This window comes from Olea europaea, chromosome 13, assembly GCF_002742605.1.
Source record: "Olea europaea var. sylvestris chromosome 13, O_europaea_v1, whole genome shotgun sequence".
Lineage (NCBI taxonomy): Eukaryota > Viridiplantae > Streptophyta > Magnoliopsida > Lamiales > Oleaceae > Olea > Olea europaea.
In genome coordinates, this window is record NC_036249.1 from 19,300,172 (window position 1) to 19,372,260 (window position 72,089).

At 32.5% G+C, this 72,089-nt stretch overlaps 5 protein-coding genes, 1 long non-coding RNA gene and 1 other non-coding gene across 9 annotated transcripts; 5 read left to right on the plus strand and 2 right to left on the minus strand.

Moving 5' to 3' along the window:
* Positions 1-8,293: 8,293 nt before the first annotated feature.
* LOC111408245 (copper transporter 6-like) lies at positions 8,294-9,136 on the plus strand. The gene has a single exon (XM_023038031.1). It carries the CDS (start codon positions 8,439-8,441, stop codon positions 8,934-8,936), a length of 498 nt encoding a protein of 165 aa, XP_022893799.1. The 5' UTR covers positions 8,294-8,438; the 3' UTR covers positions 8,937-9,136.
* A 1,886-nt stretch (positions 9,137-11,022) lies between these two features.
* On the minus strand, positions 11,023-12,147 carry LOC111408512. The gene is made up of 3 exons (XM_023038259.1): positions 11,734-12,147; positions 11,514-11,646; positions 11,023-11,429 (listed from the first exon to the last, which is right to left on the minus strand). Exons 1-3 carry the CDS (start codon positions 12,145-12,147, stop codon positions 11,023-11,025), a joined length of 954 nt encoding a protein of 317 aa, XP_022894027.1.
* Positions 12,148-12,499: 352 nt separating this feature from the next.
* LOC111408513 lies at positions 12,500-13,099 on the minus strand. The gene is made up of 2 exons (XM_023038261.1): positions 12,994-13,099; positions 12,500-12,861 (listed from the first exon to the last, which is right to left on the minus strand). The coding sequence occupies exons 1-2, from the start codon at positions 13,097-13,099 to the stop codon at positions 12,500-12,502; spliced, it is 468 nt and encodes a 155-aa protein (XP_022894029.1).
* Positions 13,100-24,996: 11,897 nt separating this feature from the next.
* On the plus strand, positions 24,997-26,851 carry LOC111408514 (UDP-glucose iridoid glucosyltransferase-like). Its single transcript, XM_023038262.1, has 2 exons — positions 24,997-25,477; positions 25,932-26,851. The coding sequence occupies exons 1-2, from the start codon at positions 24,997-24,999 to the stop codon at positions 26,849-26,851; spliced, it is 1,401 nt and encodes a 466-aa protein (XP_022894030.1).
* A 7,215-nt stretch (positions 26,852-34,066) lies between these two features.
* On the plus strand, positions 34,067-39,448 carry LOC111407807. Of its 2 annotated transcripts, none has more exons than XM_023037486.1 (3): positions 34,067-34,360; positions 36,654-38,927; positions 39,015-39,448. In XM_023037486.1, exons 2-3 carry the CDS (start codon positions 36,666-36,668, stop codon positions 39,300-39,302), a joined length of 2,550 nt encoding a protein of 849 aa, XP_022893254.1. In that variant the 5' UTR covers positions 34,067-34,360; positions 36,654-36,665; the 3' UTR covers positions 39,303-39,448. The 2 variants fall into 2 exon arrangements, with proteins under 2 accessions (XP_022893254.1, XP_022893253.1); XM_023037485.1 differs by having other exon boundaries at positions 34,068-34,365.
* Positions 39,449-56,595: 17,147 nt separating this feature from the next.
* On the plus strand, positions 56,596-56,675 carry TRNAL-CAA. Its single transcript has one exon. It is a non-coding gene; the product is annotated as a tRNA-Leu (tRNA).
* Positions 56,676-64,686: 8,011 nt separating this feature from the next.
* On the plus strand, positions 64,687-70,034 carry LOC111407808. Of its 2 annotated transcripts, XR_002705199.1 has the most exons (5): positions 64,687-64,882; positions 64,947-65,012; positions 69,288-69,375; positions 69,453-69,557; positions 69,649-70,034. It is a non-coding gene; the product is annotated as an uncharacterized LOC111407808 (long non-coding RNA). The 2 variants fall into 2 exon arrangements; XR_002705198.1 differs by having other exon boundaries at positions 64,687-65,012.
* The last annotated feature ends 2,055 nt before the right edge of the window (positions 70,035-72,089 follow it).

The window sequence follows — 72,089 nt, forward strand, 5'->3', positions numbered from 1 at the left end:
GTGATCTGAATTGTACGATCCGAATCAAGTCTAGAATCGCAATCTTTTATGATTGTTATAAAGACGAATTCCAAGTTGTTATAACCATACGATCCTAAGGATCTAGATAATAATAGTCTTAATCGTTCCAAACTTGCCCTACCTCATCATCCCCAAACCCTATGCCCTCAAATTATAACCACTGCTACCATATGAGGCCACCTCTTTCTTCTACACATGAAGTTGTTACCACTTCTTTATACCACCCTTATCGTCGTCGTCGTCGTCGTCACCCATCAACACCCATGTTGGTGACATCTTATTGGCTAAGCACAAAAGTAAGTGTATTTAGATCATTTAAAAATGATTGTCTTTATTAATTGAGACAAATGACATAGGTTTAAAAATTTGTATAATTTGTAATTAAAGATTATTCTAGTCTTCTTACCCTATTACAAGAGTTGTACAATATTAATATTTTAGAATGATTTTAACTTTGGAATTGCTATCCCCTTTGATACTTTTATATTGAAAGGCGACAATATGAGTCTTCATATATGTCCAAGGATTTCATAAGTGCACAAAAATATATCTAAAGAACCATATATAGTACCTTTAGGAGATTAGAGTATGATATGATGTATACTTGTCCTAACATTTTTATGTCGTAAATCTAGACAATAGGTATCAATGTTATCCTTGGAAAGGATATTGTGATGCCTTAAGGTTGTTTTGTACAATATTAATATTTTAGAATGATTTTAACTTTGGAATTGCTATCCCCTTTGATACTTTTATATTGAAAGGCGACAATATGAGTCTTCATATATGTCCAAGGATTTCATAAGTGCACAAAAATATATCTAAAGAACCATATATAGTACCTTTAGGAGATTAGAGTATGATATGATGTATACTTGTCCTAACATTTTTATGTCGTAAATCTAGACAATAGGTATCAATGTTATCCTTGGAAAGGATATTGTGATGCCTTAAGGTTGTTTTCAGTTATTCAATTTGTTGTCGAGGTGATCACTTATGATTAGAATAGATATGTAGGCTAATGACGAGACTTAGTCGAGCATAAATAATTATTAGATGTGTGCATTCTTACTATATCTTTTGGCAGTTGAAAAAATTATTTGTTTTAGATGTATTGAGCATCTAATGATACTGATCGAGAATATGAGATATCTCATGTGTTATGTGAGAGACATTAATAAATAAGTGTATTTGCAATATATCTAAGTACTAATCGATATCACGTGCGTTGCATGAATTTTAGTTTTTTTGGAAAGTTTTTGAAGCAATATCTAAAAATATTTCCATGATATAAGAAAATAATTGTAAATTATTTTTACAATTGCATAGCAGTATGTTATCTAAAAAAAATATGCTTGTATATTTCATACTTGAATAAAAAATATACAAACTATTTTGCTTATATTCTTTGATAGTGTTAGGGATGACAGTGGGGCGGGTTCGAAGTGGGGCACCCCCGCCCCACGACCCGCTCCGCCTCAAACGGGACGTGGCGGGTTGCCCCGTTTAATTTTTTTTAATTTCAAATTATGTTATTATTAGAGAATAAAATATAAATTCAAAATTTTAAAATTCAAAGTAAACACTTGAAATAAACAATGTTAAAAATTAAACAATTTCAAATAAAATTACGTTTTGACTAAATTTTATTTCTTTTGTAATTAATTAAAATTTTACATTTGTATTTTATTATCTAATAATAATATAACTTGAAATTATAAAAAAAAAAAAAAATTCACGAGGCGAGGTTGGGTCGGGGCGGGCACCCCCACCCCCCCCCGCCCCCGCGCCCCACGACGGGGCGCCTCATCCTACCACGCCTTGCCAACCCATCGAGGTGGATTTTTTTGCTCCATTCGGGGCGGGGCGGATTTTTTTGTCATCACTAGATAGTGTTGATATGATTGAATTGAATGTAAAGATTATATTTCTAAATTTTGTGTAATTCAATATTGTAAAATTGAAAAAAAAAACTTTTCGCACAGTGCAGAGAGAATTTAACTAAGTGCGAAGTAAAAATAAAAAATAAAATAATGTGCGAAGAAAAAAAAATATCTCCGCAATGCGAATAGAGTTAAACTATGTGCGAAGAGTTGGCAAACCTTTTGTAAGTGCGGAGTAAAAAAAAAAAAAAAAAACCTCTCTGTACAGTGCAGAGAGATGACAAATCAACTCTCCGCATAGTACGGAGAGCAAAAAAACTCTCTGCACTGTGCGGAGAGAGTTAATCTCTTCGTACAGTACAGAAAGTTGGTCCATACCATGGCAAAACTCTCCACATAGTGTAAAGAGAAAAAAAACCTCTCTACACAGTACGGAGTAAAAAAAAACTCTCCGCATAGTGCAGAGAGATGACAAACCAGCTCTCTGCACAGTACAGAGAGAAAAAAACTCTCCGCACTGTGTGGAGAGTTGTTTTCAAATTTTTTAATTACAAGTCAAATTTCAAGATTGTAAATTATTCGTATATACAACGAAACAGAGTCGAAAAAATGATTCAAAATCATTTATATCTTCTTTAAATTCCAGTCATAGCTCAATTTCTGAACATGCAATCATATTTATGGTATTGAAAAGGAGTTTTCTTGTGATTCATACAATGAAACAATGTGTGAGTTTTGCAAAGAATGTGATATTGATAGTACCATGTCATTGCTTTCACAAATGGATGCTCTAGGGTACCACCTAAATTCAATCTTTTACACTTGCTTGATAACAGTTCTTGGACATTAGAAGCAGATACAATTTTCAATGAAATTATACTTTTAGGTTGTAGGCTAGGAATTAAGGTATTCAATGCATTGCTCAAAAGTTGTTTAAGAAAAGACCTCTTGAAACTTGCAGATAAAGTCCCAAGAGTTTTTATTTTTCTCTTTACACTGTGCAGAGAGATAGTTTCTATCTCTCTGCACTTTGCGGAGTCTTTTTTTGCTCATGTGCGGAGATTCTTTTGTCTCATGAAGTGTATATATATTAAAATTATTATAATTTTTTTTAATGTTATTGGCATGATACGTGTCTGGAAGAATATTTGTCAATCACCATAAACAAAAATCTTCAAAAAATGCAAAAAAAAATAAAATAATAATAACAATAATTGCATAATAAATCTTTTTATTATGCTAATAAAATTATAATAAATTTTTTTTTACAAATATTATAAAAAAATCATTTTTATCTTCAACAAAAGAACACATTTAAAAATTAGCAATATTATAACCACTTTTTTTTTTAAATTCTCGAAAATACAATTATAAAAAAGGAAATAATATTGAATTATAATATTTAATACTTAAGAAATTCAATATTAAATAAATTTTATACATTTATAACAAATTATAAATCCATATATGCAGCTTACCGTATTTGCAAGCAGCTTACCGTATACACTGCCTACCGTATTTGCAGTCTACTGTATTTGCAAACAACTTACCGTATTTGTACCTTACCGTATATGCTGCCTATCGTATTTGCAACTTACCGTATTTGCAGCCTACCATATTTGCAAACAACTTATCGTATTTGCTACCTACCGTATTTTACAACTTACCGTATTTACAGGCTACCGTATTTGCAAACAACTTACCGTATTTGCAATTTACCGTATATGCTGCCTACCGTATTTGCAACTTACCGTATATGCTGCCTACTGTATTTGCAGCTTACTGTATTTTTATATACCGATTATTGCACTTACAAATATCGAAAATGCAAAACACTGTACATTCACTTACCAAACCGAATTTCAAAAAAATTCATTGATTTTTATTTTTTCAACATAAGTATAAAATAAATATTAAATATATATGAAGCACAAAATATAAATGCATATGAATATGGTGTTCAATATTCAATTTTCCAATATTGAATTAAACAAAATTTAGAAATATAATATTCAAATTCAATTCAACCATATCAACACTATCAAAGAATACAATCAAAATAATTTGTATAATCTCGTATATTTCTTATTCAAGTATGAAATACACAAGTATATTTTTTTTCTAAATGACACAATACTATTATGCAGTTGTAAAAATAATTTGCAATTATTTTCTTATATTATGGAAATATTTCTAGATATTCCTTCAAAAACTTTTCAAAAAACTAAAATTCATATACTAATAAAAATACGATAAATGTAAAATTCGGGCAACACACGTGACAGTCATTGTGCGGAGAGGGTTCTTTTTTTTTTTTTTTTTTTTTAACTTTGCATTATATGGAGTGTTTGCCAACTCTCCGCACTGTGCGAAGTTTTTTTCTCCACACTATGCGAAGAGTCCGCACTTGTAAAGACAGTGTCCGCACAGAATGTCATCTTTCTGTGATGTGCAGAGAGTTTTGTCATGGTGTTTGCCATCTCTCTGCACTGTGCGGAGAGATTTTTTTTTACTTCGCACTATACAAAGAGTTTGCCAACTCTCCGCACATGGTTTGCCATCTCTCCACACTATGCGGAGAGTTTTTCTTCCTTTTTTACTCCGCACATGATTTGTCATCTTTCCGCACAGTGTGAAAAGTTATTTTTTTTAAAGCTCGCGTGTGTGTGTGTGTGTGTTTTTTTAGCTCATGGCAATTTATATTTACTAAAATTATTATTATTTTTTAATGCTAGTAGCATGATGTGTGAAAGAACATTTGTTTGATATAAACAAAATGAAATCATGCATAGTGAAATTGGATTAAATTACTATTGCATGAATAGTAGACTCTGATGATATGTAATCATTACACTCTGAAGATATATAGAGATACAATTGGGGATATTGAATCTTTAAAATTGCATAAAATATGATAGTTTTTGTATCTAAAAACTCTTGACTGAATTTTGCTCATAGATGTACAATTTTCAATTCATGTATAATCTATTGTTGTGATTATTTGATAATGATATACATGCATATATAAAGTATGTCAAACATGTTGAGATTTACTCACTCCCATGAACAATCACTTCAAATAATTTCGATGAGACCAAAGTGATCGTCTTGTATACATGATCCAATAACCTTAGTGAAATATCAAGATGAGGTTACAGTAAGCAATCAAAATGAATTTTGCAAGCTATTAAAACCTATTTAGTAGGCAAATCGAGTTCTCGATTTGAGATTGTCTTGAAGACTGAATATAACAAAAACTCAAATTAGATTTCGAGAAATATTTGAACTAGGATTTATACGGTGTTATTTATTTTTATAGAATATAGCATACGCCCTAAGAAAATAAGAAGATATTGTAAAACATATTTTATACCATGCGTGCTTTTACAAGTAATTTGATATAAATGAGTGAATAGATTTATCCTTCCTCATTGTGCGTGATCTTGAGATTTACATAACCTGATACATAACATTATGACTTTTGAATGTTTCTAAAGATTTTATTTTAGTGTTGCCACTTTAACACGTTCTAATAACTATGATTTATTTGATTTGACGGGACATATCCAGAAAAGCTGTTGATTAAAGTTGAAGGATTGAGTAGGAAAGAAAAACCTTTTTGATCAACATTTCTGTTTGTATTCACGGTCTAAATAATTGTTGTTAAGCATTTAGCGTTTAAAACAGAATTGTGAATACAAAAATACAGTGTGGAGTTCAAGTGCATTTCATAAGTATCCGAGAGATCAGAAATACTTGAATTAGTGTTGGAAAATGAGTTTTGGGTATAGCGAGATGTGACGTTGCCTAACAAGTTTGTAATACCACAGCTCTAATATGTACTTGTTGATCGCATTATCTATTTGTCGTATGAATCTTTATGAGATAGATCTTAAGAAGGAAAAATGTGTGATATTCATTATCATTTTCTGTGGTTTCGATCAAGTCCATAAAGCGTGAGTGAGAGATGTTAAAAAATACAGGTTGTGAGTCGTCCATGTGGGGGTGACCCAACTACAATACATAAAAGTGGGTTGGAGGAAATTCTTTGAAATATATTCAAACACATAACTTCCATCAATTTCAGTAACTTCCTACCATTCTTGTCACTTTCTCTTGTGATTTGGGGAGAAAAAAGATGGTAAGAAAATGGTGTGAAATTCGCATGTAAAAATGCACCAAAATTCTAAAGGGCCTTGAACCACTTTTTTATTTTTTATTTTTAATTTAATTTAATTATTATTATTATTATTATTATTATTATTATTATTATTATTATTATTATTTTGCATGAAAACTCACAAAATTAGGTACCTAGCTTGTGGATGATAATCTCCTTTCATAGTGATCGGGATTGGAGACTATAGCAGTGCAAGAAATGCAGATTTTGGAGTTTGAAAAGCAAAGTAATTAATTCAATCACGAAAAAATCTTAGAAATTCATCTTTTAAAGTAAGATTTCTTGAATTGATTTTTTGTTTGAGTCAAGTAATGATTTAGGGACTTGATTATTTATTTCCCTAAAAAAGAAGAATATTCATATCAAAAAGTTACCTAGATCCCAACTGAAGGTTCTTACGTTGGAGGTTTGTACCTTCCTTATATATAATGACAAATTGGTAGACATCCTATTGTTTTTTTATTAGAAATGAAAAAAAGGGTTTAGAGCCTTATTTGGTTCAGCTAAAAAAATTATTTAAAATCAAAGTCATATTCAATAATTAATTTTAACTATATATTCAATGAGATTCATAACTTTTAATTACAAATTTCATTAATTTTAATCAAAATTTACTAAAAGTTTGATTTCTATTTTTTATTTTTTAATCTAAATCAAATATGGTTTAGAATAAAATTCTAATGTTTAGTGGTCAACTGGTCTCCTATTGGATACTGCTACTTGATCTATTGGGTGAGGCTTGGTCCACATATTGTGGATGTTTTATTCTATGTATAGTGTTGAAATGTCAAAAAATAATAACAAATACATTTTATAGTTTGTGGGACATTTTTTATTTAGAGTACATAGAATATAGTTAAGAATAATTTTGTGAAAATAAAATTTTCACTAAATAAATTTTGATTCTCACATTTCTATAAATACCATTAAGATAAGTGAGAATTTCAGAAAAAAAATTATTGGTCCTAAAATTTTGGAATCCATCTCAAAAGCTTCCATTAATTTGTGTGAATAGTTAGAATTAGTGATGTTAAACCTAATTGAATTTGTTTGATTCAATTCGAATTTTGTTAAATTAGACTTTAAGCCTCTCTAAATCGCTCACTAGACTGGTTGACAATCCGGTTGCCTAATATTTTAAAAGGGTCGATGGCCAGCCTGGATCTAAAATCTAGACTTCAAATTTCATATTCATTTACGAAGAGAAAAGCAATTTAAAATTGTTTAAAAATAATGAAAAATTGTGAGAATGAGTCAAATAAAAGAGAGTAGAATCTATGATTTAGACCAACGATATTTTAGGGGCAAGTACATAAGTTTGTAATATGTTTTCCCACAAAACAATAAAATAGAACTACTAATTTATGTGAATAAATTCATATATAAACAAAATATAAAAGTTGAAAATAGTTGATTTATTTTCTTATTTTGTTCTAATTTCCCTCAAATTAAAATGAACCCAACATTGACTCATGATTTGAAAATTGGATAATGTAAACCATAGAATATTAGACTATATTAAGGAATATAGTCCACCACATTATTTGAGGAAATTACGGATGTGCTCCTTAAGCTTTCAATTAGTGGGGGTTCAGGTCCCTAATGTTTAAAAATGAAGTTTTGAGTTCCTAATCTATTTAAATATGTGAATTTGGATCCTCTCGTGATAAAAATGATCAATATGAACATTAAAATCTCACATTATTTTCACATGACCTAGTCCCTGTTTGATAACCATTATTTGAAAACTCTTTTTTCTAAATACTTATTTTCAGTTACACATTTATACAATAAAATATTTTGCTCGTAAATTTAATTATTTTTTAATTTTTTACCACATATTCCCATAAAAATGACTATTCAAAACATTTTTCTATCTAGATAATGGCCATCATACAAGGGCTTAATGCTGAAGGAAAAATTGTCTAATAATGTCCAACTTCAAATCATTTGAAAGTCGCTTGTAATTTTATGTCATAGACAATTTTCGTACTGTAAGGATCTCGATTTACAGATGTAAATATGTTAAGGATTGAAAACCTCTCTTCTAAAAGTTATCATCTCAAAATCATGTTACATAAACGGTTAATTAGTTGAAACTACTTTGACCAAATAATAATAATAATAAAAATAATAAAATCCTTTATTTCAATCTTTAAATAATTGTTTTAAGATTTGCCAAACATGCATTATGTATGGCACATTTCTTGTACTACGTAACTATTACGGCACTGTACGACAGTCAATCGATATATGAACACATCAGTTCCTTATTTCCTCCGCAGTGTACCACACGAATCCTAACCCTAACTCCGATCCTCCCCCTTCCACTCTTGAACGACCACACGGCTGAGATGGACGGCGGCGGTCACATGAACCAAATGGGCGGCGGCCACATGAACGGAATGGGTGGTGGCAGGGGCATTGCACCGCCTCCTGGTGCCTTCCACCACCGCCACATGATGATGCACATGACCTTCTTTTGGGGGAAAAACACCGAAATTTTGTTCCATGGATGGCCGGGATACAACAACTCTGGCATGTACGCTCTCGCCCTTGTGGTGGTGTTTCTCCTGGCGATTATGGTCGAGTGGCTCTCGCACTGTAATTACATCAAAGAAACCTCCAACCGCCTTGCGACGGGGCTGCTTCAAACCCTGATGTACGCCATAAGAGTTGGTTTGGCTTACATGGTGATGCTGGCCGTGATGTCTTTCAACGGTGGAGTTTTTCTGGTTGCAATCGCCGGCCACACAGTCGGATTTTTTGCATTTGGGAGTAGATTTTTCAAGAAACCATCACCGCCGGCGGGTTTTACGCAAACCTCGGATCTTCCTCCGATGAGTTGCTGATCAATCAAAATGCAAGATGCGGGTTCTGACGTCTGATAATTGTAGCTATTATTGAAGTTTATAATTGGATTATTAGTAATTTAATTGTGAAATTAATTTGCTTCTAGGAATAGGGTTATGGCTTGGATTATAATTTGAATTTTATTAAGCAATATGCCAGCTAGATCCATGGTTTTGAAAGGGTTATTAGGTTTATTAACCCCTGTTTGGTAGCAATTTTTCAATAAAAAAAAAAAATCAATTTTTTGACTTTATTTCACTATTCCATCTATAATTTTTTACCTTTTTCACTCACATATGTGATATACTTTTCTCTCTGTAACGATTAAAAAATTAATTTTCATAATTACTATCGAACATACCCTAATAAACAAATTCATTTTGCGAGTTTGTTCTATATTACGTCTTGAAAGGTTTCTACAAAGAATAATGCCAATGACTTATTCCATGTTTGAGAGTCTTCATTAATAAGAGGATCGCCCTAAACTAAGAAAGAGATTGATAGTTGATTTTATTTCTCAATCTTCTAGAGTTTCTCTAATAGAATAAAATTATTTTTGGAAATTTGGAAGTTAATAAAGTCATGTTGGTATTATTTTGATTTATCGTTATTTCTTCATTTTCCAAGTTCTGTAACCCTTTCATCAATCCTATTTAGGGTCCGTTTGATTGTAAGGATAGAATTTGGGGAAAAAGAGAACAAATTTTAGAGAATTGAATTGTCTAGAACTTATTTTTTTGAAAATTGTCAATTAAATGTGTTTAATTGGTATACTTTTCCACTTTTTGGATCTTTTGATGTTTATTTGGCTTTGTTTTTCATGAAATTTGTCAATTAAATGGATAGATTTTTTTATAATTGTGGATAGGATTTGTTTCCATTGCAAAAAATAATAATAATAATAAATTTAATTAATTAATTAATTAAAAGATTTAAAACCCATTTTCTCACTAGAACGGAGAACCCAAGAAATTGGAATTCCTTCAAAACCAAGAAAATGAGGTCACATGAGGGAGAAGTGGAAAATGAATTACTTGGAAAATTTTGGAAATCAAACAAGAGAAATTGTGTGGAAATTTCATGGAAAAAACCCCTATCAAACAGGGCCTTAGTGAAAACTCCAATTGATCAAAGAAGAAAAGAGAACTATCGCTTTTTCCTCGATTAGAAATCAAAATCTTCGATTCACATTTTCGACCGAAGACAAAAAACAAGTAGAACACAATCAACAGTAGATTTTATCTTGGTTCGACTTTAGAATAACCTATACTTTCATGGAGCCCCACCCACTCATGCACTAGATTTATCGAGATATTTCAAGACTTGTAGATATACGCAACCTAAAAGAGTAAAATCTCTATGAAGAACATGGGTGAACCATCAATATACTTAGAGTAAATAAACAATAAACTACCCGAAAATAATGCTAACAATAAGGGTGCGTTTGATTGCAAGTAGGAAAATTGTATAGAAAGAAAATATTTTCCAGGTAATTCAATTGCCTGGAAATTATTTACATGAAAAATGGTAATTACACGTGTTTGATTGACCTAAATTTCAACCTAGAAAATGTTGCAATTTTCCAACTTTTGGTGTTTGATAGCCATTATTTTCCATGGAAATAATCATTTTTTCCAACTTTGTCTGTTTGACAACCACTATTATCCATGAAAATTGTCACTTTTTCCATGGAAAGTAGTGGTTTTTTCCCATTAAAATTTGTCAGTGTGAGTGATCCAAATTTTAGACATAAATGCGGCCAAATCCTAATCAATCATAATTAATATAACAGTTAATTTGTGGATAAAAATATGCCAAGATTCGGTACGGAAGATGCAGAAACACGGTCGAGATGAAATAATTATCCTTAACAATTAAGATTTCTACCACTTACATATTCGTCTTTGCAGTCATAAATAATAGTCGGATAATCAATTCAATAAATAATGATGAAATTTCGTCCAATGTATTACATAAAACGAAAATGAAAAAACCCAAAAAATCTGTATCATAAGAAAATAGCAAATAAAATCAACATAGATGTCATACTTTCACATGTTTGTTAAATTATCCAACCAAGTCATCTTAAAATAGTGGAGGCGGATCACAGCTCAGATTCTCAAATACTAAATCACGCATGAATTCTTCATCAGTCAAACTCATAAATACTCTAGCCAGACTCTCATCCGATCGAAATATTTTCATTACTTGCATTATGTCACGCTTTTCTATACGCATGCCTTGTAATTTTTCTAGAACCAACTGCCAATTGATATGGTTTAGCGTATCTAATGTTGCTTGAGTCTCCATAGCGATAGCAATTTTTTTGGATGATTCGGCAATGCTTGATAGGGCAACGAGACTCTCATCATTAGGTTGGGTACGTCGACGGCGAACTTTGTTAGTGCCTCCTTCGGCATTACGCTTAAGAGCGCGAATGGGGCTTGGATCCGTATCCTCATTTTGACCATCAACTTCACACACAGTTTCACCTAACAAATAGTAAAATAAGAAATTGTTAGAATCTCTAATATAATACGAATTATATAAATTTTTATGTCTGATCTAGTACGTACCATGATCAGGGGATAAAATGTCATTGCCGGTTACAGCACGATCTCCTGTAGCAGAATCATTTCCAAAAATAGCCTCCAAATCATCATAACGAGAACAAAGTTTGGTTCTCCACTTTCCAAATTCTGGTCTGCCCTACAAGAAAAAGAATGAAATATGTTTTACGCTAGTTAGGGAGCACAATAAATTATATTAGTAATATTGGTCAATGAAATTTTATACCTTCAACAACTCCTCCCAAGCTAGTACATCGGCTGTGACACGTCCAGTGTGAGCATCTAACCCAAAACCACTCATGCTTAACAACTGACGAACTTCAACATATTCTTTTTTTAGAGTTTTCAATCGCGCCCTCACATTCTTATCAGACACCATCACTCCGCATCCATTGTGCACGCTCTCGATTGCTTTGGACACGTGAAATGATGAAAAACCATTGTCACTTCTTTTGTGACTAGACAACACTTGATGTAGTAGTGCAGTTATCATACAACTGTCCATTGCATCACTCCAACGTATTTGACGATTCCTAGAATTAGGATCCGCTTGGGTTGAGCTTATTTCCTCCACATCTGAATGAAGGGTTGGTCTAGAAACTCGAAAAGGTGCTGCAGAGCTTTGTCGAATATTTGCCATGAATTGTATAGTGCAAGATTAACTGTTTACGGTCAACCAACAAATAAGAACATTTAAGAAAATTGCATGTTAACAATGTCTCCAATAACAACAATTCCAATTACAATATTTAAAATTCTAGCAATCTTATGTCAACTATTACAGGACATAGGAAAAAAAAAACAAAAAATATGCTTAATGTCAATACGTCTTCAATTCAATCAATTACTAAATATGAAAGTCTAGTAAGTTTATATCCATTACATAGAAAAAAAACAAGATTTCAATCGAAATCAATTCCCGCATTCTGATTGGGAAGATAATCAGCGCACATTAAATCAGCAATCGCAATCCTCTTATTAGACCACACTTCCTAATTTGTGAAAGATATGTGAGCATTTGGAGTTTCATCTTCAGGTACATCAACATGCGTAGAGTTAACCTCATCATCACTACTATCTAAGTCGTCCTCCTCACAAACATCTTCAACGTCATCAATCCTTAAGAAGTTGTGGATGGCAGAACATGCAAGGACTATCTTTGCTTGTGTGTCAATGTCGTGATAGGGTTGATGTCTCAAATATGCAAATCTTTTTTTTAGCAACACAATTGTACGCTCAATAACATTACGTAGAGATGAATGTTGAAAATTGAACAACTCCTTACCACTTTCAGGACGTTGACCTTCAATGTCTCTACGATGATAACGAGTCCTACGGTATGGTGCAAGAAAACCTGAAATCGATGGGAAGCCAGCGTCAACAAGGAAATATTTACCTAGGAAAGAGTCGTTTATACGATGGTAGTTAGGTAATTATTATAACTTATGTGTGGAAGAAATGTTTTCAAAATAGTGACACAACTTACCAACAGGAATTGTTAGCTTATGTCCTTGGAGTAATATTGCACTCCGTAACAATCGACCATCATGTGCAGATCCCTCCCAACCGGCATGCACGTACGTAAATTTCATATCAAATGTGTAAGCTACTAAAACATTTTGGGAAATCACTTGCTTTCTATTGCGATATTTACCTTGCTCCTCTAAAGGCACATACGCAGCTATATGTGTACCATCGATTGCTCCTACGACATCCTTTAAAAAACAATACTTTTCAAACTAAATATGAATATTGAAGTTTTAAAAAATATGATGAAATATCTACAAACCACTAACCTGAAAAAAGGAGTACCATGGCTGCACATTTTTTTTTTCATATGGTGAGTTATGAGGAGTGGCATTAATCACAACATCTCTATACAGTCCAAGACAAGCGTGTAAGACTCTATAAAAGTAAAAGCTCACTGTTTGACCAGAGTGAAAGAAAGTAAAACATCCAGCGCGATTACGTTGGTCATACCCGACTGTATTCAGAAAAATTGCGACTTGTTCCTCAATTCGAACGTATTTACTGTCAACCAATCCATAAGTTCGCAAACGAGCACATAATCTTTGAAATGGACCTATTTTCATCCTAAAGAGATCACGACATATTGTATCACTCATGCCAAACATTCGTGTAAGTGTTATTTCTCTTTCAGAATTCCAATTTGTGTGAGGAGCTCTTGGAAGATGTCGTGCACGACGCCTAACTTCGTTATATATCACAATCGCTTGTATGACCATTGTCCAAAATAAACATAAATGTTGTCGTCGGCATCGACGTTGATTCGTTGTTGAAGCCATGTTATAAACTACCATGGTAAACAAAAATCCAATAAAAATTTGTTTATAAAGAATAACATAACATCATTACAGAATAAAAAGTTAATTGTAGCTACAAGAAAATATGCACAATGGACAACTGTTAATTTATTAAGCATTATATTGGTAATAGATCCATAGATACACGCACCCAAGCCAATCAAAACGCTAGCTGGGTTTAGTTTCTTGAATTTCTTTCTACTTTCTGGACAGTAAACCAAATTATTGTAAATCAAACCATTCCCACTGTCATTGAAATTTGAGATTTCAATCTCAATGACGAGTGCTCAAGATACAAATATGATAAGTTATTCAAAAAATAAAGAACTTAAATAGCAACATTTAAACATCAATTACTTGGTCGATCTCCATCGGAATTAATCATGTCGAGCCTTGTTCAAAGTGATATAACTATTTAGAAACACATGGTTTTGTAATACAATCATATTAATGCAAAATCAGACATCAGTTAAACATATTACAGTTAAAAATAAAAATAAAAAACTTTTTGGTATTTCAAATAAACGATTAACACATTCTGAAACTAATTAATCACAATGTCACTTGTAGATACAATACATAAGGGAAAATTTTTCATAGAGATAGATTGGAATAAATAAAATTCCATAACTAGTTTATACTTTTGTCCTACTGATGTAAATCTTAACTAATCGTTGTGCAACAAACATGTTTTACTAGACTAAAGAACAAATTTTAGCATTACTAGACTAAAGAACAAATTCCTACTAGTAGGATGTGAGGGCGCGATTGAAAACTCAAACATTTCCCTAAATTTACGAACAACCAATGATGCCAGATCTAGAGAAATGAAGTTCCCAAAAGACCCTTTTTCTCCAAATACTAAAAGGAATTGCCTTCATTGCCATTATCAGAGGCAATATCAAACAACTATTTAAAAGACCACCTTTAGTACTGGTCAAGATCAAAACTTTCATTTGGTTCTGGCAGCCCAGTAATTAAATTGAAATAAATCATCAAAAGAATTTGCTAGAATATGGCCCAAGCGAACCAACCAGTTAGCTATTTGAAAAACCTAATAATAATTTAAACAGTTGATGATTCAATCTTGGAGGTGGTTGACCAGTACACTTAATTTCTTGCCCTGTTGAATGCGTAAAATCTATACCAAAAGACATCTACAGACATATAATGTGCATCAGAATCTTTAACTCTGAAGTGTTGTCCAAAAATGAAAATTTGGTAATGAATTTGAGACAAATTTTACTTAAATTTCATCAAATCTGGTAACAAGTAAAAAGAGATTCCTTTTATGAAAATCTTTTTCCTACGAAGATACACAAGAAAGCAGCCTCAAATGCAAGTAACATGAAGGATAAATGGTTCTAATAGATAGAAAACAGCAGAAAAAATGAAATTGCTACAAAATAGTCAAAATACTGACCCTAATACCAACATAATTGAAGTCAGGATCCAAGTGCTATATTAGGCAAACAGTGATAACTTACCGGCAATTATCTTATTGAAAATCCAAACACTACTCTAGCAAAGAAATCTCAACCAATTTCTGAGATTCTACTAACATGTGTGAGGAACTATTCAATTGATGTTACCCTCAAAACCATCGATATAAATACCACTGGATTCCAGTTACTCTTCGAATGTAATACAGTAAAAACCAGAAAAAATTCATATATTAAAAAAGCAAAAATGATATAGTGAAAACCGCCAAAAATGATATATCTCCAATAGAATTAACTATATATTCTTATAACTCACAATCATCACTTTCTGCATCACTATTTAATAATGGTTCATCTTTGCTTCCCGTATCCTAAACGTACATGTTTAACAACTTAATCAGCATAAACTAAGTTTTCTAAATTGTGCTACTTTCTTAATGAGTAAGCAGCAACCTACCATACAAACCCAGCAGACCCAATGCGATCAATGAGTTAATAGTGATCTATCCTTTGATTTGATCTACCATTTTGCAATGCGTTGGTTATTTGACAGGTAAACCCTCATCAAAGCTTATTTAGTAAGAACAATCATGTGAATTTCCTTCCTCATAACTTCATACCAGGGATGTCTTCTTTTGATATTCCCAAACTGCCTCCACTTCCACAGCCCCCATCATTCATACTACATTTAAATTAATCAAGAAACTCAACCATTGAAAGCATAATTCATTCAAGGTCTTCAAATGCAAGTATAGATAAAGACAAAGATTTCATAACTCTGGGAAATCTTAAATGATACATATGCCAACAAAATTGCAAGATTCCACCTCCATCTCCACCTTGTAGAACCTGAACCCAATTTCTTTCCAGCTCCACCTCCACCTTGCAGAACCCAATTTCTTTCCACCTCCACCTCCACCTTGCAGAGCCCATCACAGAAATAGAATTGGGTGTCATTAAAGAGGAGAGAAATTCTGGAATCCGAGTTCGCATACAATCATGTGGAATCTCAAAATCAAAAAAACAAAAACAAATTCCAAAAAATCCGCGTTCGCTTTGTACTCAGTTTAATTAAGAATTACACATATAGAAATCAAATATTGTGAGAGTAACCTGAATCTATGCAGTTACCGTCTCGTCGATTTCTTCAAACACGGTCGGTTGAATCGTTGAGAGACGCCTTCCTGGTCAGTCGATTTCTTCTTCGTGCTTCGGTTTAATGGATGTGAGAGACGCTGGTTGGCTCAGTTGAATGGACGAGAGATGGCTTGCTGGCTGAGAATCGATGTGAGAGAGAGAGGTAGCGATTTGTACGTGGTTGGTTACCAACTAGAATTTTTGGAAGGGTTAAATTCCATGGAAAATAAAATCCACCTTCCTCCAAGGAAAATATTTTCCTTGTTTTCAAGGAATATGTGGTCACGTGATCAAAACAAGGAAAATATTTTTCTTGGAATAAATTATCAATCAAACAAGATAAAAGTAGAAAATTATGTGGAAAAAACACATTTTCCATGGAGAATGTGTGCAATCAAACGCACCATAAGGGATGATAAGTGTGTTTTACAAACTTCTGTAGTCTTTTAAACTTAATGAATATTAATTGTTTGAGTGGAATCCTATTTAATTTAGTGTATATATTTCTTTTATAGGTGAAAACTCCGAATTCACGGTTAGTTGGGCATAAAGAAAAAGTTTTGGATTTTAAATTAGACAAAATGACGGAATTGTATGATTGTCAAAAAGTTCGAGGACTTAATTTGAAAACTTCAGAAGTGGGAAAGTTTTTTTTTTTATTATTTTTTTTTAACTGTTAAATCATGTGTTGCCACGTGACATAATGTAAAAAATAATGTAAAAGAAGATGCACATGTAGTATGATTGTTTAAATAAATGGTATTGGCTTAGGATTTTTGGCATGTTAATAATATGGGAGACCAAAGACATCTCTACATGTTATTTTAAAAGTAACTTGCTAAAGATTCAAAGTAAGTAAACTTGTCATTGTCTTCATGTGTACGTCACATGGTTAAATTTATAAATGTGTTACCTGAATTTGTCCCTATGTGAACATGATATTTGATTATTACGTTTTATATCATTAATACTCCTCATAATATATTCATGCATGTCAATGCATTTATAAGCATACATGAAGTTTCAAGGATAAAAACTTTCCAAATGTCATGAGTAAAGAATGTTTTTTAAAGGTATGTATCTCGATTGTTTTGTTAAAAGATAAATGTCCATGCATCGGCACATCCAACCAATATTCAATGTTCAATGATAATATTAATGTTAACCGTGGTATTACCAATAGGACGAATTAGATTCCAAATAATAATTGTCCACTGCATTGGATTGGCAGGCAATACACCAGTAAGCTAAAATACTAGCGCTAAGTTTTTAAAGAAATTGAAGAAAATCGGATACATATTGATAAATCAATCCACAGGCAATTGGAGGACCTAATTGGGATGATATAAATTTGGAGAGACCAAAAGTGTAAGAAAAATTGAAATAAAGGACTGAATATGAACGAAAACAGTAAACTATGGACCAAGATAAAGATTCGATAGATGGATAATTTGATTTGCAAATTTAGGCTGCATAATCCACATTTGTGCACCTCTTGGGCAAAAATTGAAAGTGTTCAAATGAAATACAAACCAAGATTTTTTCCTATGCAAGCTAGAGTGTCACAAACCGAGAGTTATCCTCTCTCCATACAGCAAGACTAGGTCACCGATAGCTAGGTATATGGTCCTAATTACCTAAAAGTGTACTAATAATGTGATCATATGTAGGTATTGTCTAATATCCCATCTATGAGCATGTATGTGTAAGATATTTCGGGCTTTTAGGCTTCCTTTAGGCATGAAACCTCAAGGGTACAAACTTGCAGTGCTCTATATTTTGGAATTAGAGTGGGACAGCTCGAATGTGCATTGTTTGTTCAGGAAATCATTGACATGCGTTCTTGTGGAAAAAGAATTTGGGCAACAGATTAAGTTGACAAGCAAGTGGAACTGATGAAGAAAGCTCTGAGAATGATGGATGTGAAAGCAAGCATTTTAGGAGTGGAACCATGTGCATTTTAGTTTGTTTCATGGAGTGCACATTTCAAAGCACGATGATAGTATTGTGTTGGTGTTTCGACATGCATAGTGGAGCTGCGACAGAGGTTTTCCATCCGAGGAGCTAATGCAGAGGCATATAATGAAGATTGACGGTATGTATAAAGTTATTATGGGTAGATGTGCGAGGGAGTACTGAGTGGATACCCATCCATGAAGGAATGGTGCTGGAATTATTCTTGCAATGAGAGGGATGTGAGTTGATGTGAAGCTCACTTATTACGATGAGGGCATTTAGTGAATTGAATAGAAAAGAATTTCCTGCACCGAAAGTGCTCCTCTTCCCATATGGTACGACAAGGTCGCCAACAATCAGACATATGAACTTGTTATTAGAGACCGTGCTAAATTTATTACCATATGTAGGTATTGTCTAGCATCCTACTCATGAGCATGTGTGCGCCAGTTGTTTTAGGCTTGTAGGCCTAAGAATGAGGAGAACGCTACTTTATGGTATGGAACCTTGGGGGCCAAGCTCACTGTTGGTGAGATAGAGCCCTACTTTTTTGGGTGTGATTAGATACCTAAGTTTGGGGATTTGTCCTTCCCAAACTTATTTTTTGGGCTTTTTGAAGACATATAGAAAAGAAAACCATCATATTGTCTAGTACACGCCTCATAGCATATCATACGCTTTATACTATATGATAGGGACAACTTTTGGAAGAGAAAAATATAGAATTAAAGCTAGGGTTTAAATATTTCTTCAAAAAGAAGAAGAAGCATATTCTTGGTGCAAGATCTCTCTCTCAATTTAAAACCCGTTGATGTATTATACTTCTTTAATTTGTTTTGTTCTTTTATGATGATTAGTTAAACTTTATGTTGGGATGGAAAATGTAACCTAATATTGAGCTTTAGTTTCAATTATTAAGGTCTGCATTTTTATTGTAGTACTGATTTTACTTCTTCTCTTAATGCTTGAGAATATCTGGCCAGTATTTCCATGATTAGTGGACTATAACAAATCGAAAAGTGAGCTATTAATTTAGCCACGTAGTATAATTTGATAATTTGGTAGAAGACAGAGATATACTATTGTTGTGGACCTTAAATAAATTTTTAAGTAATTTAATATGTTTAATTAAGGCGTACCAACATTCAGATAAGGTGTACATGACAATTTCTCTCCTGTAAAAGGAGGCTTCTTCCTGCTTGTAAAGGCATTGAAAATTAGAATAAAAACCTTCTTTAATATGTTCTCCCTAAGCTTCTAAACAACCTCTTTCTTTCCTCAAAACTTCTAAAGTAAGATTGATACAATGAGATAATTTAGATCATATCAAAATTCATTCAGCATACACTACAGTTGTCTTTATAAATGATCATTTACACTAGAAAGATCATTCTTCTAAACAAAAGATCCAACTTGGGTGAACCATAATCGTAAAAGTCTAGGCCCTGTTTTATATCGATGTTGTGGCTTGAGCGTGTACTGAAAATACCTTGATTATGGTTGTGCACATCCATGGCATAAAACGAGATGAGTTTAAATCATAGCAGAAATAGTTCAGTATGCTCTGTAGTTGCCTTATAAAGGATCATTTGCACTAGAAAAATCGCTCTATTGAACAAATATATCCAACCTGGGCGACTTATAATCGTAAGAACCCAGGCCTTATTTTATGCCGATGATATGGCTCGAGGGTGGGCTAGGAATATGTCGATTATGGTTGCGCACCCATGATGGTACCAGAACCATGCATGTTATCTAAACCTAAGCATCTAGCATTCTCTTACAGAAGGAAGTTTGAGGAAAGAATTCTAATCTCAAATATGTTGTCTTCGAAATCTATAAGCTCTACGAATCCTACAATTCCATTCTCTTCCACTCATCCTTCCTTCCAAAAAACCTCTCCTTCAAACATGGACGACTTATATACTAAACCACGTCAGTCTTTCTCTAAATCTGTAAAAAGCATAATTTTCCCATAAAAATCTCAAGTAAAAAGAATATGTTCAAGCCACCAAATTTGATCAGCGTCTGCTATCTGCAATAGAACAAGAGAAGATGGTTACTCTTGATCTGCCAGCTCGTCTTCCAAAAGTATGGTTATCTAAAGGGTGCATTCATCTTCATTTTAGAGCAGTAAGAATCGCTCTTACTCTCCATGGTAGAAAATGACTTTCGCTAGCGTCTATAATTGCTCTTCTAGATACTCAAGTTTCTGATTATCAACATGCCTGTAATGGAACAGTTGAAACCACATTACATGCTGGGCCAATACTTATAACGATGTCCTCTAACTTCAATAGCCAATAGCTAATCCGCAACTGCTTTTTGCTTTGAAATTACAAGTCCAAATTGAAGGCGCAGTCCAACTTGAAGGACATTAGTATCAAATTTTACTTTTCTTTTGTAATAAGGACTTGAATGGACATTGTAATTTCGGTTCGTTAGTGGAAATAATCAGGATTAATAGACAAGTCTCATTTTGGCAAGAGTTGACCAATTTGGAGACGTATATTGGAGCTCAAGTCTTCTCCGTTTGATTTGGTTCCTCTCTTGGCTCTAAGATAGATGATGGAATTAATTGATATACTTCAATAAGTCAAAGAAAAAGTGATGCAAATAACAGGGTTACACTAAGAGCTTGTTCAGTAGTGATTATGAAAATTAATTTTTTGACCGTTAAAGAGAAAAAAGTGGATCTCACATGTAAAAGAAGTAAAAAATGACGACTAACTTAGGGAAGTAATGGTCAAAAAATTAATTTTTGGGGGGTGAAAAATCAGAACCAAACATGCACTAAGGGTATTAGTGTAATCGACACTTTTTGTGTTGCCTATTTCGTCACCTATAAATAGATCATTTGAGGGCATCATTTTGGTGATCTAGGGTTTTTTTTACTAAAATCGGAAAAGATACTAGGTTTCTTGGAGAATATTCTATGAAAGGTTTTGCATCGAAGCGTTCACTTATTCAATCTTTTTTGTTTTTACTCTCAAAGAAAATTGATTTATTTTGGATTTTAAGCCTATACCCAACATAAAAAAGTCTAGTTATACTTGAAAGCAATTGCTTTGAGGGGTTTAATAGAAGTGAGAGCAATGGAACTTTATGCATAAGACTTGAACTTCGGCACAGACAATGGCTTATCGTATATATATGACACGTTTCGTTACATTCCGAAATTCAAAGACGGCCCATAATTTATTATTATTTTTTAATGAGAAAACTAGATGTTAAAAACTACGATGTTAGATAAATATCAACAAAGTACTTACAGTGTAGTGATAAATGTTATAATTTTATGAAAATCTAAATCTCATGAATTTAAAAACTTAATTACTTTATTTTTAAAATCTTTCAGTCAAATCATCAAGAGAATTATTAAATACGAAACATACCTTAATTCATTGTGAATAATCCTTTATTACAGGATCTTGATTCCGGATTTTAAATTTTGAAGATCAACTGCAATCTCTTCATGCTTGGTTTCTTAATATTTAATCTTGAATATTCCCTATTTTGATTCTTGAATTCTCGTTCTTGATTTTGACTTCTTGTTCCATAATCTTGATTGTTTCAACGTCGCCTTCTTGATTGTTGATCTTGACTGTGGGTTTAAAATCTTCATCTTCAATATGTTTGCTCTTGTATTCTTATGTTGATGGAATGTCATAAAAAATGAGAATCACATATGAATTGACGACCATAACTCTATATATAATTTTATATGTATTTCGTCTATCCTGAAGTACAACCCTAATGGATTCGATCCCTGCACAGATTTAGGCCTACATTAGATGTCCAAAGACCAATTCGTATGTGATTTTTATTCTTTGTGTCATCCCATCAACACAAAAATATAAGAGCAAATATATTGAAGAGGAAGATCTAAGATTCACAATCAAGAATTAAGAACAATTAATCAAGATTAAAGCAAGAAGTCAAGATTAAAGGAATTGCAAGTTGATCTTCAAGGTTCAAAAACAATGGATCAATGTACGTTCGACATTAATTATTAATTCTCTTCGTGATTTGACAAAGAGATCTTGATAATTCATGAAGTTTTATAAAGTTTAAAGTTCCATAAATATTCAATAATTTTAAGATGTAGATTTCACAATCATGTAATGTGGTTACAAATTAAAAAAATTCAATTTTGCTCCATATACATTCTAGTTGACATTCTATTTTACATTGTACTATTTGGTATGTAATTCTACCATTGATTTCTCCATCACTTAAAATAATTAATTACCTCGATTTTGTCACATATTCAAATGTCATCTAAATTGTACACAAATAATGTCCAATTAGTGCACAATGGGTAGGCCGAAAGTTTAATGATTCCCACGTGGAAAAGTTGGTGTTGAAATCAGAGGAAGGAAAGCTTATAAAATGACTAGGAGTTAAATGATTCCCACGTTGAAAAGTTGATATCGGATGAGTGAGATAAAGATTAGCCCTATTTGGTGAAAATTAAAATTATATAATAAAATTGATAAATTATGGGGTTGAAAAGTTGTAAATTTCGTAAAATATGTGTTTATTTATTGACTTTAATTTTAATTAAAATTTGAATTTGAATTTCTACCAAGTGGGTCTTATGAAAGACATTGATGGGTTGAATGTTAAGCAGCTAAGCAATTTTAGTGCTTGTTTGAGTCCCATTATTTAATAAAAGTGGATTTTGAAATAGTGAATTTTTTGGATAATGTATGATAGAAAAGTATGTAAAAGTTTTATATTTGCATGTAATATTATATTATTAAGAGAATATCTAATTAAAAATTGACTTTGAAGAAAAATGTATTATTGATAAATGGGGTTTGAACAAGGGCTAGTTTTTGTGTACGTAACTAATCTATAGATAAAAAATAATTTTGTTTTTTCAATTGATGATTGTTTAGGCAAATCGGTAAAATTGTGGCTGGTTTACAAGTTTTTACTATAACTATCGGGTTCATCAGTTATTTTATTGATTTTTCAACGGATAATTCTATGTGTACATCTCATGGTGTACACAATGAATTATACCCCCCTCACATGGAGGGTGCCCACATGCTGTGTGTACACAATGGTGTACACATAACATTGTCCTTTTTCAATAGACAATTTATACTATGTGCCCGAATTGAATTTTGGTTTGGTTCTCAGTTCTCTGGTTGATTTGATCTGATTTTAATAATATTGACTACGATTTGAGGGCACAAACTCTAAAGTGCGCCTCATGATACAAAAATCTCATTACGACCTCTATCTAATTGAACTGATCGAGCATCTCTATTACTTAATGTTTTATGAATTAATTTTTTTTATAAATAAATTATGATGGATTTGCTCACGTCTCTATATAATTATAAATTAAACATTTATAATGTGGTCTAACATGATAAGAATGGGGTGCTTATTACAAGGACGAGTAATAAAACTTAAAAGAGTAAAGATATTCAGTATCATTGATGTCAAACACCAGTTTAGATGCTGACATCATTACATTAAATGATATATTCATCTACATATCAAGTATGATCATATACGTTGATGTTAGATAGCATTATTCAAACTTAAACCAATGAAATTAAGGCGATCTCTATCTCAGTAAATATTTAATTAATGATCCACCTCATCTTCTCATCTTCCTTGAACTACTTCCTCAAGACGTGGCCTCTCATGCCAATGGCAATACAGGATATTTATTCTACTTTTAAAGATTTTTTTTCCCCATAGGTTTTTCAACGCTCGTTATTGGGCAAAAAATTAAACTTAAAACGAACATTTTTCTCACCATATCAAACAAAAATCCATTACTTAGTCTTACATAATAACAAAGTTCGTCCAAGTGGGCAAGAAGAAGTTACGTAAATATGAAAGGTACCGAAATCTGTTGGCCACGTCATCTTAAAAAAAGGAAAAAAGAGTTTGACAGACTGGACTTTGGTTCGATTTCCAATTTTTGCGTTGAACTCGTTGATTTGATTTTAATGACAAGATATTTATTCTACTTTTAATAGTCATGTTTTTCAAAATACATTTTTTTCTTTCTTCTTTTCAACCATACATTCTTTATTAAAATAATATTACACGTAAATCAAAAACTTTTTCTTATTCTTCTCAATAGTCATTAGGCAAAAAAATAAATTTTAACGGAAATTTTCCACATCATATCACACAAAAATTCATCACTTAAATTAGGGACGGATCCAGGATGGAAGTCCAGTGGGAGGGGACAAAATCAAAGAGCCTTGTGAAAAAAAGTCTAAAATCGAGTTGGGGTGACTGATCCCGCTGGACCTCAAGTAGGTCCGCCCCTTACTTAAATAATGATAAAGTTCAAATTTTGTTATTTATACTGTATAAAGACGGCTACTCTTTGGTCAAAACAACCAGATCAAACAAACATCATTTGACGACAATATCTGTCTTTTACACCAAGTACTTGCCGATTGACCTAACAAGAATCACACAAATAGCTCCAAATCTCTTCGCAATTTCTATAACAAGAAGAAATCCCATGTCATCATTTGATGAATCCTAGGTTTCCTAACCACGTTTAAGACATAGACTGATGCAACAATACTCATAATCAATCAAACATTGAAGAGTTCTGAGAGAGTGAGAATTCTAGAGAGCGAAATGGGAACGATAGAGGGACAACAGCCTCGGGTAGTGCTAGTACCATTTCCTTACCAGGGGCACATAACACCGATGCTTCAGCTAGGGTCTATTCTTAACTCCCGCGGATTCTCCATCACTGTCGCTCATACTGAGTTCAATTCTCCAGACCCATTAGACCACCCAGAATTTGTCTTCTTACCGCTACCCGATAACTTATCTGGTTGTGAAACTTCTTATATAAGCTCGTTGAAAGGAATATCGGCTATGAACGTCAATTCCAAAGAGCGTTTTCATGAATATATGGTTGAAATGCTGGAAAAGCAACCGCAGAATGGTCTGGTTTCTTGTATCGTGTATGATAATCTCATGCACTTCGTCAATGAAGTGGCTACTCTTCTCAAACTCCCTACTGTGGTGTTACGTCCTAATAGCGCTGCTTATTTGCGGTCTCTTCAATTCATCATTCAACTTCAAGCTGACAATCTAATTCCCTTGCCAGGTATTGTCAACAATCATTTGCTGTGAACTGTGAAGAGCAACAAGTTAACATAATGGCCTTAGATACTATAAACAAGACAGAAACATTGAAACCTATAATATAACTCATTGTACTGATCTAAGGGGATAAGACAGAAACTTTGATCACGGATTTAAGATTCTATCAAGCAGTACTCAGAAAATAGTTAAGCCTATAGCATCTCCAAAAGGGATTTAAGGAACAGGGAATAAATGGTCAATGATATGTTCCTTGACTGATAATTCCCTGCAGAATTTAGGAATGCATCATTGCTTTGATTGCACTATATTAAAGTTTGAAATGTTCACAACTGTATTTCAAGCTCAATCCAATATTCTGTTCATTATGCTTTTGGCTACTGCATATCAAACATGCACTTTTTGAAGACTGAATTTGAACTTCCCCTAATTACATTATTGTAACAATGAAATTACAGAGCATCAACTGCAGGATGCAATTCCGACGCATCATCCTCTCAGATTTAAGGACCTACCCTTTCCAGTTACTGCCGAGATACCAAAAATTTTAATCGAGTTCTTTACTAGTTATGCCAATATAAGATCTTCTTCAGCGATCATTTTGAACACTGTGGACATGCTCGACCATGAATCCTTATCGAAGCTTCAGCAGCATTTCAAGGTTCCAATCTTCCCAATAGGCCCTCTTCAAAAAATGGCTCCAAAATTCAATACTAGCTTAATAACAGAGGACACTAGTTCCATCACATGGCTCGATAAACAAGCTCCTAACTCGGTCCTTTATATAAGCATAGGCAGCATAGCTATAATGGACAAGAAAGAGCTTATTGAAATGGCATGGGGACTGGCCAACAGTGATCAACCGTTCTTATGGGTGGTTCGACCCTCTTCAGTTAGTGGGTCGGACTGGATCGAATGCTTACCAGAAGGGTTTGAAGAAATAACTAGAGAAAGAGGCTGTATAGTGAAGTGGGCGCCCCAAAAGAAGGTTTTGGCACATCCAGCAGTGGGAGGATTTTGGAGTCATTCTGGTTGGAATTCAACTTTGGAAAGTATGTGTGAAGGAGTACCGATGATATGCAGACCGTATTTCTCGGACCAAGTGGTGAATACGAGGTACCTGACTCATGTATGGAAAGTAGCCCTCGAGTTGAACAGCCTAGAAAGGAAGGGTATTGAACAAGCCATTAGGGCACTCATGGGGGACAAAGAAGGCAAAGAAATGAGACAGAAAGCACTCAAAATGAAACAAGAACTTGAGCTTTCCATACAGAGAGGAGGTTCTTCATGGAACTCATTCGAAAATCTAGTAGAGTTTATCGCGTCGTTCACGCAACAAAATGTCAAGGCCACTATGATCCCTGACTCGTCGGATTGAAGTCAAATTAAGCTATAGCTCTAAGATTTTATGTAGCATATTGCATGATATCAGTTCCCAGAATAAAAAATAAAAAATAAAAAAAAAAGACTTGAATAATGATTTCATTAGGTAACAACTCAAGATTCATCATAAATACCCTTACTTCGTTACGTACACAAATAATTCAACCTAAGCAGCATGAATTGAGACAAATATGCAAGGTTTTGAGAATTTCATTATGAGGGTCAAAATGTACTCTTACCAGCAATCTGTAAACACTTTTAGAGGACTTCATTCCTCCATGTTTTCATGATTAAATCCTAGAATGAGATCAATGGATTTGTGCTGATTTCAGACACAATACTCTTACAAGCTGTTCATAGTTCTTCAGATTAATGTATGCTCGAGAATATTCACTTCTAAATTACGCCCCTTTTTGGTGAAAGACTTTTTGAGAGTAGATTTTGTGGACAGTTAATTTTTTCTGAGAATGTATGGTTAATGTTAAATATTGGGCTGCCTCACTAATAACTTGGACTGTTGGACTATTATTTTTGTGACTGGTTCTGTGGCCCATTTTATAAAACCATGTTTCTTATGTCACGCGTTTTCGCTTCTATTAATGGGTTATGACCTGCCGTACACGTGGCACACTCTTGACCCTGGATTGAAACTTTTCATATGGATACATACATACATATACTTGTTTCACCCCTTTGTCTTCAGTTCTTGTTGTATCTAGACCCTTTTTTTTTCTCTGTGCGAGTTAGGAATTCTCTCTGGAATTTGTAACTTGAATTTGTGTGATGCAATCTCTGTTCTTTTGGCGAGAATGAGGGTCATTTGAGCGATCTTTAAGAGATCTCTGAGTGTTAGCTACAGATTTCAAATAAAGAGAATAGAAATAACTTGAAGAAATCTTTGATTCTTCATATATTTTGTACTATTTATTGATTGAGATTAGTGGATCTTGAGCATAATCTCTTGACAAATGCTCAACGAGTGAGTAGGTTGCTTAGATTGAATATCCGGGCTCCTTTTTTGAAAAAACAATTACGTTGTTCTTGGTTTTTTAATGCTCCTACAATTTTAAAATTTGTATAATTCGTTTCAAAAAATTTTGAAACGCTTTGGGACTAACATGTGGCATCAGAGCATTTTTGGGATTTGACTGTGTATTTGTTTAAGACCCTAGATTTTCAAAACTTCACTAAAATTGCAAATCTGGTTTTCCCTTGAAGTTTTGTGTATAAAACTATTTTCTAGAAGTCTTTGGGTGTTGATCTGCCATCGGTATAACTTTTGGCTGGATCACTTAGTAGTTTGTACGTGGAACCAAACGAGCGAGTAGTGCTCAATGAGTTGGTGTTTTTAGGTTTATGGGGGTTCCTATGTATACATATCGTGGAAGCAAGGTCGTAGTGGTGATGGTAATGGTGGCGGGTTGGATTACAAATCTGTAATCAAAATAATACTATTAACTGTAAGTTTCTAAATATTCGCATAAAATATGGAAAATTGGTAAGAAATATATAATTCATACTTGCTAAGAAATTACATACATGGTAATAATAAATAACAGACTTGAAGGATGCCTGATTATTTAAGAATAAATTCATCTTCTTTTTGTAATGTTACAATATTTATTGATTCACCTAATATTTCAAATTAGACCATTAAATGTTCTATAGTTGGGTAATTAACCCTTCTATTTATTTTTTCCTTGAGTTGGGGCTAGGGGAATCGCCAAGTGAGTCAAAATATGATATAGTCCTTGATTAAAGGAAAATAAACTGATACAATTTAATAGAAGAAAATTGTACTCTGACAACTCAATTTCTATAATTCAAATTTTTTGTGATGATGAATTACTACAAATGACTATATACTACATTTCGTTCATGAGAATTAATTGCTAATACATAAATTTAAATACCCATTAAATTTTTTAGATATGTAAATAGAAATAAATTTATTTAATAATAACTTTATATTAATATTGATCAAGATTCATCAAGTCAAAATTCATTAAGTCTAGATTAATGTGAATATTGATTAATTGAGAATTAATAATACAAATTCATATGACAATGATTTTGTAGTATTTATTACAAACTGAAAAACGAAAAGGAATGTATTAGTGAAATAATTAAACTGTAGTAAGATTAAAATCGTCCAGAAAATAATTTTGACTTGATGTGATATTTAATATATTAAAAATATTTGTAACATCAATATTAGAAAAAAAAAAAAAAAGATAGGAGTGAACATGAAAATCGACAACCCATCAAATCGAACCGAAAATAAGATTTTGAAAACTTTGGTTTGGGTTTACGTGGACTTGTTCAAAACCTTAGAAAATGGGTCGGTTTATGTTTGATAGTTACCACATGGTACAGAAGCAACTATTTATTCGATTTAGAAAAACAAATTATTTATTTTACCCAAAATATATATATTTAATAGTTCAATTTTTGCCTAACAAATTTGCTTGCTAGTCCTTCTATTGATTCTTTATAGAAATAATGATTTTTGATAAAAAAAAAAAAAAATTGTTTTAAAAATATGACGTGTCGTGATTCCGGTTTTTGAAGTCACATGTTAGAGACACGTTAAATTGACCGACAGATGCTAACATAGTGACGATAATACGATATATTCATTTAAATTAAAGTACAATAATTTGATTGCATCAAATTGCAAGTTTGCTAAAATTTCTGTAACTTGCAATGCATTTAAGCTAAACCGCAAAACTGAACTATCACACATTTGAAAGAGGCAACAAGTTAGAAATCTGGTGAGGATGGCATTTAATGCGTCTTGACACACTAATTTCTATAGTGATCGATGCATTCTTGGAGGTGGAAGGCTTGAGAGGGAAAAAATTCCGTTATTCAGACAAGTTATGATACGCTAATTGGATTGTTTTACCTTCTAATTCATGATAAGATTCATGAAATGGCTCAAGTCTCAAACTTGATTCCCATCAGGTCCATAAAAAACATTGAGAAAACTATGGCCTAAAACGAAGAATTGCACTTGGCGTACAAAATTGGCATCACAGGAGTTATACAGAATACACACAATGGGAGCAGTGAGTGGGTATTTTTTTTTAATATTTTACTCACATGAGGTCCATGTGAGTAATTTGAAAATTTTCCACCAAACATTATTCTGTACACATAGAATAATTGTAAAAGGAATCGTAAAAGTTAATAATTTCGATGGAAATTGTAATGAAATACCCAAATTCTCCTAAAGGTTCAAAAGCTTTTCGGTCATTTGGTCCACAAGCAAACTTTGGTTAGCCTAAAGGCATACATTATGTCATTTTGTGCTTGTATGGAATGCGAGTCGAGTCATATCGATCTAATCTTTTTAATATTTCATTTATTTCTTCTACGTAAATTAACTCATGATTTTCGTTTATCCTCCTCTCCTTTCAATTTCATTTGAGGTACTCTCTTTGCTTCTAGTTGATTGAATATGAGATCTAGCTGATCCGAATGGGCCTTGTTCACCAGATTTATTATTGGGAATAATGCATAACTCCTAGATATAAGAATCAAATTTCAAAACTAAGAAACTTGTTAGATTATTTCAAATTCAGGTATTAGTTCTAATTAATAATATATAATTAATTAGAATTAATTATCGCCACCCAATTAATGGATTCCCAACCCCCACCAAATTAATAATATATCCCCACGGACCACCACCTACCCAACGCAGATTTTTTTCTAGGAATTGAAAGCATTTTTCGAAAATTACATCCCATCCCGGAACCATCCCCACCGACGTTCTAATCCTGTCCCCAGACCCCACAGACCCACCCTGAAAATTTTCAAGTCACTAAATACAATGAAGTCATTGAACTGTGTTATGTATAACTAATTGTGACAAAATTTGTCTTCAGTGTGACTAGTTATAACTAGGTTAATCTTAACTGTGATGATATATGACTAAGTCACAACCAATCACATTAAACACGTATTTGGTCACATATGGTTACCACAAACAAATCTGCACACTCTACAGACCACCATCCCAATCAACCACTAGTAACTACCACCGTTACTTCCTATGCACCACCACTACAACCTTCAACTCAAATTCGTGACTATACTATCTTCATTGACCAATGTTATCTGTGACTAAATTTGTCTTAACCGTGACTATCTATGGTCAAACAGACTAATTTGTGATCGTATGTAACTAAATCACATACAATTCGTAGTTAATGTAGATCTCGTCACAACACAGTTACAATGAAAATAAACTTGGTCATACTTGTTTTTCGACGCCACCTACACTCCTAACAATGTCAAGAACCAAACGAGCACAACTTTATAACTACTATATGAACCACCAGCAACAGAACCATTATCGTCCATACCATCACCAATAACAAAACCATCTATAGATCAGAAATCACATCATCAGTTGCAAAACAACAACTATTCTGAAAATCTCGCTAAATAACATATCTGATGAAAAAACCCACAAACAAACTGCCCACATTGCAAACTGTCCATAGCAAATTAGATCACAAAAACCACCAACAAACATGTTATTAAATAACCAGCATCATCGTCACTGCCTAATAAGTAGTATCACAAACACTGCCTTTGCTATGAGCAGCATCATTGGACGGCAGTAGCATCATTGGTGCGTAATAAGCAGCATCATCGGTACTGCCTCTGCTACGGGCAGTATCACTGGTGTCGTCGTCGTTGTCACAGCAACTGCACAACAATGCACTTGGTTCGAACGTTGTGACGCGAGCAGTGATGGCAACAAATCACCGGCGCTTGTAATTAGCATCGCCTTTGCCATGAATTTGATTTTGGAATGAATGGGATGTTCTTAATAAATATAATTATTAAAACTAATTATCATCTAATTTTTGAAATGAAAATTATTCTCCTTTTTTTTAAAATTAGTCTTTAAATGTAACTTTCTAAGTAACTTTCCCTTTATTACATCTTTTAAAAAGAATTGGTATAAAGTTGTATTTGATAGACATCATAACATAACATTGACGGCACAGTACCTTTTTTTTTTTTTTTTTTTTTTTTTTGTGGGAAAAGAAGTTGTCAAATCCGAGTCATGGAAGGATTATACATTACTATAACGAATGAAATTATTAACACTATTTTCTCATTAAGTTATTGGTAGGAGAAGATTTTTTAAAAATAATTTTCAACCACGTTCTTTGAATTTTATTACTTTTCTTTACTTTTTAATCATATATTTCTCAAAAAATAATTTTTTAGTAAAAAAAATCTCTCCAAATGAACGTTAAATAATCTTTTAATCACAAGAGGACGTAAAGTCCCCATAAAAACCAAAATAAAGTCTCTTTTCAAGGTCTTTGCACTACAGGTGACAAATTAAACAACAGGACAATGCTATGGTGTATACATAGCATTACACCCCCCACATAGAAGGGAGCTCACATACAATAAAATATTTGTGAGCCCCCTCCATGTAAGAAAGGTGTAGATCATTGTGTACACTATAAGGTATACACATAGCAATATCCTAAACAACATTGCCATCCATTTTATTTGTGTGCCCCGTGACTCTTGTTTTAGCTGCAAATGGCCAAAATACAAGTCTCAGGAAACTAAAACCAAACCTCATTTAGCCCTGTTTGGCTCCCATTTTGTGGTAATAAAAATGAGCAGGATAGTGTTTTTTTGAAAAATGAGTGATTGAAAAAAAAAAGGAAAAATTTTCGATTTACGTATAATATTATTTTATGAAAAATTGTGTGATTGAAAATAAGAAAAAGAAAAATAAAATATAATGAAATGTAAATTAATGGGTTCAAACATCAGCTTAATCCCAACCCATATGAGAACACGATCTCAGCCTCAACGAAAAGAGTTTAAGAATTACAAAAAAATTCAATGAAAATAATAATTCTGCCACGCCTTAATTTCGTCATATTCATCACGATGTCCAATGTAATGGAATATCTTAATCTGGGACCCCATTGATACTACTATGATTCAACCTTTTGCTCTGATGAACAACCCCTTCTTTAACCTTTTCTGCTTTGCCATAAGTATCCAATAAACAAAGCATCAAAATAAGTCATCATGTGGGGCCATAGAGCGCATTGATGTGACCCCCTCTATTGTCAGCCGTTGATCACTTATTACCTTCCTGATTCTGCTGCAGAAAACAAGTGTGCTCCAACCTGAAGGGCACTCCTTTCCATATTTTTTTTTCTTCTCACTGTATTTTCTTTCTTGTTTGTGGCGTTGGAGTTTGGACTGTGAAGCAGTAGAAGTGGGAAAAAGAGCTCTTTGGGATGCTACAAAATGATGGGTTTTTTCTTTGATCATGAGAATCATTTTTCCTCATCTTTTTGATCTCTGAGTTACTGTCCTTGGTTTCACCACAGACTTGTTTTTCTCTTATTTTCGAGGTCTATTTTTCTCTGCATCTTCATTGCTCGCCATAGCATTACACCCCCCACATAGAAGGGAGCTCACATACAATAAAATATTTGTGAGCCCCCTCCATGTAAGAAAGGTGTAGATCATTGTGTACACTATAAGGTATACACATAGCAATATCCTAAACAACATTGCCATCCATTTTATTTGTGTGCCCCGTGACTCTTGTTTTAGCTGCAAATGGCCAAAATACAAGTCTCAGGAAACTAAAACCAAACCTCATTTAGCCCTGTTTGGCTCCCATTTTGTGGTAATAAAAATGAGCAGGATAGTGTTTTTTTGAAAAATGAGTGATTGAAAAAAAAAAGGAAAAATTTTCGATTTACGTATAATATTATTTTATGAAAAATTGTGTGATTGAAAATAAGAAAAAGAAAAATAAAATATAATGAAATGTAAATTAATGGGTTCAAACATCAGCTTAATCCCAACCCATATGAGAACACGATCTCAGCCTCAACGAAAAGAGTTTAAGAATTACAAAAAAATTCAATGAAAATAATAATTCTGCCACGCCTTAATTTCGTCATATTCATCACGATGTCCAATGTAATGGAATATCTTAATCTGGGACCCCATTGATACTACTATGATTCAACCTTTTGCTCTGATGAACAACCCCTTCTTTAACCTTTTCTGCTTTGCCATAAGTATCCAATAAACAAAGCATCAAAATAAGTCATCATGTGGGGCCATAGAGCGCATTGATGTGACCCCCTCTATTGTCAGCCGTTGATCACTTATTACCTTCCTGATTCTGCTGCAGAAAACAAGTGTGCTCCAACCTGAAGGGCACTCCTTTCCATATTTTTTTTTCTTCTCACTGTATTTTCTTTCTTGTTTGTGGCGTTGGAGTTTGGACTGTGAAGCAGTAGAAGTGGGAAAAAGAGCTCTTTGGGATGCTACAAAATGATGGGTTTTTTCTTTGATCATGAGAATCATTTTTCCTCATCTTTTTGATCTCTGAGTTACTGTCCTTGGTTTCACCACAGACTTGTTTTTCTCTTATTTTCGAGGTCTATTTTTCTCTGCATCTTCATTGCTCGCCTAGGGCAAGGTGAGGTATGGCTTCATTCTGAATTTTTCCCTCTTTATTTTTGCCTCGAGCGATTGAATTTCAAGAATGTGAAAGTGTTGATGAAGTGGGGTTTGTGATTTTATCTTGGGATCAATTAGGGTGAATGCCGTTGTCCAGAGTCAAGTTTTTTGCCGCTCATTATGAACGCCTAAAATTTAAATAAATTCGTTGGCTTTGAACATTTTGTTTGTATAGTCTCCTTGTGGTTGTTGAGTTCTGTTTGGTTGGCGGTTTTTCCCCTCTTTTGAAACTATTTTGCTGCTTAGAAGTAATAATTAAGAGCTCAAAGATGAAATATTACTGATTTCTTCAGCAAAATGAGTACTTGGAGGAATTTTGAAAGCTAAACCTAATTCCAGAAGCAGAAGGTTTGATTTTTGTTTCCTTGCACCATGAAAATTATATTTAGAAACACTCCATTCGGTCCAATTCTGGGTTGGTCCTGATGGTTCAAGAAAAAATGTCCATCCCTAGTTTTAAAATGGGAAAATACAAGAAAGAATGAAGAAACGAAATCAAAAAAGAAGGAAGAGGATGCCAATTCAACAAATACAAGGAATAGGAAAGGATCCTCCCCCCCCTCCTTCCTTTTAGTTTGTTTTAAGAGGATGTTTGGTGAAAAGTGTGAATTAAAAATTGTGGACCATGAAACATGGGGTTAGTTTGAATTAAAATTTGATTTTAATTTAAGTCAAAGTCAAATAATCAATATTAAACACATCTTTCATGGTATAAATTTTTTTAACCGTATATTTCAAAAACTTCTATCACAATCTACTAAAAAATCTAGTTTTAATTTCCACCAAACACCCTTAATAACTTTACCTTTTAATTTTTTGTTTATAAATTAATGAAAGGGTCAACTGTCCAAAAGATTTTGAGATTTGGAAGGTTTACGATTTCGTCGCCGTTGAGGATGGTCTTTTAAAAGGTTCCAGCTTTGAAGAAGGCGTCGGTCGCTTTTTCTTCACAAGTCACACTAATGGGCACTTTTGGGCCACCCAATTTTCTCTTTCATATTGTTCTTTTTGCCTACATATACCCTAGGCTGTCTTTTTGCAGCTTTCATTAGTACAAATTTGTACTATTAGGTAGTCAACTGCTGCTCCCATGAACAAAATTGATGGTTCTTCAGTAGGCATTTTGTTTTTTAAGTTACGATTCTGAGGCCTTGATTTGTGGTATTAATGTAGTTAGCTTTGGAAATGCAAGTGCATTTGATGAAACTAAGTCATTTGCCAATCAGGTGTTTGAATTTGCTCAGCCCTCAGTATTCCTGTGACCTCTGCTCCAAGAGGTCTTTGCAAAGTCTTGAGCTCCTAAAAATTTCTTGGAATTTCCGTGTGACTGCGATTATATTATTAAGCCCCTGTTTGGTAGAAATAGTCAAAGTCAACCACTAATTATAACCATACATTTTATGGAACCCATAACTTTTCAACGACACATTTTATGAACTTCCATCAAAATCTACTAAAATTTTGATTTTAATCTCCACCAAACAAGGAATAAGTATTATCCTCTTCATACCATGTAACTGCTGCTCTCCTTTAGGGAGATATTTCCTTCTTGAGTCCCATGTGGCCATTGAGACCCTTGTTTGTTTTCATGGTCTTATTTCCAAACTGACATGAATCCGTAATAATTAGTATTTGATGAAACAGAGTGGGAAAGCATCTACTTGTTAGCTTGGTGTTGGGATTCGTTAAGTCTCTATCTTTGTTTGGACTAAAGATTTGGTGAATGTTTGAAGCTTAATTATAACGTACAGTTAACCCCTCGACCATGAAATTTTTGGAGTGGTATATTGGGTATATCATACATATATTAGTTCACTATAATATTTATACTATGTAAAGTACTTTTATGAGAGCCTGTTTTCAGGATGTGAGATATATGATGAAATTTTTCTCCATTATAGTAAAATCCTACACACCATAAAGTTATGTGTTTGTTTGGCTTCTTTTGGATTTTCATTCTATTTATTATTGCTCTTATAGAAAGGAATTAGGCTTAATTCTAACAGATTTACTAGGAAATATTAATTTATCTTGCATATTTCTTCTTTCACCCATTTGCAAGCACCAAGAACATACCATTTTCTTTTTTTGGATGTTACATATGTACTAAAAATCGTATTGATATTGTCTATTAGCTCTTGTGATCTTTCATACTGATATTTGAAAATTTATTTAACTTTCGTAGTTCTTAGTTGCAATTAAATTATTTTCACCCAAATAAAGAATCTGATATCAAACTATTGGTGACGCAGACTAGCAGCAATATGGAACACCATTTAGATCTTGAAAAAGAATCGAGTGATGGAAAAAAATCTGGGATACCAAATGGTTGTTCCTTGCACCAATCAAGACAAAATAAAAAGTTGGGGCACTGGTTGCAGTTTGATAAGCAAGAAAGTTATTTTGATGATTTCTGTCCGGAATTGATAAAGAATGTTGACAGCCCAGTATCAAAATATAAGGGGTTTCATCAAAAGCAACGGGTCGGAAGGAAGGTCCATCAGAGTGAAGAACTTGTTAAGTACATGTCAAAATTACCAAGTTTTCTGGAGAGAGGAGAAAACCTCCCGGAAAAGGCTTTCAATGTTGGGGTCCTTGATTGGCACATTCTTGAGAAATGGCAGCTTAATCGGAAGGAGATTATCCGAGGAAATGGGAAGCATACACCTTTTAGTACCAATGCCTCACCAATTTCTTTAAAAAATGGAGGGAAGTTTCAAGACTGCAAAGCTGGTCCAATTCATCCATTGAAGGAGCAACAGAGTACAGTGGGGGCACATCAGTCTTTTAGCCAAGACACTGAGAACAGACTAAAGGAGCGAAGAATTAGAGAACCGGACGTTCCGAGAAATTCTGAGACGAGGAGAGTGCAACATTTGGAAAGTGATAGCCTGGCATCAGGTTCGAAAGGGAAGATGAAGGTTCGACCTGAAGCCATGATGGGAGAAGAGGAATTAGAAGTTACAACTCGCAATGTTACTGATTGTTATTACAGTGATCGAAACAAAACAGCTGTCCTCTTTCCAAAAGAGGGACAGGAGAATAGGTTTTCCGCAATTTCCGACGCACCCCATTCATCAAAAGGTGGTGATCAAAGATCAATGGATGTAAATCGACGCAGCCTTGCCGGAGAATCTAGTGTGAGTGTCTGCCATGCAGATGTACCTCGTGAAGCCAAGAAGATAGTCTCATGGTTAGACCACCCCTGCTCCAAAGATGAGAATATAAAGTTGTCAGAGATAAAACAGACAGTAAAGTTTCCGGACGATATCTCATTTAGTCCCTCCAGTGGCAAGAAGCTGGAGGAAAAAAATTTGAGCCTAACGTCAGAAACTATAAGTAAAAATAAATCTTCTGATCAGGAATTAAACCCGAAAACAGAAATTTCTCTTGCTGGTAAGGTTAGAAATCCTTCTCCAACCCGCCGATTTAGCTTTGACATGGGTAAAATGGGCAGGAGTCCGAGTTCAAAAGAGACATCTGCAATTCCATATTCAGGCGCCAAAGATTTTATAGTTAAATCTGGTTCAGAGGTAACTTCTACTTCTACTTGTGATAAATCAAATGATACTAGCAGATCCAGATCAAGTCCTTTGAGAAGGTTACTTGATCCATTTTTGAAGCCAAAAGCAGGCATATCCGATCACTTTGGTAAGTCATCGGAGAGAGATTCGTCTACAACTGATAAGGCTGTCAAATCGTCCACAGTACGGGAAGAATCGCCAGCTTTTCATTTTGCAAGTGTCAAATTTGATTTGAAGGATTGCAAGACAATTGATATTGATAACCCAAATAATGAGAAGACTGGATCATCAACAGTACAAGCTCTCCTTCAAGTGGCCGTAAAGAATGGCATTCCTTTGTATACATTTGCAGTTGACAAAAAAAAAGACATTTTAGCAGCGACAGTGAAAGATTTAAGTTTGAGAAAAAATGTGAACAGATGGATATATACGTTTTTCTCTTTGCAGGAAATGAAGAAAAAGAATGGACATTGGATTAATCAAGGAGGTAAAGACGGAAATCACAGATATATTTCTAAATTTGTTGCACAAATGAGAGTTTCTGATGTTTTCTCCTCAGAGCCGAGCACACGGAGGTCTGTTACTAAATCTAGAAGTAGGGAGTTCGTATTGTTTTCTATGGGTACTAGAGATGTCGATCATCAAACATCAGACATGTTGCCTAGTGATGAACTTGCAGCTATTATTATGAAATTTTCAGGAAAGAGTGATAGCCAGATAAACCAAGATGTCCAGCTGAGTGGTAACTCTAAAGATGACGAAGGAAATCCGTATTTGGTTCCGAGTGAAGACCTATTAAGTACGACAGTCTTACTTCCTGGTGGTGAACATGGACTGCCTGGTAAAGGAGAGCCTTCTCCACTAATTGAACGATGGAAATCTGGGGGATCATGTGATTGTGGCGGTTGGGATATGGGATGTAAAATACGAGTTCTTGATAATAACAACCAGTCAAGTGAGAAATGTAGTTCAACTGGAGGGAGATTCGAGCTTTTCTCTCAGGTATTTACGTTGTAGTCTATAATTGTTCATTTGAGCGCCTACAGTGTTTTAAACCCATATTACTGACTTTGGTCTTTGCTTTCATAGGACGAAATTTCAGAGACTAAGCTGGTCTTCAGCTTGTCATGGTTCAGTGATGGGATATTCTCAGTCGAGTTTAGTTCATCACTCGAGCTTCTACAAGCATTTTCCATTGGGATAGCCCTTTTTAACGGCATGAAACCAGCTATCTTCTCAGAACCGGACAACTTTGTCGGATGCAAGACTTCTGAAGAAATTTCATTACCAGAAAACAATGCGGCAAAAATTTCCAAGCAAGAAGTCTCTGCAAAATATGCCTCACTTCCTCCTCTTTCCCCAGCTGGAAGAGTATAGATTATACTACATTTTGTATCTTGTTGGCTAAGCAGAAAGTATAAGCACCGAAATGAGTGATATATATGGATATTATATGAAGGCATGTTTTAATAAGTTGAATAAATTAAAAAAATGTGATTCATTTCAACTGCTTTTTTATTTTATTTATTTATTTATTTTTTCCCAAATTAAGTAAATTGCTTTATTCAACTATGTCTAGTAAAAGACATGTTATAAAGTAGAGACTAGAGAAAAAGAGAGATGAATGTGTGTGTATTACAAAATGTTTACCTTGTTAAGTAAATTGCTTTATTTCTCCTTGAATAACATATTACTTAAAATTTTGTTTGATAAAAATTTAATAGAACAAAAACATGAAATGGATGAAAAAGAGTACAGTTATAAAAATAAATGCAACATCATTAAAACATTGTTAGGAAATCAGATAGATAAAATATAAGCGAAGAAAAAAAAGTATAGTTACTCTTCCTAATGTTGATCACTAAAAATCTAAGTCAACGCAATCCAATCTCGTGAATCAATTTCTTGAATGTAAATGTCACTAGTGATTTTGATAATAAATCTTCAACATTATCATTTAAGCAAATTTGTTGAACATTGATATCACAATTCTTCTGAAGCTTACGTGTATATGATAATTTTGAAGAAATATGATTCGTCATATTTCTTTTGATATAGTCTCATTTAAATTGTGCAATACAAGCTGTATTGTCTTTATATGAAATTGTTGGAATATTTTTCGTTGAAGTTAATAAGCATAATGCTTAAAAATAGTCATGTTTCTTAACCATACATATTGTCAACTTGTTTCATGAATTATAATAATTTTAAAATGATTTGAAAATGTTGTTGTTAAGGTTTACTTCACAGATCTCTATGATATAGCTATTCTTTCACGTGTAAATATATATCTTTTTGTGATTTATCTTTATGTGGATCAGATTGATAACCTGCACCTGCATATCCTATTGAAGCAGATATCGACTTTTGAGATTTCAATAGTAACTTTTAGGCAACAAAAAATAGGTGTAACACTATTCAATTATTTTTGAGTTGGTGCAGAGCTATATCTTATAAGAAAATGTACAGAAAAAGCTATGTTGGGTCGAATATAATTTGCAAGATAGGTTAATGATCGAATTGCATTAAGATATGGTGCTTTGAGATCAAGAACATTTTCTTCATCTTCAAGAGGATGAAATGGATATTTTTCACATTAAGTGATCAAACAACCGTAAGTGATGCTAATGGATTTGCTTTATTCCTATAAAAATGGTTTGAGACTTTCTGTATCTTAAATGCTTGTTCGTTTCAAATTAAAATTTGATTTTAATATAAGTCAAAGTCAAAGTCAAAAAATCAATATTAATCACACCTTTTATAGGTCACAACTTTTCAATCACACATTTCAAAATCTTCTATCACAATCTACTAAAAAATCAAATTCTAATCCCCACCAAACACGCTTTAAGATTGATAAACAAATAATCATTCCTGGAATGTTCAATCTATAACCTAAAACAAAATTTGGTTTTTCAGAAATCTTTCATCCCAGATTCATTTTTCAAATAATCTATAGTTTTGTTGAGCTTTTTTGGACTTCCAATCAAATTTAAATTATCAACATAAACGGTTACAATTACAAATCCAATGTTTGTTTTCTTTATGAAAGTGCATGGGTAGAAGTCGCCATTTTTATACCCTTCATTCACTAGATATACGCTAAGACGATTATACTACATGCATCCAAATTATTTCAATCCATATAATGATCTTTGTAATTTAATTGAGAACATAGTTTATGGACATATATCATTTGTTTCTGACACTTTAAGTCCTTAGCGATTTTTCATATAAATGTAACTATCAAGTGAACTATATAGATAGGTAGTTACTACATCATAAGGCGCGTGTCGAGCCTTTGTGATATAGTCAAACTAATTAAGAATTTAAAAGTGATTGTATCCATTACAGGAGACTATCCAGTGAACTATATAGATAGACAGTTACTACATCATAAGGCGCGTGTCGAGCCTTGTGATATAGTCAAACTAATTAAGAATCTAAAAGTGATTATATCCATTACAGGAGACTACATTTCTTTATAATAAATTCTATGTTTTTGTGAGAAATTTTAGGCTACGAGTCGAGTTTTGCATTTTGTAATTTTATTATTTTCATTTCTATTCCTTACAAGAACGTATGTGTGTCCTATAAGAATTACACTTTTAGGTGTTTGAACCATGGGTTGAAACATTTTTCATTTCTCTAAAGAATTCAATTCTGCCGGCGTGGCTCTTTCTAGTTTGGCCAATCATTTCTATGTTGACAGTCTTTAATAGATTGTGGTTTAGGATGCTTATTTTGTAATTTCAAGAGTCACATTAAAGGCGAAAAAATCGCTTAAAATAATATTATTTTTGGATACTTGTGGTTCCACGAAACCATATTTTCAATGTTTGATTAATCAATCATTTTTAATATTAATTCTTCGAAAATTTTTGATTCTTTTTCTTCTGCACTTTTTTTTTTGTTGAGGTACATAATCTTTTAAACCAATTGATCAATCACGTTTCTGGTGCATTTGAAATTCATTTATTATAGCAAATTTTTCTACAAGGACATCAATTTTTGCTAAAATACACACACACACACACACACACACACACACACACACACATATATATATTGACTTTGTCACTTTTGTGTCAACAAATACTTCTAGTAATTGGTTTGAACCTCTTTGTAAGTGAATGATTTTTTTTAACATCTTGCTTACATTGATTTCTACGGGGATGAAAGTGATAAAATTGTTTCATTTCAAGAAATTTTAACTTGCTTTTCAGAATATAGTTTTGCCATTCCCAAAATTGAGAAAATCATTTCATCAAAACGACAATTTGTAAAACATGCAGTAAAAAAATCACATATTAAAGATTCAAAATACCCAATAATAGATGGTGAATCAAAATTAACATAAATTTCAACTTTTTGTTGATGACCTATTTTAGTACGTTGTTGCGTTGAAATAGGGACTTTGATCGCAAAATCGAAAACCATATTGAGAAACTTTGGGTTCATGAACAAATTCAAGTTGTAAATATAGATATTGATAATAGACAATTGGTTTTATACGAACTAATAATACAACATGTAATATGGCATGACTCCAAATAAAAGTTGAGAGTTTTGTTTTTTGATAAGTGTATAAAATTCAGGGGCTAAAATAATGATATTTAGTTATTCATTTGATGAAATATATCCTAAATTGTAGTATTTTTGTGTTAAATATATAAAACTCAATGGTTAAACAAGAAATTGGAAGAAATAAAAGGGAAAATCCTGAAAAAAGAGTGAATTTAGAAGATGGGAATAAGGTTGCAACAATTCAATAGTTGAATTGGACCATGAATTGAAGATTGAAGATACTAGGGGTTCAATTGGACGCGCTTGGAAGCTAAGAGGGAGAAAATATAGGCTAAAAGAAAGATAAAGACAAATAGTAGAAGTTCAGGGACCAAAATGTGAAAAAATGGAAAAAGGCAGTCAAAAGTTGAACTATGTAGTTGCGTAGCACCATGCAGGAAAAGATATAGTGTTCAACTTTTGAACTATGTGGTAGTAGCCTTTTGAACTATGATGTCGCATAGTTATAAAATCCGGCCGAATCTCAAGTTTTCTTACACGATTAAAACTCAATTTGACAAGATTTTGGACGATATCTTTTATCTCGACTCAAGTCATAGAAATACCATAATGTCTCCTACACCTAAGGAGAGCCTTTTTATGCAAAAACAACTCAAGAACATCTAGATTCTTTGAAAAATCTATTCGATGAAGAGGGAAACGTCACGTTTGTAAGAGATTTCAATTGTAGAATTGCTAGAAGATTATCAAGTAGAATTCATAATGAAAAATTGACACAAGAATTAGGAGAATAATTCAAGAGATACCACAAATCCATCGAAGTCATTCAAGAATTCAAGATTTCTACTCAATTATTCAATTTTTGGGTGATATTTATAAAACTTATAATGATTTCTTGTAATTTCAATATGCTAGGCTAGATTTTTACATTACTAGGATGAGATGAATCCTTGTTATGAATTTTTGGTTTGAACAATTAGGTTGACATTAACTTGTTTGAATGATTGGATGTTTATTATAATTTAGCTAGTTTTTCGATTAATTGGCTTCTAGTTGAATTGTTTATGGATTTTATTATCATTGAGAGAGATATTATGATACTAGCACATAGTAATAAGGGTTATGAGGTTCGATAGAGGATAAAGATATACTTTTATGCTTTACATTTTTGTATAGATGCTCTAGTATGCTCAATGCTATCTTGCATGCCGCTATCTTTCATAGAGATATAGAAATGTCATGTGTAGGATTATATTTAATTGCTATCTAGAGAAGCTTTTAAATAAATTAGGAACATTGACCATGTCACATGATATCAATTTTTTTCTTTAATTATTGCACTAAAAATGGAACAAAAATGAGGATTCTACATCTTAGCAATACATCTTACAAATTTGATAAACTTTTACTTTGCTTTCTAGTTAGTTGATAAATTAAACATAGATTAATTGCAACTCAATAGTCATTCGATTAAGAGTATTAATAGTTTTAACTCGACTAAACGTATAGTCATCGTGGGTTCGATACTTAATTTACCGTTATATTACTTGATCACGATCCCTTGCACTTGGGTGTTTTCAAAGGGTCATTTTTCATCAGTAATGGTCTGGTAATTATTTGTAGACGTTAGACAAACGATTTTGTTAAGTCATTTTGTGCATAGACATGAGCTATCGAATTTCAATGGCAATTCCAATTGAAGTGCAATAATCATTGAATGTCTGTGATCTAAACTCACTAGTATTATCAAGATGAATTGACCTGATTGAGTAATTGAAAATTTTAGATTGTAGTTTTATTATTTGGGCAAATAGTATAGCATAAGCTACATTCCTAGTAAAAATTAGGCAAACATGGGATCATATAGTAGAAGAATTGATTAATACCACAAAATAACAAAGTGATCCATATGGTGTGTGTATTAGCTCACATATATCTCTACGAATTCTTTTCAAAAAAATTGAAAATTCAATATTAATATTTGAAGTTGAAGATTTGATGACTAACTTGCCTTATGAGAAAGTAGAACATGGATAATTCTTAGGCAAAAGAATCTTCTGGTTTCTGATGGATGTCCATATGAGTTGTTTATTATTCGACACATCATTATAATTTCTAGTTGTTCAAATTGATCATATCAAAGTATAATAGTTTTTGGGTCACATTTGATTCTTTATGATGCATAGTACATGCTAGAAGGGAACGTTGAGAGCTTTTCTTATATCTACTTGTGGCCAAATAAAAAAATAATGTAAGATATATATATATATATATATATATATATATATATATATATTTATTTATTTATTTATTTATTTATTTATAATCTCAATGTGATATCCATTGCATTGGATATATTTAAAACTAAGCAAATTTCTTCTATATTTACTACAATGAAGTACATTGTTAACATATAATTTTGTATTATTCGATAAAATAATACAAGTTATTTCGAAGTCTTCAATGATATTCAATGCACTTGATGTCTTATTAACATTTTTGCTAATGTTAAATTCAAAAAATATTTTTTATCTTGAAGAATAGATGCGTATTTGTACTATCAACTAAACAGGTATCTAGCAATTCATCAGTTTTAAAATTCTACATATGAATGTGCATTTATTCATAGCAAGCTTTAGGGAGGATTACAATTCTCTGATGGTCAAATCTTTCAGTCAAGTTTTTTCAAATAATTTGTGAATCTTTCAAAGTGAGTTATTCGATTTTTAATTCATTGAGAGATGCTAAAGAAGGAAAATAAATGATCATACACGATCTTGTAGGGATTCTATGGTTTTTCTTTACCTGTCTCCTTCGAATCTTTTGAGACAAAATGAAACTCAACATCGAGAATTGATTAAATATAATTTTTGCGAGCTAATTCGAGTGCGAAAACTCAAGTTTTGTGATGTTCATCTTTTGAATATCTGTTCAATCACACAAAACATATAATTAACTTCTAGAAAATAGGATTAACTATTATATAATCATACAAGAACAAATGTCCATATGGCATGAGTTATATGTTTTTTTCATGGATTAACACAAATTCATAAATTATATACATTTTTCAAGACATATGCTACTTCGGGAGCACGGTAAAATATAATTATTATCATTTTCTTTTAAATGATTTTTTTCTATTGTTTTTTCAAGAACAAAATGTCTATATTCTTTAGCAATATTGAAATTGTAATATCATCCTATTCAAGAGCGAATAATATTTTTCTAAATTATTAATAATATTGTGCTATTTCAAGAATTGCAATGAACTATTATCTAAAAATATTAATTCTTCGGGACTATGTACAATAGTAGAATGTTAATATTTGCAAAGTTGTACTTCTTTGAAAGGCAACGACAACGGGAAATACATGGAAATAACCTTTTCAAAAGGGTTACTTTTCCAAAATGACCCTTAGGCAATTTACATACCAAAAATGCCCTCCATTTGGATATTACATAACAAGACATCATAATATAAAAATTTTCTATTTAAGTCCTTAAAATTAAATATTGGTTTAAATTTGATAATTTTTATTTGATTTAATTGATTTTTGGTCGCTCTACGTAGCCCCCTATATTGGTATCAGAGCCATAGAGATCGTGGAAATTAAAATAAGAAATATAGATAATTATTGGTGTTTAGAAGAAGAAAAAGGTAGTTATATATTTTTAAAACCTATTCATAATAAATTAAAAATAATGACTTTGACAATAATTAAAGAACTTCCTAAAGAAATAAATGAACAAATATTAGAAAAATTAATAATAGAAAAAATAAAAGATATTATATACACATGCAAAAATTATTAATATATGTGAAGATGAAGAAAATAATTTATATTATAAAGAAAAATATGAGTACAATTGATAAATACACATCAAGTATTGAATAAATTACTTTTAAAAATGGATAAAATACAAGAAGAAATAAGAAATATAATGTTAATACAAGAAGGAATGAGAATACCAAATAATAGACAATTAAAAAAATTAAAATGTGAAAGACTAAGATTTGAGAGCAAATATTTTACTATAGTAAAAGAAGAATTAGTAGATCTAGATATAGTTGAAAGAAGATTTGGAAAAATAATAGATAAAAAAGAAGATAAAAGATGCAAATTAACTTATGAGTTAGAAATAAGAAAAAATTATGATGTCAATAAGTGAATATATGGAAGAATTAAAATCATTAATAAAAATGTTAATAAATGATGTACAAGATTTGAGAAATAAAATAAAGAAACAAGAAATAATATAAATATATTAAAAATTGAGGTTAGAGAATTAAAAATAATAATAAGAATAAAGATAAGAAAATAGATAAAAAAAAAACTTATAGAAAAAGAAATGACTCAATAGGAAAGAAATATATAGAAAAAGAAAATATAGTAATAGAAATAGGTAGTATGGATGATGAATTTAGAAAGAATATATTACCAAAAATACTGGAAGAGGAAGAAGAATCTAAGGAAAAATCATTAGGAAAATTAAAAGTAGAAGGAAAAAAAGATGAGTGAAGAATTAGATTTGCTAATAGAAAATTTTGATCAATTAAGCTTAATTGATATAAGTGAATATCAAGTTTTAATGAATACTGGGGAGGATCTAATTCAGCAGGAACCTTTAAACAAGAATTACATGACACGAATGAAAGCTATGCACCTATATATAATAAACCATATAGACAATTCTATGATAAAGTAAGAGATAGACAACCACCTAAAGGAAATAAATATAAAGATAGGTTTGAATTAAATGATAATTATGATAAACCAATTAATCATGGAGGAACAAAACTAGATTTAAATTGTAAAATCATTACTAAAAAGCCTTATTAACTTGGGTAGATTCGATGATATTATTCTTTTATATAACAAAAATAACACATGGAAAAATATTGAAAGAACAATAGATTTCTTAATAGTATCCTTTGAAGGAGATGTTAGAAATTGGTGGGAAGGAATAAGCAATGATACAAAAACATTAATAAAAAGAAATGTACAAACAGAAATAATCAAATCAAATAGACAAGGTATAGAAAAATTAGTGAAATTTATTTCAGATGAATTTTTAGGAGAAAATTAGATAAGAAATGCTGAAAAAGAATCAATAAGAAAAAAAGATAATGCTAGAATAAAATCAATAAACTTAACAATATGTGATATGTATAAAATTAAAGAATATACTTATGAATTTAAAAATTACTATTATGTTCAATTTTATAGTAATGAAAATCAAGAAGTATATCAAGACATGTATTATAATAAGTTACCAGGTTCATGGGGAATATATTTTAAAATAGAATTTGAAAAATATGTTAGAGATAATACTGGAATACCTAAAACTTTAGGTTCAAGAATAAAATTTTTATTCGAAAGACTTGCATATATATGTCAACAAAGACAATTAATGAAAAAATCAGAAAAATTAACTAAAATATGTTGTGAAGATATGGAAACCCCTGTGCAATGGGGTTGCAATCCTGAAAAAAGAATTAATAAAAGAAAATATAAGAATAAAAAGTTTAAAAATTTTAGAAATTTTAATAAAAAATATATAAAACTTAGAAGAAGGTATTATAAAAGAAAAAATAACCCATATAATCAACAAAAGAATAAAAAGAAAAATAAAAGTCAATGTAAATGTTGGAATTGTGGAGAAATATGTCAAATAACCCTGATTGTGATAAAAAGAAAGTTAGAATATTACAAAAAGAATACTTAGAAATAAAAGATGAATTAAGTGAAATATCATATATTAAAGAATACTATGACCAAGAAGTATATATAAGTGAAACAATAGAGGAAGAATTAGGATCTGAATAAAGATATTGAAGAAATAGAAAGTAATAATATAAATATACAAGAATATGAAAGAATAGGAGGATATGGATTAAAAGTCACTTTTGATAATAACTAATTTAAAAAATTGCAAAAATTATTGTTAGACTTAAAAATAGGAAAATGGGAAGTCTTTGATAGAATTTGGAAAAGAGAAAGAATAGCAATAAATAAATATCACAAAATAGAAAAAAATCATAGATGTAATAACAACTTATGGGCAATATAAATTAAATCTTTTAACAAAAAATACAGTTGATGAACTATTAACAAAGATTAGTAAAAAAAACAAATTGAAAAAATCCAATATGTTTATTTAGCAGGAATACAAATAATGTTTAAATCACTATTTAAAGAAACAATAGATTCACCCTTAACTATAACTTTACATGATGGAAGAATAATAAACTTAAAATATAGTCATTTAGGAACAATAGAAGTAAATTTAGCATATCAAAAAATTATGTTTACATGTTATCCAAAATATTGTGTATCATTAAAAGATAGAAATTTTAATGAAATCTTAGGACTACATTTCAAGCTTCATAGAGATGATATTATGCTACCAGGTGATCAAATTATGACTACAGAATATAGGGCTTTATACACATTCACCAACTCTAATTATGAGAATATTTATTCCAATAAATCATATATTGAAATTCATAAAGAATGTAAAGATATTAGTAAAATAATAGAACCAAATAAACAAATAAGTTTAATTCCAGAAGAATATGAATTTAGTATAGCAAAAAATAAACCTGAAATAATAGAATTAAATGAAGGAGAATGTTCTAATAACATAACATTTAAGGATGAAAAATTAATTAAAAGATCAAAAAGTTTTAAAATACCTAATAAAAATCAGTTAGAAGAAAACAACAAAATAAAAGAAGTAAAACTGTACAAGAATGCTGGAAACATGAAAATAGAAGGAGAATATTATAATGAAAGAGAAAATATAAATGGACCAAATATATTAATAGATACAGAAACTAGTGAATGTCATATAACTTCGATTAGAAACAAATGACTAATAGGTCATAAAATTGAATCATATAAGTATGTAAATTTTGATGGACAAATACATATAACATATTTAGAAGTTAAGGTACCAATAAAAATAGGAGGAATAGATCTTTTAGTACCATGTTACATAGATAAAAGTGCGGGTATAAACCCTCATATACTTTTAGGAATGAGTTTTCTAAATGAATTAGAAGATTATAGTATAAAAAGAGAATGATTATATATTGTTCATAATGGACAAACTACATTATTAACAAAGAATTAGATGAATAATCAGATAAGTTTCCTATTAACTGTGTATATACAAATTACTATTGTAGAAACAAATATAACAACTTGTGCTTTAATAGATACATGAAGTGATATAACAATATTTAAAAATTTTTTATAAAATCATGGAATAATAATAGTAATATAAAAATAACTGGTGTTACAGGAGAAAGTACTCAAATAATTATTAGTGTTGATAAAGTTAATATAATTCTTGGAAGTAAACAAGTAACAATAAATAAAATTTATAAATATGATAAATTAGAATGTGATATATTATTAGGAAATGATTTTATACAGCAATTTCAATATTATAAACAAAATAATTATATGATAATGCTACAAACACCTTGTGGACACTTATTAAAAATTCCTAGAAAATTTAAACCTTATAGAGTTCAACCAATCCAGCGTGATGATAAATGAGAAAAAAAATTCTTAATAATTAAATAAAAAATAAAAGGATATTATATAAAAAAGTTCTAAAAACAGGAATAGAAATGAATATAGAAAAAATTATTGAACAATTAGAAAATGTTTATGGAGAAAATCCATTATTATTTTGGAAATCACATCACCTAAAAGTCAAAATAGAATTAACAGAAAATGTTATAATAAGAGTAAGATCTCATAGTAGTCCAGCCTTTATGATTATGAAATACTCTGAACAAGTTAGAGGAAAAGTTAGAATGACTATAAATTATAAAGAATTAAACAAATATACTAAATTTAATGGTTACTTTCTACCAAATAAAGAAGTACTAATAAATCTTACAAGAGGAAAACAATATTATTCTAAATTTGATTGTAAATCAGGATTTTGGCAAGTAAAAATGGAAGAAGATAGTATACAATATACTGCATTTAACACACCTCAAGAAAAATATGAATGGTTAGTTATGTCATTTGGTTTGAAAAATGCACCACAAATATATCAAAGAAAGATGAATAATATATTTAAAAGTTTAATGAATTTCTAATAGTTTATATTGATGATATATTAATATGTTCTAATAGTAAAGAAGAGCATAGAAATTATTTAATCCAATTTATTAATGAATGTAAAAAAAAGGGAATTGTACTATCTAAAAAGAAATCTATAATTGAAAAACGAGAAATAGATTTTCTTGGATTATCAATAGATAAAAGAGGGATAAAATTACAGACTCATTTATCCAAAAAGATAGAAAGTTTTCCAGATAAATTAGAATCCAATGAACAAATTCAAACCAGGAGTCAACTCTGCACTTCGTGTTGAGGTTAAGGGGAGGCATGCAGATTTTTGTGAAGACTCTGACAGGAAAAATCGTCAGTTCGTCTTGACAAGTCATCTGACTGGCATGTATAAGAATGATGATATATTCATTTTAGTTCTGATGTTGATGTACCCTTTCACATTGAATGAACAATACATGCATTATGTCGTCAACGCATACACACAAAATTTACCGATAATATCATCCCATACTTGCACTAAATGTTTATTATAGCAAAAGGATACGTACTCTGCAAAAGACAATTTAACGTGTAGCATATTTCATGAACAATAAATGCATTATGTCGTCAACGCATACACACAAAATTTACCGACAATACCACTTCATGTTTGCACTAAACATTTATTATAGCAAAACAATATGTACTCTACAAAAGACAGTTTAACGTGTAGCATATTTCATGAACAATAAATGCATTATGTCGTCAACACATATACACAAAATTTACCGACAATACCATCATATGCTTGCACTAAACATTTATTATTGCAGAACGATATGTACTATACATAAGACAGTTTAACGTGTAGCATATGGCTGAGCAAACGTATCCGTCCATAAAACAAACCAAATTAAAAGCATGTCTTTGTTACGAACAACGTATCTACTACTGCATCAAACCTTACCAAACCACTTGAACTCGCTTATTTCTTTACTCTGCCCTTCCCCTCGTGTATGGAGTTCGGGTAGGTGGTGCAGGACGTCGAACGCGAGTCGATCGCCGCCTGTTTGTGCTGCCTACATTGCCTCCCTTCTCTGGTACGGTCACTTGTGTCGGCAAGTCTGTGGCAGCGCCCATATAAAACATTTCAACATTTTAGTGAAAAAGTTCTGTGTGAAGGACGCCACATAGTCGTGGAATAAGATTATTCAAGGAAAATAGGCACATACCGTCCACCTCCGTGACGTCATGGGTCGATGGGCCTTCCTCGTTCTCGTTGCTCGGGAGGGTGGGGACGGTCTCTCCTGGGTCTAGTTAAAAGGAAATTGGGTGAAATGGACAAACACAAGATATGAATTATCATTTGCATAGGGAGGAAGTTATTGGTAATAGAACCCAAATCACAGAAGTTGGAAAAAATTACGCACGTATCGTTCATCTCTTGCATGTCACCCTCCTCCACACAGTCGTCGTCCTGTGGGCTCTGTTCGTCTCCGCCTTTCCCATCTAGTTAGAAGACAGGGAAACAATTAATGAACGAGTGAAATTGAATACATATACGTATGACGAGATGAGACGACAGAAGTTGAAAAAAAGTACGCACGTACCGTTTACCTCATGCATTTCACCATCGTCTGCATGGTCGTCATCGTGTGGGCTCCGTTTGTCGCTGCCTTTCCCGGCTACTTGAAAACAAATAAAAAATTATTCAACGAGTTAAATTGAATACATTTGTATATCACGAGATGAGATGACATAAAATACAAAATTTACTCACGTGATGTTCCCCTCTTGCATTTCAGGCTCGTCTACACGGTCGTCGTCATGTGAGCTCTGTACGTCGCTGCCTTGCCCGTCTACTTGGAAACCAAGAAAAAAAATTAGTATTACAGTGAAATTCAATACACTTGCATATCACGAGATGAGATGACATCAAAGACAAAAATGTGTTACACAGAACTAACTGACATACCATTCACATCCAAGCTCCCGATAGGCGAAGGACGGTCACCGTCATCCGGGCACAGGTCCATGTCGTCTCCATGTATATCTAAGTAATTTGGCAATTTCAAAAATACATTTGTAAGCAAACGCATACGAAAAATTGCACACATGTTGTAAGTGGAAGTTACAGTAACATAAACTCATACCTTTGTGTCCGAAAGGTTTGGCTCATTCACTACCGGAGCTACAGCGGAAGTGGAGGTGCCACTAGACGGGGGCACCAAGGTAGATATGAAGTCTCTCAGTTTGCTCAAATAAGTCTAACCTGTATATCATTTTTTTTTTATTTCTTTTAAAATCCAAGCATTGCCATAAAACCAAGCAGAGAAGAATTAGCCATAATTTCTCCCACACGACAAACACCTTAAATTTGAAAATACACTCACATTGACTAATAATGCAATTAAGTCTTTTTATTCTTTTTTTTTTGAAATATTAATTAAAACATTATTTAAAAATTATTTTTTTAGCGTATTATTCAAAGTAAATTTAATAAATTCTCAAATGTCATAATTGTAACAATTTAACAGAATAGAAAATAAAATATCTCCTTTTTTTCCATTTAGATGACTAAGTGTTCAAAAATAAAATTATGATTCAAAAGAAAAATAATTTATGCAGGTAAATCACACTTAAACATGATGAAGAAATATATATATTTAAAAAAACGACGAGTCTATAGAATTGACTACACTCGTGCTCTAATACCATTCTGTAACGCCCCAAGATCTTTTTCATTATTATTATTTTTTTAAAAATAAAAATAGCTCGAAGTGTTACCAACATCTTGTCTAATTTAAGCGGAAATATCACTTTTATTAAGTGTTAAAAATGCATAAAAATAGCTATTAAATAATGTGTACAAAATTCAATATGAAGATGCTCTTCAAATAAAAGTTTGACAATTATCTTTTCTAGAAAATTTACTTGACGACTTCACAAGCATCACTCGATCAATCTTCCACGCGTCCAAACGACCCGTTCTCATCTGAAAGGTATCGTAAGAGTGAGTACTTTGAAAACACTCAGTAAGAATACATACACATTCTTATTCACATGATATAAATATAAAACTGATATAACGTACCAATATTTCTTAGATTTAGAGCTCAAGGAATTTCTTAAGAATCCCTATATCTCATAGAATTTAACATCTTTCACCAAACAGTCCATCCCGTAGGATTTAACATATTTGACCTAACGGTCCATCCCGAAGGATTTAACGTAGAGTTCGAGCCGAAGGCCTTATATCATTTTATGCCAAAAAATATACAAATATCAAGGAATAAGAATTTATCACTTTGCACGATATATTCTTACCTCAAAATTGTCACCAAAATTCTAAAATTATGACTTGAATTGATGGTATAAAAACAAGGAACCAGAAAACCAGGCGTTGCAGCCCCCTTCTTAAAAAAATTTGTTTTTTTAGAAACATGGGCACTGCGGCGCCAGAAGATTAAAAAAAATCCTTTTTTTTTGTTTTATGTTTTTTTATTATTTTTTTTTTTCGGTTTATTCATTTTTATTTATTTTCATTCTTTTAACTTTCCATTTTTATTCCTTCTTCTTCCATCCGCAAAATGTTTGCATTTTCCCTCTCCCTTATTTTTCCCACTTTCCATGTTCCTCATACTTCGCACATTATCACCTGTTCACTACTTTTTTTTCCTCCCATTTTAACATTGTTACCCTCTCATTTTCCTCATATTTTGCACATGATTTGAGGGTTATTGAAGATTCATTCTACATGAGGTAAAGGTTTTCCTAATGGTTCATTTCTCTCTTGCATGGAAGGCATTTGCGCCTTTGGTTTTGCTATTTTCCTAGTTAATTAGATTTTCTGTGGAAATGAATGATTGGGTGTAAATTGGGATACTGACACTTGCTTAGTGTGTAATTGGGATTGGTGCCTACAAGGTGTTTGACATATTTCCTAGGTGAGTTTTTGGGAAGTATTTTGTAAGTTGGTTTTGGTTTGGGTGTTGATTGTTAGTGCCACTTGCAGCAGTGAACATTTTAAGTTTGAAATTGGTGGTTAGACTTTTGGGGGTCTTTGCTATTATTGTGAGTTGGAATTGGGCTAAGCAGACATGCCGCCTAAGAAGAAATCTAAAGTCACAGATCTACATTTGATCGGAGGCGTTTGGTGAGTTTTGTTGCGGAGGGACGCTATAGATATATGGTAATATACTGAAACTGCATTCCAGAGAAGGGTTTTGAAAAACTATTACTCGAGAAAATATAGAGTTTGGGGGTGCGAAAGGTCTGCTTTGCAACCGGTTACCGCCTCAATTCCTTTAGTGAAAGAATTTTATGCTAATGCCAAGGAACACGTAAATTTCAAAGTTTTTATGTGGGGTTTTGGATCAAGTTTTACAGTGTATCCATCAATGGATTCTACAATACGCGAGATATCCCCGATGATGACTACAGATTACATGAAGAGGGAGATGATCTCGACAATTTGATTTGCACATTGACTCGCGAATGTACTGAATGAAAACGATTTGCTAGGGGTACGACTAACTTCTTCGCTTCTAGATTGAAGATTAATTGTAAGGTTTGGCATCACTTTATTGTCAAACTAGTTCCATGCAATAACATCAACGAGGTAATATAGGAACAGGCTCTCTTGAGTTATGCCATTCAACGTGGTCTATCTATTGATATTGGAAAGGTTATCCAGAACAGTATTTTATGCGTCCTAGTAGGTTCAGCCACAAGAAAATTGGGACATCCCTCCTTAATCATGATCTCTGTATATAGTGGGGTGTTTCAACAAGCGAATCTTATGAAGTTTTATATCTTAAGCCGCCACGCACACAAGACCTTCAAGATATGCTCTCGATGTATCAAGATAGGCCAAGCTCATCTCAATCCTCTCAACTAGAACCACTTCCTCCCCCACCTCCTTAGACAGGTGATGTTACATGAGACATACTTAGGCGACTATGACCTATTGGCAAGACGGGATGTAGGTACAACTGGAGCAATTACAAACCTCTATCTATGACCAATTTCAGTATCATAATGCTTGCATGGTAGTCATGACCTCGCTCATCCTGAACTCACATTTCCTCCACTACTGCTACTATTGTCCTACTCCTACCCTTCAGCTCCATCGGATGGTGATGAGGACGGTTAATGTCCTCACTGAGGTATTTATCCTTTCTTTTTTCCTTTCACATTGGGGACAATGTGTTATTTAAGATTGGGGGTGTTACTTTAACATAGTTGTTATCTAATAGTTTAACTTCATGTGTGTTTTATATTGTCTTTGTGTGAAAATAAATATAATAACTTGCTTGCTTATGTGGGTTGGATAACATTGATGGTAATGATGCATATATTTAGATATATGAGTCAGTTATGAATTATGAATAAGTTGTGCATTTGAGTGAAGTCTTACTTATTCTTGGAGAGAATGATAACTTAATCTCACGCGAATTAAGTATAAAGTAGGACTAGAATAAGTAGATTCATAAATGCGATAGGTTGAATTAGTGACCCTAGAAGTTGAATCCAAACAACCACTGAACATTTTTATGGGTAAACCAAATCTAGGATGCTTGGGAGGGTTGAGCTATTGTAGAGATACATGGAGATAGATGGAGATTCTGTGCGCGCTAAATTTTGTGTGGACTGTCTGAAACCAGTAGGATAAAAATTGGGAGAAAACCTTAATTTAAGGGTCAGCTTTCAAGAATGAGTGTTTAATAAGGGACATTGCACTAATTATATCAAAAGATCCTAATGAGGACAATAATAATAATAATAATTTCATTGTGAAACATCTCTTCATAGCTTTTATGAATCGAGTGAATAAGCCTGTAAGGGTTTAAAATCTTGTGCCTTAAAATCATCTGATTCGGAAGTCATCAGCCTAAAACTCGCTACAAGAGTCATTTAGAAAGTTTAGTGGAGAGATTCAAATCGAAACAATTGGATGTCCAACTCGGGCCGATCAATAGAAATACTCCACCCTTGTCATATATTCCGTACATCACACTAGGTAGATATCATATTCATGGAAAAGGATTCACCTTCAAGATGCCTTGGTGGTGAAATGGTAACACGTGAGACTCAAAATCTCGTGCTAAAGAGCGTGGAGGTTCGAGTCCTCTTCAAGGCATAATATTAAGAATGCTCATTGAATGAACAATTCAATAAGAGAGCTCGGATCAATCTGCCTGTACATAAGATTTATTAAAAATATACATATCTGAAAAAGCAGGTGTAAAATAAAAAAATAAAAAAAGAAGAAGATGCACCACATGTCTTGATTAAGCCCAAACATTTGTTTTAAAGGATTAGGCTTTTGACAAGGGGTTAGTAGCTTGGTTGATTTTTGGAGGTTGCACAAAATAAGGAGAATCCTCACCTATTGATATGTTGAACTACAATCAGTAAAATCCAACTAAACTTGAGCGGTGTAAGAATTGAGTATTGAAAATCAACTTTAGAATACACCTCGAGAAGTGAAAAGAAAACAAGTTTTGGGGTGTGCGAATCCTACGAGTGGAGTAAGTGAATAATTGACTTTTAAGGTCGGGGAATTGAACCAAGTTATGGTAGTACAATGTTTTATTTGAATCCTCACACACCCATACATTTGTTTTGCATTGGAAAGGTAAGTATTCGACTTTTACATGATAACTTCGAAGTAGTTCATTAACTTGATATCATGTATCCAATACTGAGCCGTAAAAACAAGTTATCTTGCTAAATTGAAACTTTATTTCCTATTTTGTGGGTGTAGATTAACCATATTTTTGTGTTGTTTTGATTTACTGGAGGACAAGTAAAGAACTACGTTTGGGAGTGTGTGATAAGGGTAATTCACTCATTGATCTAGTTCCTCTAAATCATAGTTTTCAATTTGTTTTTGAGCACTTTTGAGTGTCTTGATGTGTGAGTTCATGTTGTTTTGTAGCTCAGACAATGTGGATAAAATGGCATTGATCGGAGCTTGGAATGAAGCTGAGTGTTGATCACGGAAGTAGGCACAGAATGGAGGTAAAATGAGAGAAGAATGAGGTAGAAAAGAGGCTAAAAAAATGGGCAATTCAAGAGAAGGCAGTATGATGAGCGCCACAGTGCTGCATTGGTCACCTAGACGCCTAAGAGGTGAACAAAGAAAAATAGAGGGTTGGGCGCCGCGCAACGAAGCAGAAAGGCGCTACGGCGCTAGCAAGCAAACAATTGTAGCGCTGCTACGTTGGTCCTGGGCAAAGGAGAAAAATCATTTTTTTTAATTTCATTCTCAGCCCAGTCCAACCCTAATCCATCTTGCAACCTTGACGGATTATAAATACTAACTTGAAGACCAAAAGACAGGTAGAGATGGTTAAAGAGGCAAAAAGGAAACAGTAATTGATTGAGAGAGAATTGACAACTGTCCAGAGTAGAAATCAAGTGGCAAACCTAGTTTCTCTTAGTCTTTTCTTCTCCATGTTCTTTCTTGTCTATTGTTTATTGTCATTCATCTCAATTATGTACTAAAACTTTAATTCTAGGGTTTGATGTAACCTAACTTGGGGCATGTTTTGATTCTAATATAGTTATTTCCTTTAATTTTTCCGTTAATTTATTTATGTCGATTTTCGCTTAATGCTTTCAGTTACTTGATCTATAATTGAATGATTTGATGCTATAAATTTCAGTACTCGAGAGAGGAAAAGTTGGACATGATCTAAGAACAACATAAACTAGATTTTGTAGGTTTCAAGAAAAGGTGCGAAATCTTTGAGGTTTGTCCCAGTTAAGAACCACGTGCATAGTAATTTTATATTCTTGATTCGGAATAGAGATATTGGAATTGAAATATAGAAATTTGGGCACTTGAGAGAATGAAATTTGGGCATGATCTAAGAACAACATAAGCTAGATTTTGTAGGTTTTAAGAGAATGTATGAAATCTTTGAGGCCTGTCCTAATTAAGAACAACGTGCGTAATAATTTTTATATTCTTTATTCGGAATAAAGATATTGGAATTGAAATATAGAAATAGTTCTATTTGGTATTTGAGAGAGAGAATATGATTAATTTAGGGTTCTTGACTATTATTAATTTAGGGTTCTTGACTATAAATTTTGGAAAAATTGATAAATAACTATAGAGGTTGAAGAACATTGTTGATAGTATGGTGAAATCATTCCATAGGCTTTCATAATTTGATAAAAACTTCACAATTTGCATTGTTCATCTCATTTACGTTAGATTACAATAAAGAGATATTGTTTGATCTTCTAAATAAAGGAAATGCTAAAATAATTATAGTAAACAATAGGATTCGAATATCAATTCCTGTGGGTTTGACACTTTTCACTTCATTGCTATATTACAAAGCTTGACACCATACACTTGTGGTATAAATCACGTTGTAGAAAACGTGTGGCACCTTTCGAGTTGAATTGGTGCAACTTATTGGTAAGGGGAATTATTCCATTTGGGGAAAAAAAATTGAAAGTAATTTTAATTCAACAAAAAGTTTCTAAAGCTTTTCACGACTTGAAAAAATATCCTGATGCATTAAAAAGCAAAATCGAATGAATTATATTGCACATAGTTTGATGATATTGCATTTATATGATATATGTTAGGACAAGTTGAACAACATATGACTGTCGAAAAGTTGTGTGAAGCACATGAAAAGCTATTTTTGGAAAAAATCTCTTTCAGACATGATAAAATTGCTTCAAAAATTTTTTAGTTTTAAGATGGACCTAAAAAAGGATCTTGAATCCAATTTGAGTGACTTTAACAGACTCATCAAGTGTTTGGCCCACAATGATAAAAATTTTGATGATGAGTATCAAGGGATTATACTTTTGATTGCTATACCAGAATCCTATAGAGATGTTAGGAATGCTATCGCATATGCGAGGGATACTTTAAGCCAAGATATTGTGTCTGATGCTTTATGGTCTAGGAAGCCAGAGCTTAAGAAAGAGTCGATGGATAGCTCAAGAGAAGAGTGTTTGTTTGTTAGTGGGAGGAATGAGACGAGGGAAAACTACTTTCAAAGTAAGAAGGGCAGAGGAAAATTAAGAGGTAAGAATGATAAGAAATGCTTCCGTTGTGGCAAGTTAGGACATTTCAAAAGAGATTGTAATGACCTTAAAAAGAAATAGAGACTGCAGCAGAGTGATGATCAGAACTTGGTTGCTGTAGGTGATTCATTTGTTATGACCGTGTCAGGAGATTCTGACATTGATGTAGATGGTGCCCGTGATAACTTAAATGTCATAAATGTTTCTAATATTGACTTTGACACTGAGTGGATTTTAGACTCAAGTACCGCTGTTCATATGTTTCTTGTTAAGTCTTGATTTTATAACTACAGAGATGTGAATTCTAGAAAAGTATACTTGGGGTGATCGTACACACAATGTGGAAGGAATAGGTGATAGTGCTATTAGCATGCATGATGACATCATCAGACCCTTTAGAGGTGTTAAATATATTTCGAGCCTAGCAAGGAATTTTATTTCCTTTGGCACTTTAGAAGAAGAAGGTTATGAGTTCAGATCTCATACTGGTACTTTAAAGATTTGTAAAAGGTCTCTAGTAGTTGTGAAAGGTCCCAAGAAGAATGAATTATATGTCTTTCAAGGCAAAACGTTAGATAGCAAAGAGTCAGCATTATCTTTAATTTGCAAAAATAAATTAGACCTTTGGTATAAGAGAATGGGACACATTAGGAACAAAGGATTGAAATAACTTAGTGATCAGAAATTACAAGGTAAGGATAGTGTTACACCTTTAAACTTTTACAAGACGTATGTTCTAGGAAAGTCACATAGGGTTAGCTTTAGGATAGGTAAACACAACATTAACATACCATTAGACTACATTCGTATAGATTTGTAGGGTCCTAAAAAAATCTCACACATGGAGAAAATAGATTTTTCTTGTCCATTATTGATGAGCACTTGATGAAAGTTTGGGTATATCTTCTTAAATCCAAATTTGAAACTTTTAGTAAGTTTAAGTCTTGTATTGCTTTAGTTGAAAATAAAATGGGAAAGGGTGTGAAAACTTTTAAGACGGACAATGGTTTAGAGTTTTGCAACTTTGAATTTGATAGTTTCTGCAAGGGAAATGATATAATAAGGTACTAACTGTGAGATATACCTCCAAAAAAGGGGTGGTGGAGAGGATGTAGCGGACTTTAATGGATAAAACCAGATGAATGATGATAAGTTCAGGTTGTCTAAAGGTTTTTGGAATGAAGCCATATGTAATGCTGCCTATTTGATAAATAGGTTATCTTCTAGTTTTGTTAACTTTAAGGCTCCTCAAGAGTTGTGGTTTGGAAAAACTCCAGGTTTGTTGTTAGAGTGTTTGGTTGTGCGGCTTATGCACATCAGTTTGAGGAGTGTTTCATGTTGGGTTATCCAGAAGGAGTGAAATGATATATGGGCTTTAAGTGTGAAGGATATTAAGACTATTAGTAGTAGAGATATGAAGTACAATGATCTTCATATGCCTTAACTTAAAATCATAGTCAGTCAAAAGAAAAAGATCGAGGAAGGAGAATCTTCTAAAGAAAAGAAGATGGAGTTTGAAGTGAAGAGATTAGACGATAATCCAAACGATAGTGAAATCCAATCTCAAGAAGAATCTGATCAAGAAGTGGTGATAGAACAGCCCAAACTTGAAATTCCTGAAAATGTTAATCTTAATAAAAAATATCTGTAGGTACTAATTTGGAAGATTACCAATTAGTGAGGGATAGGAAGAGAAGACACGTGAAGCCCAATTTGAAATATATCTCTTCAAATTTGATGGAATTTGTCCTAGTTTTAGGTGAAGCCTTGGAGTTAGTTGAACCGACTTCATTTGGGGAAGCGATTAATTGTAAAAATTCTGAAAATTGGAAAAAGGCTATGAGAGAGGAGATCTAGCCTCTAAACAAAAATGAGAAATTGAAGTTGGTTGAAAAACCAAAGAATCAAAAGGTAGTCATAGTAGGATCTAAAGACCCTTTAATGTATAAAGTTACGTTGGTTAAGAAGGGATTTGCTCCGAGAGAGGGGATAGACTATATTGAGGTGTTTTCACCCGTCATTAAGTATAAAACTATCAGATTAATCTTAGCCTTAGTTGTCCAGTATGATTGGGAGTTGGAGACTGGATCTTAAGATGGCTTTTCTTCATAGGGAGTTGGATGAATTGATTTATATTCTTAACCTCAAGGATTTGAGGTGAGGGGGAATATAAACTTGTATGTTTTCTTAGAAAGTTCTTTTATGGTCTTAAGTAGAGTCCTAGAAAATTGTATAAAAGATTTGATGCTTATGTGCTTAAAATTGGTTTTAAGAGGAGTGAATTTGATGCATATTTGTATTTTAATAACTCTAAAGTAGGCTGTGAAGTTTATTTATTGTTACATGTTGATGACATATTGCTTGCTAGTTCTAATAAAGTTGAATCATAAAGATGAAAAACCTTTAAAAATCGGAATTTGACATGAAAGACTTAGGAAAGGCAAGAAAAATTATTGGCATGATTATTAAAAGGAATATGGGGCTGATAATATGATGACTATTAATCAAAAGTCGTATTTGGATAAAGCGATAACCAAATTTGGTATGAAATTTGCTAAATCTATCAATATACCATTACTGCACACATGAATTTAACATCTACACAATGCCCTAAAACTAAAGAAGAAATGTATGAAATGAGTAATGTTCCCTATGCTAATGCCATTGGGATGTATTCTATGATTACCACGAGATCAGACCTTGCATATTCAGTTAATTTCTTGAGTATGTTTTATGTACTAGGTAAACCTCATTGGATTGAACTTAAATGGTTGTTAAGATACCTAGCTAGAATTTTAAAAAGATAGTGTTCAAAAAGGAAAATGAAAAGTTAGAGCTTAAATGATATGTAGATTCCAACTTTTCAGGGACAAAGATCAAAGGAAATCTATCGTTTCTTACTTCTTCACTTCAGGTGATACACTTGGAAATCATAGTTGTAATCTATAGTTACACTCTGCAGCACTGAAGTATAATAATTTGCATTAACTGAAGCTGTAAAGGAATGAATGTGCCTGAAAGGCCTTCTATGTGAATTAAATTTCTCGAATGATAATGTTATGAATTTTACTGATAGTCAAAATTCATTATGTTGTGAAAAAATTCTATTTATCATGAACATTCTAAGCATATTGAGTTGAAATATCACTTCATCAAGGAGACATTAGCTTCTAGTGATTTTATTTTGCTTAAAATTGCAGCTAATGATGATCCTGTACATGCTGGAACAAAAGTATTTGCATGGTAAGTTCAACAAATGTTTATCAATATTGAGTATTGATAATAGTTAATTGTTGTGAGGTACTGAGTTGGAGGGAACAATGATGATGAAATAAGACCACACTAATGTATATCACTTGTAACTAGGGAATTTGGCGATGGAATATATTGTGATCCAAGGTGAAGATTTGTGAGGTAGATCACTTAAATCCACTTGGGACATGATTATTGGCCTTGTGTGTTTAGCAAAGATTGTGCTAGTTTTATATAATTGTGGACTATAGATTAAATCCAACCATTGTATTTAATCTTGTTGTCACTTTCTATCTCTAGTCATGTCTCTTACCATTGGTGTTGAATTTTGAATTCAAACTGGTTTTTGGCTCTATAATTATATGTGCATTCACAATGTTAATGCAGCAAATAATGAAGTTCTTGGACTATTTTCATGGCTCCATTCTTTCAATTCAACACCTTCTACGTTCTCAAATTGGAACCCACAAGACTCAAATCCATGTAAATTTTCCTTCATTAACATTCAGTCCATTCAGTTTGCTGTTCCTGTTCCTTCTAATTTTTTTATCTCTTCCTTATCTTGAAAAAAATTGTCATTTCTGGTGCAAATCTCGCTGGAACAATCTGTTGGAACTAGTGGTTTAATATATAAGATTAAAAGTGTGAATTGGAAAAGTCTCCAATGGGTGTGATTATTAAACATGACTTTTCAATTGCAAATGATGCATATCAAAGAGTCATGTTGTTTCAAAATGGGTGTGACATTTTGATAGCTAGCCATCTCCACCATTGAAAATGAAATGGTGCGATCTAATTGTTTAAATTAAGTTGTGCCAAAAGATACGACCATTCGAGGAGACACGTGAAATTTTTTAAATAGGACTCTCTTAATTCTACTTTATTTATTTTCCAATTTATGTCAAAAATAAATTTTAAATTATTTTTGAGTGTTGTGTTTGATATCAGTATTCGATATCTTTCATTATAGAAGAGTACAGTCTAGCGTTGGTTCGTTTAACAAAATTAATATTATGCTATATTAATTTTGAAGAAGTGTTGAATCTTGGGAGATGGATGTCCATTTGATCCTATTAGCACCAATGTAGGGGGTGAAATCCATTTTAAGGAAATTTTCATTCGTATACCCTGCTTCATTTAATCTCTTTCTAATTTCTATTGTTTATTAAGTCACAATTTGTGCCTATATTCATACATGAATTTTGATTTTCTTCATACTTTTTATATTCCATTTGGATTGCATCAATCATTAATAAAATCCCGTTTAGAACTTTGAATGATTTACTGAACATAGAATTATGCATGTATTCCTAATTTGACATGCATTGCTTCTATGTTGCATCTGTTTACAAATTAAACTTTTCTCGCAATTAATTTCGGTTCAATAATAGAATTGGCAGAATGTGAAGCATATTATGTTATGCACAATCAGTTTGTATCTATGAATAATGAATTCATTTTGCATATCTATTTTGACTACAATCAAATTGAAAAAAAATGCATTTATTACATAAAATTCGGAAATAGAAATATGCACATTGTAAAATGCATGTATTTCCATTCTAAGGAAAAAATTACATTTCAAAGTAGAACCTCTTGCAATTAACAATTCCAAATAATGGAAATATCATATACACAGCTAATCATGGCGCTATGCATATAATCTCATTCGGATTCAGTAATTTTCTTTCACATCGCAAGTGTACTGTGTTTAAACAATGTGAATACATTTTTAAATATTCAATACAATTGGTTTGCATATTAGGATTAATATATTGAATAAAGCCATAAGTACACGAAAAATTAACAGAACTTGTACCAACACTAATATGGCAGACGATTTTTCAATTTAGCCGCCCAAGAGAAAAATGTTGCAAGCCATACATTTCAAACCACAGGTTTTACTCCTCTCAGCTCAACTCCGCCTCTCCATTCTCTATGCCTCAATCTCACACTGTTATTTCTCGCTGACTTCCGCCACCATTGACCAGACTCAGTACGTAGGAGAAACCAACCAGAGAACATCTTGAGGAGGTCAGTAGGAATGAATTTCAGAGTTTGGGTGATAGATTTATCACCATATTGTTTAATGTTGCAGGTGGAGAAATTGCAGCATGAATTAAATGGGGAGTTGCAACTGAACTAAATTTCGATTTGTGCATAGGTATGTGTCAATTCACTCCTGTGCGTGTATTTCCTTATTGTTCCCACAAAAGGTAACCATGCTACTTGTTTAATTCCTTAACAAGTGTTATATGTTTTCCTTGAAAATCGTTGCTTATATGTTTGAAAGAGTACAGTTCCTTCATGTTTTGGCTTATTTCTTGCCTTCTAATAGAGTTAACAATGATAAGAATATTTCATGATCACCATTTTCCTTCTCTCTCTCTCTCTATACACACACACAAAATTTCATTTCCCTTTTTTCTAGATTTTAGTCCATTTTAGTTACATATTTTTAAAATTGTAACCATTGATCCTGTTATATTGAAAGAATTAAGCATAACATAGTAATGTGATACGTGATGCAAGTCAACGAGGTCAGATACTATCTTTGAAACTCAAAAATTGGCATTGTTACTGATGATTTTACTTAGAAGTTTTAAGCTTTAGCACATTTTAATGCCAAAGGTTCAAAATGAACTCAGTTATGAGGGTTCTAGCCATTTAGCTGGTTGGCAGTCTATTAAAATAGAGTGGCATTAACAAATAATAATAATTTCAATGTACTCAAAAGATAGAGATTACAAGAATTATATGAAACTTTTTTCCTATAATACCAAGACTTAAGAGGATGTTTGGAATATATAAGATGTCAACACAACTTATATGACACTCAAGTAATAAAAGTTCAGATGGTAAGATTAGGCATCCGATTGATTCATTGAGTTGGAAAATGATTAACAAAAGGTGGCCACATTTTGCATCCGATCCTCGAAATATTAGATTATGTCTTGCTACTGATGGATTTAATCCTTTCAGAGATTGTAGCTCTAAATATAGATGTTGGCCAATAATCTTAACTATATATAAGCTGCCTCTCTCAATTTGCATGTCAAAAGAATGTTTGATGTTGAGTTTATTGATCCCGGGACCGAAACAACCAGGTAATGACACAGATGTTTATTTAGCACCACTTATAGATGACTTAATGTTGTTATGGAGTGATGGGGTTGATATGTATGATGCAGTTACAAAGTCTACATTCAACTTAAAAGCTATTTTGATACGGATAATACATGACTTTTCTGCATATGAAAATATATTTGGGTGGCCCATCAAATGAAAAATTACATGCCCTAGTAGTTGTGAAAATACATGTTCAGTATGGTTGAAGCATGGTAGAAAGTTTGTTTACATGGGACATAGAAGATTTCTCGCTTTTAATCATCCATTTCGCATGAAAAGGAGCTGGTTTAATGGACATGTTGAACATGGTATTAGGCTGAAGATTAAAAATGGTGAAGAGGATTCTATTGAAGTTGATAAAATTACAAATGATTGGGAAAATAGTGATAAATGAAAGAGGAAGAGGAATACAACTCAATCTAATGTCACGTGGAAGAAAAAGTCAATATTTTTTTATCTACCATATTGGAAGGTAATTGTTGTAATATTTCCTTCATTTTTATTTAATATTTCTAATTGCGTGCAATTTTTCATGAGTCCATTAATGTTTGATTTGAAGACTTTACTTGTACATCATAATTTGGATGTGATGCATGTGGAAAAGAATATTTGTGATAGCATCATCAGTACACTTTTGGATGTCAAGGAAAATCTAAATATGGCATTAACTCTCATAAGGACAGGGAAGAAATGAACATTAGGTATGATTTACATCTTTAGAGTAGAGGAAATAAATTCTGCCTATCAGTTGCTCCTCATACCTTATTAAAAACAGAGAAACAAATCTTTTGTAGAAAGCTTGATAACTTGAGATTACCCGATGGTTATGGATTTAATATTGGAAATTGCACATCAGTGGAAGAATATAAGATAGTTGGGCTGAAGTCACATGATTGTCACATGTTAGCGCAACAATTATTATCAGTTGCATTGAGAGGACTTCTACCTAAAGGACCAAGGAAATCTATTTTTAAGTTGAGTTCATTTTTCAAGGAAATATGTCAAAGAATTGTAGATAGAAATAATGTTGAACAATTAGAGGAGGACATTTTTGAAACTTTATGCATGTTGGAAAGGTATTTCCTGCCTTCATTTATTGATATAATGGTTCATTTGACAATCTATATTGGGAGAGAAGTTCGTCTATGTGGACCAGTACAATATCTTTGGATGTATCCATTTGAGAGATATATGAAAATGTTGAAAAGGTACGTTATGAATCGTACACGGCTTGAAGGGTATGTAGCTGAATGATATATTGTTGAAGAAAATGTGAAATTTTGTAGCAAATACGTAACACAAGCATCCAAAATAGGCTCTAAGCATGTACGTAATGAAGAATATGAGACTAATTTCCTAGTTGTAGGGCTTACAATTTCTAAATGGAAGGCAATTGCACTATCTAATGAGATGTTGAAAGTTGCTCATCGCTACTGTTACTGAATGGTACAGAAGTTCAACCGTACATAGAGTACATTTATTAAATATCGAGTTTGATAAATTTTAAGTAGTTCAACCATATTACTTTTTGATATATTGTATTTACCTTAGGATGCGTATGGATGAACTCAAGAGTGTTGACAGAAGACTAGAAGAAATGATATTTTATTGCCCAAGAAACACATTGAAGTTTTTGCAGCCTGGTTGGATGATAAGGTTGGAATACACATCAAACAATAAATGTCTAGTTGTGCTATTTATTCTTTTATTTCCAACATTTTAAAAATAATAACAGATAAAAGTTTAGCTATTGATAGACAAAGTATTGAACAATTTGAAGTGGCTCACACGTGGTCCTAGATGTCAATCCATGTCATATTTTAGTTTTTTCATAAATGGTCTTCAATTTCACATTAAAGATACAAAAAATCTAGCCAAAACAGTGGCGTTTTAGTTGAAGCAACGACCATATATAGATCTAGTGCAAAAGATAATGCACAAATAGTTGGGCAAGTTCTTTATTATGGAGTTTTGCATGATGTTATAGTGCTTGATTATAATATGTTTCATGTTCCAATATTTAAGTGTGATTGGGTAAATATCATGAACAGAATAAAAAAGGAAGACATATTCACTTTCGTTAACCTTAATGAAGGACACAAACAATTTGAAAATGTTCCTTTCATCTTAGCAACACAGGTGAAACAAGTTTTTTATTCTAGGAAAAATGAAACATCTAGTGGGTATGTTGCTTTGCAAGCGCTACAAAGAGACTTTGAAGCATCACACATGGAAGAAGATATTAATTACGAGGCAACTATTCCACTAGATATATCACAGCCAATTATAGACAACTATGATGATGATGAGAATTATGCATGAATAGATGTTGAAGGCGCATTTTGTGACATGTAAAGTAGTTTGGTAACTTCCACATACTTTGTAGATAATGTACTTTTTGCATAATGATCAATTTTGTTCTACTATAGATTTTTTTTTTGTTTCCAAAAGACTATTGTTTTCTTATAATACATGGGATATACGCTAAGTTTTGAAAATAATTGCTTTTATGCCTTGTTTTCATGTCGTATTCTCAAAATCAAGTAAATAAATTTCTAAGAGTTCTAAAAGAAGAAGAGCTACAATTGCTAATGCAATTTGAGAGACCAGTAAGAGACTGAGAGATTCTAGTAAACAAGAAAATACTATAACTAGTCCAACTAATAATGAGCAAACCACGTTGCCAACAACTGCAAACGCGCCGAAGAAGAAAAGAGGTCCAACATAAGTGAAGATGATTCCCGAACATAATTATCGGAAGATGGATCTGGAATACAATGAATATGGCCAAATTGTTGGTAAGAACTAAGATAAATTTGCTAGCATAGTTGGTGCCATCGCACGGGAATATGTGTCTATTGTAATTAAAGATGGACATTCAGCGGATGGAAAGAAAAAAATGGAGCTTTGGACTTTCATACAAATAACATTTCTTAACTACCTTTTAAAATTATTACGTTGTATAGTTTTCCTTCTTAATGACACTATTCTCTTAAGTCTTAAATTTATGTTTGTACACAAATACAGCAAATGTTTAATGTTAGTGATTGTCATCAAAGAATGACATTTCAATGTATGAAAAAGTATTGGAGGACATTCAAATCAAGATTGAGAAAAGAAATTAGAACTCAAGTTGAATCATCTGTGAATAGAGCACGCACTATTACCCTTCTTGGACCAAATAATGTCAACTCAAAAGAAATTTGGGTAAAATTTGTCGAGGATACTTTTCCTGTTAATTTTCATGTAAGTATATTTGCATGAAGCTTAAATTTTTATAATTATTGTTGTTTAATATTTTTTTTAATAGGAAAAAAGTTCCAAGTTCAGCAACACTAATCAAAAGCTACTCCATACTATAGGTCGAAAGGTTTATCTACGTGTAGCTTATGAAAATGGTACATCTTAGGAACATATCTTCTCTTTCATGAATTGTCCAATTCCAATTTATATAATTACTAAATTTGTACTGCAGAGAAAAAAGAATCCAAATTAAAAAGGGCTAACAACAAGAGTATGGACTCATGGACATCTTAGGAAAGATGGAAAACCAATAAATGAAACAGTTGTCATTACTATGGTATGTGTATTATGTCAACGTTCAATGAAGCATAGTTTGATACATTAGTTGTATCACTTGTTAGCATGAAATTTGAGTTCCATAAGTGCAGAGAAGGATTGAAGATTGTACCATATCAATTTCTGATACACTCGCCGAAGATTCCATCCGCGATGATGCTGTCGCTTGAGTTTTAGGTCCTGAACGTCATGGGAGAGTTAGGGGACTAGGATTTGGATTTGCACCATCAAAGGTGGATGGACAAATACAAAGTAGTGGGAGAGTTAGAGAATGTGAAAGCCAATTATAAGAGTGGGGCACTAGAAGAAAAAGTGGAAACACTTCTCAGGTAATCTCAACAGGTTATAAGCAGTTACCTTTTATACATACTATAATTATATAGCCAATTACATGTAGAATAAATTTTGTAATTTCTGTGTCATTTTACCGAGTGTAGATGACAGAAATTCAAACGCTTTTATTCCTTAGGTTTTTGTATCCTACGTTGTTAAATGTTTATTCAATATATATTCAATTTGTAGCATTATAATTTTAAAAAGAATATTTTCTATTTTAAAAAGAATATATATTCACACCAAGGAAGTACTGCACCTATGACAAATGCAAGATGTGTTGCATTGTTATATGTTTGAAGAGGAAGAAGTTGTAACAGAAGGGAAGATTTCTACGATAGACCCAAGTGCAAAGGTACATCATCTGCCACATTGTCGAAACTGCTGGAAGGTTTGGGTTGAGGAAGTGTATATAGGTAATTTGATCTTATAGAGACCTGCAAATGAATTCCAAACCCTTGGTGAAGCCATGGGAAGTACTGTTGCTTGGCCAAAGAGCAGTATTAGACTTATTTGATTAATGTATATTTTTTGGATTTATTATAAATACGCGTGAATATATTTCCATTTTCAAGTCGTTTGACAGATGTATTAGACTACCTTTGTGCGTAGCTTTCAGCTTGATTTTGGGAACTCCTTTGTGGTCCATTTAAGTGGATAATTTTTTTCAAATTTGTGTGGGGTTGCTGTGTGATTTTCAGCTTTTAATCTGAGCCTCGATTAACTTTGGGTGCCAATTGTTTGGAGCTTTTGATAGGAAAGTTGATTTCCATTTTATTGTGATTATTTCTGTTATACATTGCATAGTTAACTTAGTTTGTGTTTATTAATTGGTTGATAGGCATATTTATCACTAGAATTGGTATCAAAGCCCAGTTTTAGGCTACGGTATTGGCTGATTTTTTCGATCTCTATGCTGGAATTCATATTTAGTAAATTGAATGTATGTTCATGGAGCAATTGATGATTGCTTAATTTTGTGTCCGCTAATTTTGCAATAAGGACTTGTGAGTACGTCATAATTTCGTGGGTTTATTGATGGTTGCGTAATTTTGTATTGCTGCTGAACGACTAAAAATCTATGTGCTTTGCCTCTTTCTGATTTTACTTTGTTTATTATTGCTAGGAAACTGAATAGATAGGCTGCGGAGGCGCCAAGCTAGGAAGATCAATGGAGTGAAGGACGAATTGATGCAATGGAAGATGAGAATACTAAAAAAAATAGAGAAGTGGGCACATAAGCCATTTTAATGTATTGTTTGATATTGAATATACAATGCTCATTTCCTTTTACAAATCTCTTTGGTGGTACATGTTTTGTGGTCTCATAATTATTTTTGTTGTACATGTTTGTGGTCTACGAATTTTGGTGGTACATGTATTAATTTTATTTTGAAAAATAGAATATGTTGAATAGTTTACAAGTTTATTATGTGAATTGTTAGTTTATTATTCGAATTGTTGGTTCAAAGAACATGATTTTCAGTAGTATGGTAAGCATATATAAAAATGCAAATTAATTTTAAAAAATATAAAAACAACCAATGACAATGTTTGCAAAATGTTGCAAAAACCTAAGGATAAGAGAAGACAACGTTGAAAAAGCATTGCAAAAGAGTTAACGAAAATGCCTAAAAAACGGTTACAAAAAACATAACGGCAACATCTAAAAAACGTTGCAAAAAAATTAATGACAACGCTAAGAAACGTTGCAAAAGAGTTAATTGCAACGTCTAGAAAACGTTGTAAAAAACGTCTTTTGCAACAGTTTCTGAACATTGCAAAAGATGGTCTTTCGCAACGGTGAATAAACGTTGCTATATCTCTTGCCTCAACGGCAACATCGATCCTCGTAACGTATACTGAAACGCTGCAAATGACCTTTTGCGGTATTTTCTTACTGTTGCAAAAGTCCTTTTTGGTGAAAGGCCTCTTAGACCCCTCTGGAATCCATTTATACGTTGTCATCAATTTATCACCTTCGTTCTTGATTTCACTGTATTTTCTTTTATGAAAGACTTTTAGGCCTTATACTATTACCTTATGCAATTGGACAAGGTTTTAGAATTGTCCTATTATTTCATCTACAATTTTTCAAATCGTGCATAGACAATTCCGATAGCATCACATATGATTCAGAAGCTGGCAAGTCTACGATGCTCTTGCATCTCCTTATATATGCATTTGTAAAGGATTACCA

Bases quoted from the DNA above. Each gene is read 5' to 3' on its own strand.
- LOC111408514 (XM_023038262.1), top strand. From the start codon at position 24,997: ATGGGAACGATAGAGGGACAACAGCCTCGGGTAGTGCTAGTACCATTT. The intron at 25,478-25,931 runs GTATTGTCAACA...ATGAAATTACAG, and splicing joins CAATCTAATTCCCTTGCCAG to AGCATCAACTGCAGGATGCA.
- LOC111408513 (XM_023038261.1), bottom strand. From the start codon at position 13,099: ATGAAATTTACGTACGTGCATGCCGGTTGGGAGGGATCTGCACATGAT. The intron at 12,862-12,993 runs GTAAGTTGTGTC...CATCGATTTCAG, and splicing joins TAAGCTAACAATTCCTGTTG to GTTTTCTTGCACCATACCGT.
- LOC111408512 (XM_023038259.1), bottom strand. From the start codon at position 12,147: ATGGCAAATATTCGACAAAGCTCTGCAGCACCTTTTCGAGTTTCTAGA. The intron at 11,647-11,733 runs GTATAAAATTTC...TTTTTCTTGTAG, and splicing joins CTTGGGAGGAGTTGTTGAAG to GGCAGACCAGAATTTGGAAA. The intron at 11,430-11,513 runs GTACGTACTAGA...ACTATTTGTTAG, and splicing joins CATTTTATCCCCTGATCATG to GTGAAACTGTGTGTGAAGTT.
- LOC111407807 (XM_023037486.1), top strand. From the start codon at position 36,666: ATGGAACACCATTTAGATCTTGAAAAAGAATCGAGTGATGGAAAAAAA. The intron at 38,928-39,014 runs GTATTTACGTTG...TTGCTTTCATAG, and splicing joins GATTCGAGCTTTTCTCTCAG to GACGAAATTTCAGAGACTAA.
- LOC111408245 (XM_023038031.1), top strand. From the start codon at position 8,439: ATGGACGGCGGCGGTCACATGAACCAAATGGGCGGCGGCCACATGAAC.